At 34.7% G+C, this 72089-nt stretch overlaps 3 protein-coding genes across 3 annotated transcripts; all 3 read left to right on the forward strand.

The window, feature by feature from the left end:
- Nucleotides 1-14750: 14750 nt before the first annotated feature.
- Nucleotides 14751-15206, forward strand: LOC145106841 (ethylene-responsive transcription factor ERF109-like). The gene has a single exon (XM_079043770.1). It carries the CDS (start codon nt 14751-14753, stop codon nt 15204-15206), a length of 456 nt encoding a protein of 151 aa, XP_078899896.1.
- A 6566-nt stretch (nt 15207-21772) lies between these two features.
- On the forward strand, nt 21773-22222 carry LOC145106842 (ethylene-responsive transcription factor ERF109-like). Its single transcript, XM_079043771.1, has one exon. It carries the CDS (start codon nt 21773-21775, stop codon nt 22220-22222), a length of 450 nt encoding a protein of 149 aa, XP_078899897.1.
- A 4764-nt stretch (nt 22223-26986) lies between these two features.
- Nucleotides 26987-27424, forward strand: LOC145106843 (ethylene-responsive transcription factor ERF071-like). The gene has a single exon (XM_079043772.1). It carries the CDS (start codon nt 26987-26989, stop codon nt 27422-27424), a length of 438 nt encoding a protein of 145 aa, XP_078899898.1.
- Nucleotides 27425-72089: the final 44665 nt, after the last annotated feature.

Here is a 72089-nt window from a genome sequence, read left to right on the forward strand (position 1 = left end):
AAGAATAAATGAATCAAATATGGTATCAAACCCTATGAATATAAATAAACACTTTTATTTATCACCATACTGATTACTCATTATTCATTGTTTCGGTTTTATCAACTTTATACTTGAATTAAAAACACTAGTTGTCCCATGCTCCAAGCATGTACACTATGTTTTTCTTAAACAATAGCTTTGCCATACACCAAGTATGCGCTCTATGTTTGTCTATGATCCTTACTTTGTGAAATAAACCAATTGAACATAATTTCAATGATTCTAATTTCACACTCCCAAATCCTTATCGAAAAATGTGAGAATTTCAAATTCCTATCATTTATCGAAATCTGTTTAGATTTTAAACTTATATGCACTGACCCTCCTGTAATAAATATGTACAAAGTCACAAAGACTTGTCAACAGTCATTATAAGGTATTCCAATGGAGATCAACTCCATGGAAACTAAGTCTCATATTCAAAGTACATTGCTTTGGACATGCTTCTTGCATTAAGTTTTCTAATCTTACACAGATAACTTCCACATATGGAGACAACTCCATATTCTCATTTTGACTATCACTTCTGAATAAGAGATGCCTCTTTTCAGAATATGTCAATATGGTCCTTCCAAAATTAGCACTATACTTCCAACTGTCCCTGAGCAACCAATCTTTGGTAAACCTCAGATTGTACTCGACAATTGCTTAATCATTTTAGTCATATCCAATTCTAGACCTTTTCCCTTCTTAATGCCTCTGGGCATTTGGAAAAATTTAGAAATGACAAATATTATAGCACATGCAATCGATCCTGTACCCAAAGCAAATGGTACACGATTCATGATGTCTCACATAAAGACATGATTCTAGACCAGTCTTTTGCTACAATATTTTTATTTGCCATGTTTTCAAAATTTGACTATGAAGAGGGATGCCGTAATCATAATCGAATTTTGAGAACGCAATATATAGAATTTCCTTAAGTTGAACCAATCCAACATGAAATTCATATATATATTATTGACTAAAGATGATTAAGGTCTCAATCTAAGCCTTTAGAACTGAAATGAAGTATATCCTCTCCTTTAATCATAATCGAATTTTGAGAACGCAATATATAGAATTTCCTTAAGTTGAACCAATCCAACATGAAATTCATATATATATTCCTGACTAAAGATGATTAAGGTCTCAATCTAAGCCTTTAGAACTGAAATGAAGTATATCCTCTCCCTTAATTATAGCAAAACAATTTTTTCAATCCCTGCAGCCTCACGAATTGAAACTTTTGTTTTCTATAATTAACATTGCTAACTTGCAACACTAACAATAATTATCATGCTCCTACTAACATGATGATTATTAGCATAACACTTATGCTCCCACTAGCTTTGACATGTACTCAGAAATCAGCTGGACTTCTAGAAATCAATACTTTATTGACTTCCTTACCAAAGTTCAGATTTCTGATACGAGATGCTTTGATAAAACTTTATCAAAATCATACACCTTTCCTTAGATAGCATGCATGTGTGTCTAAACAATTTCAGAACTATGAAAAGGGATGCCGTAATCATAGTCTCAATTGTTTAGACCTTTTGCCATCTGCTTCAAATCTACTTGGTGGAAGTGTTTCCTCACCATCATTTTAATGAATCGGAGAGAAACCTTATGACCCTTAGATTTTATGGTGTATGTGTTCTTATCCATGTGAATCGTCAAAACCATAGTCACAAGACAAGGATAATGACAAATCCAAACTCATATGGACTGAACTTATGCAATCTTAACTTCTTGCCACCTGGCAGTACAGGGCCTGCCATTGCTTCCAAGTTGTTATGCAACCAATTGAGAACTTTCAGAACTCTTATGCAAAGCCAACTTTAACTGGAATGGGCACAGAATATGTCAACATGATAGGTTATAAACCTCAAGTCATGTGCTAGTGAAGAACCTCAGGTTTTATTCTTGATTAGTTCTTGAAATTCTTTTTAGGATCTTTAAGACTCCCACTGTCCTCTTGACATATAAGACTATCTTGCCAAATATTCAAGAGATAGTACGGATTCTTTATCAAGACAAACACTTCACACAATTGGCCTTAGTTGGTCTTTGTTTAATCCAAAACATCACAACTTACCAACTTCAAATGTACAAGAGTAGGAGACTTTTACTCTTACATTTGACAAGTGTTATAAACCTTTCTTTAAGATATGGCACTCAACTTATAGTCTTGGAGTATGACTCTAAGACTTGTTTTGAAACGAAGTATGACTCATCTTCTTGATTTAACCATTTCAACAATTTATGACTCCTCTTCTTAGTCATAAGAATGCACTAAGATGTCCTTAGAAGACCAATTGTGATGTGGTTCTTAAATCATTAATATGATCACAAAACATGATACTAAAGTACTCTCCCATCTTTTCAGATTTGAGAAAACTTTTATCTTTCTGCCTAATTTGATTATTCTTATTCGCTCTGCTATACATTGGAACCTTTTCCAATGTCTCAGAATTACACTTAAGCTTGTAAGTATAACCATATTTACTGAGCTATAGTAAATTATGACGAATAGTCTTATCGATCTTTTGTGGTGGACATGACCAGTGCACAAGAATGTGTACTCGATCCCTTTAGTCCTTCACTTGACTCACACATCCATGTGAACAAGTAATTAGTCTTGATTTTCCAATGCTTGAAAGTTCTCATTCATCATACTATTCAACTTGCATGATTCCAAGTTTCGGTCCAATTGAAACTTGGGCGATGAGGAACTTTCCTGATTTGGTAAATTTAGACACTACCACAAATGAAAGAATCAAATCCATTTTCCAATATTGCTGTCAGTGGAATCATATAAGCAACAATTTTCCACAAATACCATTGTAAGGATACTTCAAATAAATAAAATTAAACAATTTTCTTTTATTTTAAAACTTTGCGGAAAAACTTATCCTTACAATCCACATGGAAAATTGTTGTTATCTATTCCTTGCTCAAAATTCTGATGCGATCGAAATCCACCTTCGCGATCAGAATCAACATATACTTCCTTTAAGATTTCTCTCTATTCTTTGATTCTTAAAACATCAACATGTGACCCAGTCACATCATGTAATGAGGATCTCAGAATAGAACTTAACATAGTTAGATAATGGGCTCTACCTGATGTAGAGTCAAACTTATTGACTTTAACATCCTTAGGTAAATTTGGCAGCTTTGCAATCAACGCCCCTTCCTTTGGCAAAATAAACATATGGACCCTTTGGTAATGGGACTATCTCAGACTTAGCCTTTCTCTTTACCATTTGGTCAACCGGGTTGACTATGGCCAATCCCTTTCCATTGGGAAGAGAATGCTTTTTCTGGATTTCCAGTGTCACCATTGTCACTGTCCATAAAGTTTTTGGGAAGTTGATCTTCTAATCAAATTTGCTTTACTATCGTTCCAAATCATTGCTGATTCAGCAGCACCAAGCAAATAGATATGATCATTAAGGTTCATGTCATAGTTTGTTTCATAGTAGTCCCAAAGGAACTCACTATGTGACTTAGAAAGTGATTGAACATCCAACTTTCTCAAGACTTTGACACCCAACTCTCCCGGCTTGTCAATATGTGACTTCATCTCTAAGTTGTGATCACACATAGACCTTGCTTGCCATTAGGGCTTGAGTGACCTTTGAACTTGTGGGTTAGGGAGAATAATTGGAGGAGGTGGAGGAAGTAAAGTTCCAAGAGATTTGGGAAGATCATAGATGTCTGAACTAGACATCTTTTGGGAGATATTCAAGATAGTTGATCTAAAGTCCTTAATATAACACCCAATATGAAATATTAAGGCTAGGATCCAACAACCTATTTATAACTGGAAGAGGGATGCCGTAATCCGAGTTATAAAATAGTTGAAGGTAGGTAAATGACGATTTACCAATTTCCACCATGAAAAACGAAATAATGTAATTAGGTTTTTAATTGGATTTGAAACTCCTAGATCTTTTGAGATTCATTGAACTTTTCAATGGCATGTTTCAATCTCGAGTGTGCCCTTCAGGTTTTGTGACTGGGATGCCGAGGATCACAAAACAAGGTGTGAAGTAACCATGCAAATATACTTGGTACCCTTAATATTTACCCCTCAATCGATGTGCCGGTTAACCACACGAGCTCCACCGATACTATGATAAATATTAAGTTACCCTTTGCCTACTTTGTTAAATCCAGGTTAGTGTGCCGGTTAACCACACACGCTCCACTAACGGTTTAAACAAAGTGCAAAGTGTAATTTCATGGATTAGCACCTTATTCACATTTTCCTAAGTAACTAAGATTGGGAATTTATAAAAAGTTTAGTTACTTAGTATTTATCATTAATACTTTTAATGAAGGGAGAATTATAGTCCTTGTCCTACCCGTTCGGCTAACGACCCTCCAGCAGTCAAGGAAGCGGTGGGTGAGAGTGGACACCCATTAAACTGCCATTTTATAGGCAGTAACCTTATACCCCCCCCCCCTTATAGATCGGCTTCGTGAATGAGGCCTACTAACGGTAAGACTGACTTGCTCTTATACATATATTTATTATTAACTTATAATACTATAAAGTATAAGGGTTGAATTTTAACTTTTAAAATTCTAAGGGCTAACTTGGAATTAAAGTATTCATGGGGAAAACTTTACAAATTCCAAAACTTGAGGGCAAGTTTTGAAAATATTCAAAACTAATTAATTCCATAACTTATGTGTTTAAAGTAGTTTTAATCAAAAAAAAAACTCTTCAAGTTCCATAACTTGATGACAAGTTATGGAAGACTTTAAACTAATAAAAGAATGTAACTTTTCTTTATTTTTGTAACTTATGGAACTAATTAAGGTTACACATTTTATCATTTAATGAAGTGACTCTTGAACCTCCATAACTTGAGGACAAGTTATGGAGTCATAAAACCATTTAATGAGGACAAGACTCTTCATTTTTGTAACCATTGCCAACTTTTTATGAGTTTTATGAAACTTAAATGTGACTTTTCATATAACTTGAGGACAAGTTACAAAAACACATTTTAGAATCAACTCTTAGATTAAAATGGATTGAAAACACATAATCAATTAACTTTTCTATTAATCTAATAAACTCATATGAACAAAGATAATTCACATCAAATTTTTTTCAAGTAATTAGCATAACTTTTAAACTAATACAATTCGATTTTTCAGCTAATTTTGCAAGTATAACAAGAAAACAACCTGGCTCTGATACCACTGATGGGTTTTGCGCATTGTAACACTCCTAAGTGTACATGCAACCCTAAATACCTTGGATCTATGTTTTCTCTATTATACATGCAATTATGAACTTTCCAAGGTATTACCCTATCTAGCATACAATACTTGATACTTGGGTAATCAAATGGATAGAATACATACCTTTGTTTGATGTAGCTTGTCTCCATGAAGCTTGAGTGCCTAGTGCCCCAAGTGTGACACCTCAAATGGTTCACACAACACCAAATGCACATGGAATGACTTGAGAGAAATGGAACACTCGTTGAAATCGTCTAGCCCTCATATTCACACATTAGTGCACGATTTCTTGAGCCATGGGATTCTTTTATATGGTGGCTATTAGGGTTACACCATGTAACTCATAACTTTACCCATTCCTTATGCTCCATGGATTTTAACCTCCATGGAGTATCCATGGGTCACCCCATGGACTTAGTCCAACATAAGAAATCTTGGATCACAAGCCCACATATATAAGAATGAATGATTTACACAATCAACCCATATATTTAATTAGTCTCCTTTTGATCACTTAATTAATTCCAAATTAATTCTTGATCAATACTAATTAAATAACCTTATTAATATATTAGAACTTATAATATATTAACCAACCTTAAGTGTTATTTCTCTCATTATAGTCTATCCAAATGCATGATGCCATGCAACCCAAATGGACCATGCCGGGTCGGGTCAAGTCTTACCAATTATAGTTATGGACTTAGACATTAATCCAACAAGTAGGACTTAAATTGCTCATGTGCCTTCACAGTCGAGACCACTGCCATCCATTCGTGTCTTAAGCCATTCATGAACGTGACCTTTTGTTCGATCACCTTCCTTTCAATGTCATGCTTCATCATTTTACTAAGCAGATGGTTGAAACGATCGAATGTCTGAATGAGTTTCTCTTCAGGTTTTTGTTCGAAAGCACCGAACTCATAGAGCAATAGAGTTTGGATCGAGTGCTCTAGATCCTCATCAGTCGAATATAATTCTTTCAACCTATCCCATATTTCTTTAGCTGTAGTGCATGAACTTACTAAACGGAAAGTATCGGCTTGCAAAGCGAATCTGATCATTCTCATGGCTTTAATATTGCAGAACACCTTGTCATTTTCGTCTTGAGGGATCTTGTCTACGTCCGCCAAGAGTTGGTGATACTCTTTTTGAGTCTTGATCGTTCTGTTCGTTCCGGAGTGAACGAACGGACCCAATGTTATTGCTTCCCAGATAAGATAGCCATTATCTTGAGATCCAACGACGTAGTTTTCAAAGTGATGCGCCCATACTTCATAATCTTGAGTATAGAGAATGGGAACCCTCGTAGTGGATCCTATACTATTGGAGATGTTGATTGGATTGACTTGAGAATCGTCGTGAGACATGATGAAAAACTTCTTCTTTTAATCTGCTTGAATCAGACTTGTAAAGTTGAAACAAGGGTTTTATCGAACACCAGATACACCGTCGACAAGAAGAAGACATCTTCTATATATTCGACAAAAGCGGAAACCCTAATGGATTCTTCAAACAGAAGAGATGTGTAAATATTACACAGTCTCTTGATCTGATACCAATTGATGAGATTATTGCGTTATTAGATTGATAGATTCAAAACAGATGAACAAGAATGAAGCAATCAAAGAACACAAGGATGGATCAAAAGATGTCGCACGATTAATATCTCACACCTCAGAAGAGCTCGATGAAGAACTTCGACTGTAGAGGTGTGTTTAGGGTTACAATGCAAAAGCTATTAATGAGAATTCCCTCTCTAATGCTATACATGCATGCAAAATATATAAGCTAACCCTAATGCTTAAACCACGGTTGGACAGGCCCAAACCGGGTAATCAAAATATCAACATTAAGCCCATATGACGCAACACGCTAGACCCAACAATATTTAATAACTTATATTATGGTTGCTTGTTAAAAGAACATCTTATGATAATGACAACTTCTTTTTTGTTTATTGTTGAGTTTAATTGAGATTTGAGGAACTATCTTTCTTAGTTTCCTTGAATCTTATGACTTTGTGAATAATAAGGTTAAAGGACTAGTGTTTTAACAAAAAACCTAGGATTAAATATAAAAGTCGGTAAATTGATATGAAAGCTAATATATGAAGAACAATCATATATTATATTGATGTTTTTAAACCAATTATATCATTCAAAATTACAAGTCTTCCATAATTCGAACTTCACACTAGTTTTCTTATTAATTTGTTCACTTGATCATTAAATGAATGAATTTGTTAAGCTAAAATATTAGCCTTTTGATCATAATTCTAATAAATCTAGGAATCGGTAAACAACCACACTATAATCCATTGCACTTTCCACAAAATCAACAATAGGAGTAAGTGAATCTCATCTAAATGAAAGCCTTTATAATATCTTGAATTAAAAACTGTTTTCTTGTTTTCTTCTTTAGTCTAAAGCAATTCCTTGCTAATTGCTTTTTAGTTTATAGACTTGTAAAACTAGAAAAACACCTATTTATTTGCATAATTTACTTAGATAGCTTTAGTAGATAATTTTAGTTGTTATTTCCATTCCATGTGTTCGATACCTGACTTACCTGAAGTATCCTATTAATCGACTAGGTACACTGCCTATTTGTGTTGGTTAGTCTAGATTATTTGGTTTTAAAACTAGTACTTATATTACACATCAATATTCACGTTTGAGCAAGTTGTAATGGTTGGATTCCATAAAGTTGGCAACTTTATGGGTCATTGAAGTCCCTTGTTGAACATATGGATCAGATATGAAGTTTGCTCGTATATTGAACCCATGCATGAGATTCATAGTGTAATTTCTCCATTTTTTTTACCTGGTTTGAGCTTTAGACATACAATGGACATGCATGGCTGAAAACCATCGATTTTTAGGTTGTATTGGATATTAGGAAGCCTTCTAGAAGGAATGAGTAGATGACTTAATGGATAGAGGGTTGAATCCATTAAGCTTTAGAAAGCCCAGTTTCATGATGTGACATCCTCCTCGTCACGACATGACGACTCGGGGTTTCCCAGTTATTTTGGACGGATTCTGTCACGAGTGGGTAGACCATCATGATGTGATAGTGGCTTGGATCGAGACTGAGTTGGTTGCATTGGATCATAATCGAGTTTGGGATCGGTTCAAGTGCATTTCTCACGACGTCATAATGGGATGGTCACGATGTGAGGGTCAGTTGATGGCGATGTTGACTGTTGACTTCGACCTTGACCATTGACTTGTTAACCTGGGTTGAATTTTGGTCAAATTGTTAGTTCTAGAGTATATATTAAGGTTATACCTTGTTTGATTCAATAGGTGTGTTGTAGCACCTATTGCGTAGCACCAAGTTGTGGTTTATCTGACTTTATGAGATAAGTGAGTCTTCTCACTTTACTGTGTAGGATGCTAGCTGTCTTTGTGACTCCTGCATTGTGTGTTGGGCAGGGTCCGTTTGAATGTTGGGTTTGGCCCATTTGTATGCTGGGTTGGGGCCCTTTGTATGCTGGGAGGGGCCCGTTGGTATGATGGGTGGGGCCCGATATGTAGGTGGGGCCCGATATGATGGGGGGCTCGATATTTTGGGCAGGGCACGATGTTATGTATGATATGTAGTATTTTTGGAAATTCACTCAGCTTTATGCTTATGATTTTGTGGTTTTAACATTTTCAGGCACTTCCAGTTCCAAAGGGAATGACCCGACTTGACTGCGCAATATCCCTTGACGATTTTCCGCATTGATGATTGTTATTTTATTGTGATGATTGTGGTACATTTTACTATGACTATTTTGGAGCAAACATTGTATGAAATGAATGATTTGAAAATGAAATTTTTTATTAGCATTTTTAGGATGTTACAACTGGTCTGGCACATTTGGTGTTTTCTGGAGGGTTTAGAGAAGAGAGCGACAACGTGTGATTTCTGTCGGTTTTAGAGTTCAAATCGACATTGTAAGGAGGTTTCAGAGGGTGTAGGTTGTTTTTGTCGTCTAAAGTCCGATGATCCGACGACGTCCGACATTTCTGGTGACTGTGTCCGGTTGTCTGATGTTCTTCGAAGAGATACAAAGAATGTAGAAATATCAAATATGGAATGGTTTGGGTAGGATGAAACTGTTTCTTTTTAATTAATTGTATGATATTTAATAATGAATAAATAATATATAAATAACCATCTAATTAAAATAAAAAATAGGTACCTTTTGAGTTTATGAAAAAGGAAATTAAGGGCCAAACAGACAAATTATTCCATATTATAAGGTCGATTTTTGTAATTTAAATAAATGGACATGTGCCGTTTTATAATTGGTGTGTATATATATATATATATATATATATATATATATATATATATATATATATATATATATATATATATATATATATATATATATCAATGTTTTAAATAACATAAAATGTGATTTGACCAGGGTCGGCTCATAGGTCTGGGCAAGTTGGGCTACCGTCCCAGGCCCCCAAATGCTAAAGAGCCCCATTTTACACATGTTATATTGGTTATATAGTAACACCCATTATTTTTAAGCCTCGTGGACTAGTTTTTAAAGCCCAATTCTCTCATCCAAAAGACGAGCGGGAGCAGGAGCCTGATTTTGATTTGGCGTTCGTCCGACTTCCAAGGCTTCATAAATCATAAGTCATTAGGAATCGATGTCTATAGAAAATCGAAACGACACAACCAATTCTCTAGAATCCAACAGATAGTTCTTCCACTATTTCTTCTTCAAGAGTTCAAGTTCGATTTATTCCTCCTTTTTTCTGATTTATTGAATTCGTATAATCTACCACCGAAATAACCAAACCAGACCGATTCGTGACAAATCGAGAGTTATTGAATCGAAATTCATTTTAGAAACGATAGTCTGATTATTTCTCCTTTTTCACGATTTTAGAAAAGTGAAACTCAATTCTTTTGTATCCTTCTTATTTTCGCTTTCTTCCTTTTTTTTTCTCCTGAAACGGCACCGTTGAATGGGAAATTATTTTATTTATTTTTTGAATCAAACCTTCTAGCAACTATAATCAAGAGCTACAGTCGGTGCGACGCTGCCTCATTTCGATAATTCGATTTCTTTCTCAATTGCCAGAAATTTTGATTCATTCGGATTTGACGATTAGAGACAAGATCTACTTATGATAATCTGATTTTGAATCTGTGTAAATTTTAGCCTTCTTGAAATCTCTTTTTCTTTTGTGAAATTCGATTTTTTATAAAGTTGTGAAAGTTAGAGAAATTATAACTCTAAAGCACGAAATTTTATTTATTTATTTATGTTGTACATAAATAAAGAGAAATGCAATACGTATTTTTATTTATTTATTTATTTATGCAAATGCAAGACGTAATTTTATTTATTTATTTATGTTGTACATAAATAAAGAGAAATTATAACTCTAAAGCACCCGTAGCCAAATGTCCCAAATGTTGCTGAAATGAGCACTGTTTCATTGTCATTTTCATTTGTCGTTTTATAGGCATATCATTTCATATATTTCAGATATTTTTCATAAGCGAATGTAAACCGTGTGTGAATTGGATCCACAGATTTTGATATTCAATTTTCAGTTTACCCCATCATGTTTCTTTCTTTATTAAAACTACTTACGAAAATATTGAAAATTTTAAACCGTTCCCTTTATTTTTTTAGTGTTAAAAAATGCTATCTTAAAATATATTGGGATATAGTTTTGAGAAAATGACTTGATGGGTAAAACGAGGCTCAAATTTGGGATGTAACCGGTTCGAATGGGACTGAACCGGAAAAAACGGAAACCGAATTGCCATCAACGAATAGAAGAATTGCTATGTACTTTTATTCATAGGGAAAATTCATACACGAAATTCGTACCTATACATACAAATATAAAATAGAACTACAATGCTATTCTTACACATTGTTAGGGTAAAACAAAAATGTACATTGCTATTCATACATATTGAAAGATTGATATTGGTTTATACCTCAAAGTTAATACACTATAGTGGTATGCATTACATATAACACATTAAAAGATTGAAAAAATTGACTGTGGTTGCTTACTTGAGTTTTCTTAGGGTGTTATCCAAATTCTTCATATTTTGCTTGATCGACTTTGATTCAATCCCAGATGATAGAAAATTAGAAATTGATTGTTGGTGAGTGGGATGAGCCAAACAGTAGAGGGGATCGAATTCTTGCTTCGATTTTGGACTTTTTTCTCTCGTTTGTCACAGTGAGCACATAAGGAGTCGGAGGTAGGGAGCAAGGCAATCAATTTCTTACACAAGTACGTGATAGACGCGTATACCGATTAAGACAATTTCTAATAACCAGTTTTTCTTATTCTGTTCTAACGAAGTATTAATCCTGGTCTGATTTTTCACACCTCAAATGAGAAAACTTTGGATCTCTTGAAAAAGTTTATTAGCCGATTTTATTGTTTTGACACCAAATTTCTAATTTCACCTAATATGCCTATACTTTACATTTTATTTTTGTTATAATTTAATTAGTAAATCAAGTGAAATTGGAGAGTTCTTCAAATTTATACCTCCTAAATTTAAAAATCCTAAATAAATGAGTGATTGTATTCCTTTAAGCACATCTTAGAATTAATTATAACTAGCAAAGAATCTGCGGCTACGCTGCTTTTGGGTAATATGGGAAAAATCGGCAAACTTTAAAATATATGTGCTAAAACTTTAAATCACCACAAATAGAGTAGAAAGTCGACAACCCCTAAAATTAGATGTCAAAAGTGTACAACCAAAAGAAGGGACACTGGTGAAGAAAATTCAAAAATGTTGTGGCAATAATGTTAAAGTTGCAAAAGTTGGAAAAATATAGTGGCAAAGTTCAAAAGAAGGGTTTTTGTGTTTTTATGTCAAAATGTAAAAGATTTGAGTACAAGGACAAAAAGTGTCAAATTCATTAAAGATTTCTGGCAAAAACACCAAAATATAAAACTTTTGACTGCAAGGACTAAAAATGTCAAAGTCATTAAAGACTTAATCAAAACACAAAAATGTAAAAATTTTGACTTTAGGGACGAAAAGTGTCATATTCACCAAAAATTTATGGCAAAAACCTATAGCCTAAAAAGTTATTATTGCTAAGGCCCTTGTGATTTAATATATATAATTATAATATTAAAACTACATAGTGACCAATACATAATTATGGGCGAACCATAAATACATGATAAATTTGAAAATACACTTTAGATAACATGAAATTCACATTGTTCTCGATTTAGTTACTTGCTAATCGTGTGACGCTATTAATATATATATATATATCTTCCGATTAAAAAAAATGAATCTAGAAAATAAAGTTGTATAATCCGAATTCCATGTTATATAATCTACAAAATTCATATTATCTATAAAATTAAAAATAAAAAAATTTACCATTTTTTAATACTAGTCCCTTATCATCTACATTAGACGTTTTGATGGTGATTCTTATGGTTGTTACATGAACAAAACCCCAGGCAGGTTGTTAGGGCGGAAAAGAGGCGATGCCAGCGAGACGATATTGACATATCATCAGTCGACTTCTACGTTACAAGAAAGAAAAAATAAAAGAGATGATGAGTCGTATGTTTAGAGGGGAGAGATAGATGAGAGATTATATGAGCCGATAAAATTATGGTAATTAGTTAAATTACTCTAATCGCCTTTTGTTATCTTTAATTTAAACTAAATTAATTTAAATTTATTATTGGTTACAAAATTGATACATTAATTTGAACCGTACATCTAAACCAATAGGTAGTTGAGAATTGTTCTTGCGTTTTCAATCATTTTAGTATTATTCATACTTAGTACTAGGGGTAAGTGCGGTGCGGTTATTAACCAAAACATCAACACTAACCGCAAATGCGGTTAATCTATTTTCAAAACCGCTTGGTGCGGTTATTTTTGCTCTGCGGTTAGACGGTTATTTTTGCGGTGCGGTTTTGTTTTGTTTTGTTTTTTTTTTTTCGTATATTAACCGCATGGATTTGGTGCGGTTCTTTTGTGTAGTTTTTTAACCGCAGTTTAGAGTTTAAACGATTTTAAGAGTTCAAACATATTACTTGTAATAAAAAAAAGGTATAAGTTAATTAATTTAAATCACAAATAACTAATATATTAAAAACGAGAAATCACTAATAAATAACAATAAATATCTTCAAATTTTGAAATTTCACCATTTTCCAAAGTTAAACATAACAAAAAATCAATATTTTTGTCTTCTAGAATTTTATCATTCTTTCATCTATGAAACTTGTCTTATTTTTAATATTTAATATATTAATAATTAATAAAAAAATTGAATATAATATATGCGGTGCGGTGCAGTTTTTTTTGCGGTTTTTGAAAACTAATAACCGCATCGCACCGCAAATTTGCGGTTTTTGAGAAACTGAAAACCTCACCATCGGTTTTTATTGCAGTTGCGGTTTATGCGGTTTTAACGGTTAATTTTAGTTGTGGTACGGTTTTTGCTCACCCCTACTTAATACATTAAATGGATATAATGTTGTTTTGTCATTTTTATTAACATATATGTTTTATTTCTTTTGAAACAAGTACGGTGCCGCTATATCACAAGGTGGGTCCTCAGACACACCTAATTTTTCAACATTTACTATAAATTATATACCAACAAAATTAAGACTTATTTTAAAAATATTAAAGAACCTACCATTTGTTGAACAACAAAATAAAAGAAGAAAAACATGTATTAGTTGAAAAAAATAGATATACGTTTGAACAAAAATTTTGTTACCACTTATAGTATTCATTTATGATATTAGTCTTTTTGTAAATTTGAGATGCATACAAACTTTTATAGCAATAATCTTTTTATAAATTTGAGATACATAAAAATTTTTATGAACTTTGAAATACATACAAATTATTTGTTCTTTTAATAATATCCCATTAAAGTAATAGTTTTTTTATGAAAATAAAATTTCAGATGTTTATATTCTGATTTTTTCATAAAATAATCATGTTTTTTAAAATGTAATAAGATAATTTTCTACTCATCTATGACATTAATCTTTTCATAAATATTAGATGCATACAAATTTTTATGACATCAATCTTTTTAGGAATTTGAGATGCATAAAAACTTACAGGAAACGATAATAAAAATACTTCATGTTTAAGAAAAGTTCAACTACTTTAAGTTCGTGATATATCTAAACATCAACAATGTAGGGACTGGTAGTAAAAATTTTCAAAGAAGAAGAGGTTATAATTTATAATATAGCATGTAGGAAACGACGGAGTTCTATGTTGCTATCAATCCTCGGCTTCCCGCAGATATCCTCGGCGTTTGAAAATTCGCTGTCATCCTCGGCCGTTTGACTCATTGACTGAAATTACCACGTGAGCTTCGACCTTCAACCGCCGCAATTGCAATTATATAATGGCGCCAAGGAAACTACTTTATCCGTTCTTCAGAGAAAATGAACAATCCCACCATCAATTTCGACTACGAGAATTCCGCCATTGTTTCAGCACTCCGGTATGTTATCTGCGGCGGAAACGTCGTCATTCCAAGCAGTAGTGAAACCGGAAGCTCTCAGAGTCATCCGTCGCCGGTGGAGCATGAAATTTGCGGCGAATGTAGAATGCGAGTCCCGGAACACTGTTTGGGGTGTCAAATGTTCACCGGCGGTGGTGGAGAAGAGACGAGAAAGAGAACGAAGAAGAAGGTTTACAGAGGAGTTCGTCTCCGGCCGTCGAGGAAATGGGCGGCGGAGATAATGATTCCGGGGACACATGAGCGGAAGTGGCTGGGAACTTTCGATACTGCAGAAGAGGCTGCCAGAGCTTACGACGTCGCCAACATTCAGTATAGAGGAAACAGGGCGAAGACAAATTTTCCGGTGGAGGATTACCAAGAAAACCCCGACGTATAAATGACACCTAAGATCCAAATTGTAAATGGGACACAAATGGTGGGTAATATACATTTTTAGAGGTACACTATAGTATTAAATTTGTGTTTTGCATGTTGTTCAATTTGATTGCTATATATACTCTTTGTGTTTTTGTTTAATTGGCCAATGCAAGTGAGCAGCAAACATCGATATGGGTGCTTGTAGACTTTGAAGAAGAAGAAGAGAAGACAAGTTATTTTATACTTTCTCATACAACGATTATTCTTTAATTACTTTTTTTTTTTTCCATATTTTTGGATGAAGATTTCATCCAAAGAGAAGACAAGTTTTTTTTTTCCTTATAAAAAGAATAGATGTAATCGTGTTCACTAATAAGAGTTTTGAAGTATTAAACAACATAGTTTCTCTTCGTGTGTTATTCCCTCTATTTTTCCTTTTCTTTCTTGTTCATAACATTCGATCCATTAAGTTTAAAACAAACACTTGGTATCAGAACAAATGTTGAAAAGGGCTGGTTTGAGAGTCCACTTTCAAAGGCGGAAAGAGCTTTGGCTGCACGGCTGCCAGAGCTGTAGAAGCAGCGGGTCGGCAACTGGTTTTGGAGGGAAAATTCAGAAAGAATGTATGATTGTTGCGAGTGTTGATCGGTTGAAATCAGAAGACAGAAAATTCAAAAGGCAGTAGTTACATTAACCGGACAACAATCATTAGCGAAGAAGAAACATGGACTTGCTCGTGATAAAGGGAGACCGGCATAGGTGCGTAAAAAGCAGGCAGGGAGGATCTATCAAAGCAGGTGGCTTTGGATTCAGTTCATTTGACATTTGACAGGTTGAAAGTAAACGGTGAAGCAGGTGGCTTTGTTTTCTTGGTCGGTGTTGATGTCTCTTTGAACAAAGGTAAACGAAACAAAGGAAGAGATTGGAGAAACTACACGGTGTGAATATTATGGCCTTGGAGTTAAAATCGGGTGGCTTTGGATGTAGCCAAGGAAGAGGACGTTGATCCGGGAAAAATCGATATGGTAATGAACGTGTCCAAATGGATGACATGTTACATGTTACGTGTGTTGTGAATATGGGTTAATCGTTTGTTTACCGGGTCACGAATACGGGTCAACAGGTCAGTAATTCAAGTGGGTCAATTGGGTTCGGTGACTTTTTTATGCACAAGTTAAATAAGGAAGTGCACGTTGGGTTTTAAAACCTGGGTTGAACACTTTGATTTAATTTAGGGGACAACATGCCTAGGATATCTCTAAATTATTTCTCTAGACTTTTTTTTTGTGACAATCAAATCAACTTTCTTCAAATTCTTTTCTAAGATCTTCTCCAACTGTAATGCATTTTTTTGCATCAAAATTTTGTATAAAAATGATGCAGAACATGATAAATCTCCAGCCATTTGGTGAATAATATTACTCTATTTTTGGAGTTGGAAATGGAACATTACACTCACTATTTAAACTCATGAGTAAGATGAACTGTAGTATGTTTATCAGTAAATCAGTTTCTCAAAATTAAAGTGAGATTTCTACTGAAAACTTTGTAGGCTTGTTTGTTCTTATTTCATGTTGAAGATCGTTATATAAATATTAAATAGTTTTTGATTTGTTGTTATTTCTTAACTGTTTGAATGTTGATTTGTTCAAATTTTCTAAATTTTCATTTAACGCAAAACTTCTACACTTCAACTGTGGATTGTAAAATATAAATATGTGATGTGATAATGGATATAGATAGTGGTAAGTTATTTATTTTGATGCTTTATGTCTTATTGTTTTTCTTATTTGGAGTTAGTGATCTAGTGTCCCCATCTCATACCCCACTTCCAACACGAAAATATTTTAATTTTTGGATTTTAAAACCGTTGGAGTTGCCCACAAATATTTTTAATCAAAGGACAATGATTACAAAAATATCTACGATATCATTGTAGTTAAAAACGTATTTACTAAAAGATGGCGAAAGCAGTTTGGACCTATTTTATAAATGAAAAAATTAAATAAAAGGACAAAATTGCAAAAATGGTCCCAATTTTGTAGAATCTTTGGCATGAACACCACATGTGAGGGTTATAACTCTCCATCTTTAGCCATTTATTGTCCCCCCTTGAATCCATTTATATACCATCATTTTCATGGAACATAAAGTCACACTCTCTCATCTCCTTGTATGTATGCCACTGCAAAAAGCTTGAAGCTTTTGCACACCATAGTCACTATTAAACCCACGTCATAATCATCATATCTCCTTAGGTAGTTCTCAAAGGATCGATTACTATGGATTTCCTAGCTACAAACGGTTGTTTAATTTGCAGCTTTGCTCCAGTTTTGGAGCAAATTAAGTCGGTGGTGGAGATCCATCCAACTGTTGCCAAAGACTTTTAAGTTCTCTATCGACTACTCTTAAATAATCTAGGAGATGAGAACGATAATGATTTTGATACTTCTTCTCTACACACTACAATGGAAGAGAACAACCTCCATAAGCATGGTCTAACGTTGATGAACATGAACTTGTCTCCACAGTCTCAATCTCAAAGCTAGAATCATGATGTGTATCTTGAACTGAACCAAGGGTGTAGGGTAGAGAAATGAATACATAAAGTTGTTGTTGTGGGAATAATGATTATCATCAACTGGGACGTGGGAGGAGAGTCGTCAAAGCGTAACCGGAATGTCCCCAAGGTTAATGTAATGAGTATTGTTTCATTGTGATTTTCATTTGTCGCTTTTTATAGGCATTTCATTTCATAAATTTAAGATATTTTTCATAACAAACGAATGCAATCCGTGTGTGAATCGGATCCACATATTTTGTTATTCAATTTTCAGTTTATAACCCATCACGTTTCTTTCTTCATAAAAATTTCACTCTTAAATTATGAAATGCTGAAACTGTTCCCTTTATTTTTTGAGTGCTACAAAATGTTTACTAGCCAATTTTATTGTTTTGACATCAAATTTCTAATTCCTTCCAATATGCCTATAATTTATGTCACGATTTTGTTATATTGTAATCAGTAAATCTACTGAAATCGGGTAGTATTATGTAGTCAATTTAAATTTTCATTATTTAAGAACACATGACGAAATTTAAAAATCATAAATAAATGAGTGATTGTATTCCTTTGAGCACAATAGATAACGTGAAATTCACGTTGTTAACGAATCTAAAAATAAAGTTGTATAATCTGAATTCCATGTTATAGAATCTCTAAAATTCATATGAATGATATTATCTATAAAAAATGCAACCACTTGTTAATAATAGTCCCTTATCATCAACATTCGACGGTTAATGGTCGCTCATATGGTTGTTAAATGAACAAAATTTAGTATATATAAGATCTTAAACTATTCATGTAACACTCGTAGTTAGTACATGTAAGTAAGGATATTATTAAATGAATATAATGCCATTTTATCAATGTTGTTAACAAATACGTTTTATTTCTCTTGAAATGGTGACATATATCAAAATAAATATTAAACAAAAAATCAACAAATTTAACCCGAACATATTAACAAGGAAATAACTTTTAGCAATATGAGTCACATTGTATAGAAAAAAATAGTTAGATTAATAAGTCACAACGTTTGATATATTTACTTATACGTATTGAATAATAAAAAAAATCATTTACATATTATTAACCTTTTGTATTTAATTAAAGATAACATTTTTTCTCATTTATAACAATATTTTGATAGAAAATTAATATCAAGAATATTAATAAAGATATATTTGAAAACTCCATGAGTATATTTGTAAGATTTGTTAAAAATATAATATACAACCTCGAATATCAAAAATATAAAAAAATGTAATGGCAAAAAACAAATGCCAACATTGTTGGTTAATTATGTCTCATAGATGATGCTAGCCAAATGTTTCTCATCAACAAGCTTGAAATTATGTGATCTTGATTCTTTTTGGTTTGGGGGTATTAAATCTATCAATAATCTCAAGCTTGTTGATGGGAAGCCTTTGGATAGAAGCTCTATAAAGGGAGTTTGGTTCAATATTTCTCAAGTCAAGATGGATCTTGAGTACAAAGGCATTTCAATGAATAATTTGTTTAAAAAGGTGGTGGGATGCGGACACAAAACATATGTCTGGAAAGATATTTGGTGTGATTGACCTTGCTTTGAAGGATCTCTGTTCCAATTTATATGTCATGGAGAGAAATAAAGATTGTTTGGTTCTGAATGTGATGAATGTTGATGCTAATGCCCCATTGGTTATGTGATTGGACTCGGGAAATGAGAAGTGGGAGAGAGTCTAATCAACTAGATATTTTGATGGATAAGGTGGCAACTTTCATTTTAGTAGGGGCTACAAATGGCAATAGAATGACGACAATTTTGATTTCTTCATTGTTAAGGCTTTAAGGCTGCTTATTGATAAGTCTGTGGATAACCAAGCTGTGATTTTTAAGTGGGTGAACTAGATACCTCTCAAAACTAATTGTTTCGTATGGAGATTGGTCAAAAACAGGATCCCGACTCTTCCTAATTTGGATTTTCGTGGGATTAACGTTTCTTCCATTGCTTGTCCGTTCCGTTATTCTGCTGAGGAGACGATTGATCATTTATTTTTTCTTGTGGTTATGCTATGGCTATTTGGAAGTGGATGATTGATTGGTCGGGCATGTTCAATGTTCAACCTACTTCTTGTTCTAGTATGGTGGAGTTGCTTAATTCCATAGCACGTGGTAAATATGTCAAAAAGATTATTTTGTCTCTTGTCTACTCTTTTATGGTTGATCTGGAAGGTGCGTAACGACATCATGTACATGAATGAGAGGCGTACGGTCAGTGGCGGACCTTAGTGGTGCCCGGGGGGTCCCGGGCCACTGCTCCGATTACGACACCTAGTGTAAAAAAAAATTATGCTTTTTTTTTATGTTTTTCTATTAGGTGTACCGGTTTAAAATAAGAGTACCACTACTAATTTAGATTTTTTCGGAAATTTTTTTTAGTGTCACCCCTAGTAGAACGTTCAGCGTCCGCCACTGCGTACGGTTCTATTTGTGGTGGATGATATCAGTTTGAACATGTTTAATTGGATTAAAAGTAGGTTTAAATTTAAAAATCTTGATTGGTTTATTTGGTGTATGTTGCATATTGCAAACTTTCTTGTGATTAACTTGAGCTTCTCGTTTAAGTCCTTGTTTTCTTTTTTTAATATAGTTGCTCGCCGTTAAAAAAAATGTAATATGAGTATTAAAGTAGAAAACCTTAATGTTTCCATTCATATTGTAAGTGATAACGTAGGTGATGAGCACGTGATGAAAAAAAAGTGGAATATACATTATATGGAGACTTAAACGTGATGAAAGACATAAAAAGAATGTAATAATGGAGTATAAGAATATACATGTATATGGCATTATCATTTTATATATTTGAGATACATATTTATGAATTTGTGTTTATGTAAAGTGAGTGTGCACGTTTGAACTTTGTTGAAGCACTTATTAGGGTAAAGAATGTCCATCCCTCTTAATCTAATTAATGGTGTTTCATGAAGGTATCGACAATATCTACCCCATCTTATTTGTCACTATATTTTATTTGTTACATTAACGTTCTACAACTCTACAACACCATTCCTACTTCTTTGTCATACCACATCCATTCCATTTTTTATTTAAAACAATTTTATTTATATGAAAACAAAATTTTCATTAATTGAAATATGAAATGCATAATAAGAAATTAGAAACTTAAAAACTTAAACATACAAAAAAATTAGTCTACGTCTAAAAATTCATCATCCAAATAATTTATAGATTCCACTTTGAGCAATTTGCTCAACTCCGTATAGTTGGTGGGCAGCATCACAATCTTTTTGTATATATTTTTGTTTTTTCTTACACGCACTTAGCTTCCTCATTACTTAAAATATCGATCATTCCCTCCAATGCTTTTGCAAAACGCACGTCCCTGCTTGCCTCACCATTCAAGTTACTGAAAAGGAAGATAATGATGACATTTTAAGTGAAAATGAGAGAAATAGTAGACGTATTGACGTGGTATAAAATGGGAGCGTTGATTAATATTTATATTGGAAAAAGAAACTAATCGTTAATTGGGTGAGATTAGGAGAAAGAAATCGACATTTAGATGCAGAGTCATAAAATTTCGACATGCCGAATAATAAACATGGTATTTGGCATGTCACCTCAACAATATTATGGGTGTGTCGAAATTACTCCCTTTAACCTAGCTATTCTAAATAAATAAGAATACATAGAAATAATTTCAAATTTACAGGAAATGAAAATAAAAATACTTCATGATTAAGAAAAGTTCAACTACTTTGATGATATATCTAATAATTAAAACTGTAGGGACTGTAGTGAAAAATATTTCAAAGAAGAGGGGGTTATAATTTATCAAATAGCAGTAGGCAAACGACAGAGTTGTACTTTATGTTGTTATCAACCCTCCCTCGCTCTCCGCTGTCATACTCGGCGTTTGACTGAAATCACGACGTCCGCTTCGACGTTCATCCGCACCGAGCAAATCGCAATTATATAATGGCGCCAAGGAAACCACTTTATAATTATAAAAAATGGAGAATCCGACCCTGAATTTCGACGACGAGAATTCCGCCATTGTTTCAGCACTCCGGTATGTCATTTCCGGCGGAAACGCCGCCGCTACAAGCAGTGGAGTGATGCGAAATTCTCGAAGTCAGCCTTCGCCGGTGGAGCATGAACTCTGCGGCGAATGTAGATTGCCAATCCCGGAACACTGTTTGGGGTGTCAAATGTTCACCGGCTGCGGTGGACAAGAGACTGGAAAGAGAACGAAGAAGATTTACAGAGGGGTTCGTCTCCGTCCATCTAGGAAATGGGCGGCGGAGATAATGGTTCCGGGGACGAAAGAGCGGAAGTGGCTGGGGACTTTCGAGACTGCAGAAGAGGCCGCCAGAGCTTACGACGTCGCCAACATTCACTATAGAGGAAAGTCGGCGAAGACCAATTTTCCGGTGGAGGAGTACCCTGAAAACGCCGCCTAGGAAATGACACCTAAGATCCAAGTTTTAAATGGGACACAAATGGTGTGATAATATACGTTGGCTATGTTAAAAGTAAACAGTAGAGTTAAATTTGTATTTTGCATGTACGTAATTCAATTTGATCGCTATATATAATTATATACGTACTGTTTTTTGTTTTGTTTAATTAATTGCCAATCATATCACTTTAATATACAACAGTATACTTATATACATGAAAATAGCCTACAGCTTTAAAAATAAGTTTTGGCGAATGCAACTGAGCGGCAAGCATCGATATAGGTGCTTGTACATTTTGAAGAAGAAGAGAGGACAAGTTATTTTTTTTATACTTTCTCATTCAACGATTATTCTTTAATTACTTTTCCCCATATTGACACCTCTAAATTATTTCTCTCGACTTCTTTTGTGACAATCAAATTCACCTATCTTCAACTGTAACGCATTCTTTTGTGACAATCAAATTCACCTATCTGAATTCCATGTTATAGAATCTCTAAAATTCATATGAATGATATTATCTTTAAAAAATGTAACCCCTTGTTAATAATAATCCCTTATCATCAACATTCGACGGTTGATGGTCGTTCTTATGGTTGTTAAATGAACAAAAATTAGTATTTATAAGATCTTAAACTATTCATGTAACACTCGTAGTTAGTACATATAAGTAAGGATATTATTAAATGAATATAGTGCCATTTGATCAATGTTGTTAACAAATACATTTTATTTCTCTTGAAACTGTGACATTAAAATAAATATAAAAAAAATCAACAAATTTAACCCGAACATATTAACTAGGAAATAACTGTTAGCAATATGAGTCACATTGTATTGAGAAAAATAGTTAGATTAATAAGTCACAATGTTCGATATATTCACTTATACATATAAAATAATATAAAAAATATTTACATAGTATTAACTTTTTGGATTTAATTAAAGATAACAATATTTTTTATTAATTATGTCTCCTAGATGATGCTAGCCAAAGGCTCCCCATCAACAAGCTTGAAATTATGTGATCTTGATTCTTCTCGGTTTAGGGGTATATATTAAATTCATCTATAATCTCAAGATTGTTAATGGGAAGCCTTTGGCTAAAAGTTCTATAAATGGAGTTTGGTTCAATATTTCTCAAGTCGAGATGGATCTTGAGAACAAATGCATTTCGTTGAATAATTTGTTTAAAAAGGTGGTGGGATGTGGAGACAAAACATACCTTTAGAAATATATTTGGTGTGGTGACCTTGCTTTGAAGGATCTTTGTCCTAATTTATATGCCATGGAGAGAAATAAAGATTGTTTGGTTATGGATAGGTGAATGTTGATGTTCGTGTTGAACCCCATTGGATGTGGGATTAGACTCGAGAAATGAGAAGGGGTAAGGAGTCTAACCAACTAGATGGATAAGGTGGGCAAGTTTCATTTTAATAGGGGCTATGACAAATGGCAATAGAATGGCGACAATTCTGAAGGCTTTAATGCAACTTATTGATAAGTTTGTGGATAAACAAATTGTGATTTTTAAGTAGGTGAACTGGATACCTCTCAAAATTAATTGTTTTGTACCGAGATTGGTCAAAAACAGGATCTCAACTCTTCCAAATTAGGCTTTTCGTGGGATTAATGTTTCTTCCATTGCTTGTCCGTTCCATCATTCTACTGAGGAGACGATTGATCATTTATTTTTTCTTTTGGTTATGCTACGGCTATTTAGAGGTGGAGGATTGATTGGTCGGGCATGTTCAATGTTCAACCTACTTCTTGTTCTAGTATAGTGGAGTTGCTTAATTCCATAGCATGTGGTAAATCTGTCCAAAAGATTATTTTGTCTCTTGTCCACTTTTTTTTATGGTTGATCTGGAAGGCGCGTAACGACATCATGTACATGAATGAGAGGCGGCGGTTCTATTTGTGACGGATGATATCAGTTTGAACACGTTTAATGGGATTAAAAGTAGGTTTAAGTTTAAAAATCTTGATTGGTTTATTTGGTGTATGCCGTATTTTGCAAACTTCTTCAGTTCTTTGTGATTAACTTGAGCTTCTCGTTTAAATCCTTGTTTTTTTTTAATATAGTTGCTCGCCGCTAAAAAAATGTAATATGAATATTAAATTAGAAAAACTTAATGCTTCCAATCATATTGTAAGTGATTACGTAGGTCGTGATGAAAAAAAGTGGAAAATACATTATATGGAGACTTAAACGCGATGAAAGAAATAAAAAAAATGTAATAATAGTGTATAAGATCGAATATACATGTATATGGCGTTATCATTTTATATATTTGAAATACATTTTTATGAATTTGTGCTTATGTAAAGTGAGTGTGCACGTTTGAACTTTGTTGAAGCACTTATTAGGGTAAAGAGTGTACACCTCTCTTAATCTAATGGTGTTCATGAAGGTACCGACAATATCTACCCCATCTTTCTTCTCAGCCCACATGACTTCATACACTCTAATAGATGTATTAAAAATGGTTCTACTCTAGATAACAATCACCGATGTTATAGAATTGTAAATGGTGAAAATCAAAAAACTACATGATCTAACCTATTTACAAGGTAAATAATGAACTTATTAGAAGAAAAAAAAACGGATAGAATAAAAGCAAATCATCATGATTGACTTGGTAATAATCATTTAGAAATTAACCATTTTCCACAAAATTGAGCCAAACTTGCATGTTATAACTTTTAATCTTGTAACTTTTAACCTTGTTAGAAAAAAATGATATCCTTTTTATCACTATATTTTATTTGTTACATTAACGTTCTACAACACCATTCCTACTTCTTTGACATACCACATGCCATTCCATTTTTTATTTAAAACAATTTTAATTATATGAAAACAAAATTTTCATTAATTGAAATACGAAATGCATAAGAAGAAATTAGAAACTTGAAAACTTAAACATGCAAAAAAAGAAATTAAAACATGTGACGTGTAGTCTACGTCTAAAAATTCATCATCCAAATCATCTACGGATTCGAAGTTGAGATCAATTTGCTCAACTCCGTATAGTTGGTAAGCAACTTCAGGATCTTTCTCTATATATTTTTATTTTTTCTGAAACGCACTTTCAGCTTCCTCATTGCTTAAAATATCGAACGTTCTCTCAAATGCTTTTGCAAAACGCACGTCCTTGCTTGCCTCACCATTCAAGTTACCGAAAAGGAAGATAATAAAGACATTTTAAGTGAAATTGAGAGAAATAATAGACGTATAGATATGGTATAAAATGGTAGGGTTGATTGATATTTATATTGGATACAAAAGCTAACCGTTAGACTATCCCCATTAGCAATCCAACCCAATCGAACTTTTCAATAAAAAATTAATTTATTTCTTTTTCAAATATACAACCCAATCCAATCCAATTATTTACACTCGTTAGCAACCCAACCCAACCTATTTTACATTAAAACTTTATATTTATAAAACTATATATATCAATATTGGTCTTATTCTGTAAAAGAAAAATAAATTAGATATTTTGATATATTTTATTTTATTTTATATTAAAGATAAAAATTACTTATAAACAAAAATTACTTTTTAGCATAAAAATTAATTGGTTTCTTAAAACCATTTTGTAGACGTGTCATGAATTTGCAATACAATTTGGGACGGGCGCCCACACGAGCAAGTTCACAAAGGATTGTTTCATTTTATTTTTTTAATATATTTTTCCCAACGAGCTGCTCGCAAAAATCCCCCAATGGGGTAGTCTTAGTTGGGTCAGATTGACAGAAAGAAATCGATATTGGGGTGCGTTTTCATAAAATCTCGACATGCCAAACAATAAGGATGTTATTTGGCATGTCACCTCAAGAATATTGTGAGTGTGTCTAAATTACTTCCTTTAGCCTATTCTAAATAAATAAGAATACATAGAAATAATTTTAAATTTACAGGAAATGAAAATCAAAATATTTCATGTTTAAGAAAAGCTCAACTACTTTCATGATATATCTAAGAATTAACACTGTTGGGACTATAGTGAAAAACATTTCAAAGAAGAGGGGGTTATAATTTATCAAATATCAGTTAGCAAACGACAGTCGACACAGTTCTACTTTATGTTGTTATCAAGTATCAATAGAGCTGTAAACGAACTGAACGTTCAACGAACTGTTCGTGAATCGTTCGGCGGGAAGTTCGTTTATGTTCGTTTATTTAATAAACGAACGAACATGAACACAAATTATCGTTCGTTTAGTTAAACGAACGAACATGAACAATGATCTCGTTCGTTCAATTATGTTCGTTTATGTTTTTCCTTTACGTTCGTTCATCTAAGTTCATTTTATGTTCACATATGCTTGATTGTGTTTAATTACATTAGTGTGTTATATGTTCATTTATGTTCATATATCTTCAATTATGTTTTTTTTTATCTTTGTTCATTTATGTTCGTTTGTTTATGATCGTTTAGCATGTTCACGAACATAAACGAACGAAAATGAACAATGTAATTTGTTAAACGAACGAACATGAACAAGGAAACTCGTTCGTTTATCCGTTCGTGTTCGTTTATTTGTTTGGCTAACTTAAACGAACGAACATGAACAAGCCCCGTTCGTGTTCGATCGGTTCGTTTACAGCCCTAAGTATCAACCCTCGCTCCCCGCTGTCATCATCGGCGCTTGACTGAAATTACAACGTGAGCTTCGACGTTCAGCAGCAGCGCGCAAATTGCAATTATATAATGGCGCCAAGGAAACCACTTTACCCGTTCTTCATAAAAAATGGAGAATCCGACCATCAATTTCGAAGACGAGAATTCCGCCATTGTTTCAGCACTCTGGTATCTCATTTTCGGCGGAAACGCCGCCGCTACAAGCAGTAGTGTGATGCGAAATTCTCGAAGTCAGCCGTCGCCGGTGGAGCATGAACTCTGCGGCGAATGTAGATTGCCAATCCCGGAACACTGTTTGGGGTGTCAAATGTTCACCGGCTGCAGTGGAGAAGAGACTGGAAAGAGAACGAAGAAGATTTACAGAGGAGTTCGTCTCCGGCCGTCGAGGAAATGGGCGGCAGAGATAATGGTTCCGGGGACATATGAGCGGAAGTGGCTGGGGACTTTTGATACTCCAGAAGAGGCCGCCAGAGCTTACGACGTCGCCAACATTCAGTATAGAGGAAAGTCGGCGAAGACCAATTTTCCGGTGGAGGAGTCCGACTAGGAAATTACACCAGAGATCCAAGTTTTAAATGGGACACAAATGGTGTGGGGTAATATACGTTGGCTAGGTTAAAAATAAACAGTAGAGTTAGATTTGTATTTTGCATGTAATTCAACTTTATCGCTATATATACGTACAGTTTGTGTTTTGTTTAATTGCTAATCATACCACTTTAATATAAAACAATATACTTAGACCATCCCCAATGAGGATTTAATGGTGAGTTTAATGGGGAAAATGTGAGTTCAATACATAAACCCACCATTGTGGGTGAAGTTCAATGAATTGGGGTTTAATCCCCGGTGGTATGCATTTTTTTTTTACCAATTTACCAATAAAACTTTATATTTAAATAATTACACCGTACATACATGCACAAGATATATGTCATTATTTTCTTACTTATAATATTTGTAATTTATTTTATTTTATATTCAATAATTTAAATCATCAACTTAATTTATATTATAATATTCTAAACAAAAAAATATTTAAATCTTAAAAATATTTTAAAACAATAACATATATAACAATCTTTAATTAATAATTTATAATTTGTAATTTTTAATTTCTAATTAATGTAATATTACAGTTTTACAATATTATTTATAAAAATATATAATTAAATGTTGATGTGGAAATTCATTAAACTCTTAAGAGTTTAATAGGGTGTAGAGTTTAATGGATAAAATGATATAGTTAATGGAATGTTGATGTGACAATCCATTAAACTTTAAAGAGTTCAATGCATTGAGAATGATCTTATATACATGAAAATATCTTATAGCTTTAAAAATAAGTTTTGGGGAATGCAACTGAACAGCATGCATCGATATGGGTGCTTGTAGATTTTGAAGAAGAACAGAAGACAAGTTATTTTTTATACTTTCTCATACAACGATTTTTTTAAATTATTTTTCTGAACTTCTTTTGTGACAATCAAATTCACCTTTCTTCAACTGTAACGCATTTTTTTGCGTCAAAATTTTGTATAAAAATGATGCACAACATGATAAATCTTAAGCCATTTGGTGAATAATATTGCTCTATTTTTGGAGTTGGAAATGGAGTTGAATTGGAGTATTACACTCACTATTCAAACTCATACACGAAATGTAGTATGTTTATCAGTAAATCAGTTTCTCAAAAGTGAGAATATTGCTCTATTTTTTGAGTTGAATGTTGATTTGTTCAATTTTTCTAAGTTTTCAAAGAGTCTCGTAATGCAAAACTTGTACACTTCAATTATGGATTGTAAAATATAAATATGTGATTATGGATAGAGATAGTGGTAAGTTGTTCATTTTGATGCTTTATGTTTTATTATTTTTTTTTATTTGACCCATCCATCCCATATCCCAATTCCAAAATGAAAATATTTTAAAATGAAAATTTGGATTTTAAAACCGTTGGAATTGGCCACAAATATTTTTAATTAAATCCAGATCATTGTAGTTAAAAACATATTTACGAAAAGATGGTGAAAACAGTTTGGACCTATTTTATAGATGAAAAATTAAATAGAAAAGACAAAATTGTACGATCTTTGGCATGAACACCAGTGAGTGAGTTATTTCCAGCTTCGGTGAGGGTTAGTTCTCTATCTTTAATTAGCCATTTATTATCCCCCCTTGAATCCATTTATATACCATCATTTTATCGAACAAAAAGTCGCACTCTCTCATCTCCTTGTATGTATGCCACTGACAAAAAGCTTAAAGCTTTTGCACACCATAGTCACTATTAAACCCACCTCGTAGTCATCATCTCCTTGTTAATTAGGTAGTTCTCACAAGATCAATTACTATGTATTTGTTTAATTTGTAGCTTGCTCGAGTTCTGGAGGAAAGCCGGCGATGGAGATCGATCCAACCGTTGTCGAAGACTTTTAAGTCTTCTATCGACTACTCTTAATAATCAGAAGATGATAACGATAGTGATTATGATACGACTTCTTCTCTACACACTACAATGGAAGAGAACAACCTCCATGCATGGTCCAACGTTGATGAACATGAACTTGTCTCCATAGTCTCAGTGTCAAAGAATCATGATGCTTATCGTCAACTAAACCAAGGTTGTAGGGCGAGAGGCTGACCAGAATACACGACATCAACTGGGACGTGGGAGGAGAGTCGGGGGTATATATAGTACGAGATGTAATAGTCGAATATGAAGGCAAAATTTGTTCATCGGATACCGGAAAGTTGTTGTCGGTGACCAAGAACTAGGGCGGCAGATGGCTAGAGGAGGAGGACAGAGGTGGAGGTAGGGCGGATTTGAAGTTTCACAAGGGTATAGACTTGCATACCCTTGATCTTTTATTAGAAGTGTTGATTTTTTTAAAAAGTGATTTTTATACATTAGATGCTAAGATTGCAATACCCTTTATCAAAGGACTGCATACTTTGTAGAAAAAAAAAAAAAGATATCAAAAACTAATCTAGCATGGATAAGTACTACTTTTGAGTTTTGACCCTTAAAAGTACCAAAAAATCTTTGTAAATCTAAAACGGTAAATTGGAATTTGGAGAAAAAAATAAACAAATTAATAGGGAAGAAAAAATGTATTCACGTACAACTCCGCTTCAACTCCCCAATCCCTGCACTATAAATCAATTCCTTCTTACAATTCACAATTTGCATTCTCGGATCTCGCTACGATTGTTTTTCCTTTTTGCGCTTATGTTTTTCAGTTACGATTGAGAGACTATGAGAAGAAAACAAAGTCTCCATTATTCTATAAACCGTTTTGTATTGTTGGAAAGATGAAAATACATTAATTAACAATCAAACCAAATTTGTTTATTGTCTTTGAGGCTATGATGTAACAAGACAAAGATGCGACACGACAAAGATAGCGTGTAAAAATAACCCCAAATAAAGGCAATCGAATTTTATTTTCTTATATGTGTACTTTTTGTTTTTTATTCATTGTTTTCCAATTAAAATTTATATGATTTATTCATTGTTTTCCAATTAAAAATTGGCAACACATGATTTGTGACTTGTGAAGAATAACAAAAAATCAGTAATATAAACATTTTGTTTTTATATTGCTTTTATGGTTTTATATTTTGTTTATAAATTTTTTATTAGTAAAAAGTGTTATTATAATGATATTTCTATGTGCAATGTATAATATATTCATATATCTTAAGTGTTTTTTTAATATAATATAGATTAGTTATTTAATTGAGAATTTTTAAGTTTACTATAACTAATAGGTAGCAGCATTATTTTCGTTCAATTTTTTTTCGTAAATTATATATTTTATATATTGTTTTTTTTATCGATTTAGCCATTTCTTCTTTATTTATATTATTCCCTTTAGGTGACTAGTATAGAAATGATATTTTCGACACTGACTTGCTTTTATGAAGAACAAGTTACTTAATATATAGCATAGATTATCACTTTACTAGTAACTTAAACAAAACTCTATTTTTGAAGTCACTGTCGAACATATTATAAATCACTTTCAAAGTAAAAAAAGTAAATCACACCCACCCGACGAGCAAATGGTGGGGTAATAATAATATATGTTGGCTATATTAAAAGTAAACAGTAGAGTTAAATTTATATTTTGCATGTAATTCAATTTGATCGATATATATAATTATATACGTACTGTGTTTTGCTTAATTGCTATACATATCACTTTAATATACAACAATATACTTATGTACATGAAAATAGCTTATAGCTTTAAAAATAAGTTTTGGCGAATGCAACTGAGCAGCAAGCATCGATATGGGTGCTTGTAGATTTTGAAGAAGAAGAGAAGACAAGTTATACTTTATACTTTCTCATACAACGATTATTCTAATTTAATTACTTTTCCCCATATTGCCCTTTAGGGGACAACGTCCCTATGACACCTCTAAACTATTTCTCTGAACTTCTTTTGTGACAATCAAATTCACCTTTCTTCAACTGTAACACATTTTTTTGCATCACAATTTTGTATAAAAATGATGCAGAATATGATAAATCTCCAGCCATTTGGTGAATAATATTACTCTATTTTTGGAGTTGGAAATGGAGTTGAATTGGAGTATTACACTCACTATTCAAACTCATGAATGGACGAACTGTAATATGTTTATCAGTAAATCAGTTTCTCAAAAGTGAGATTTCTACTGTAAACTTTGTAAGTTTGTTTGTTCTTATTTCATGTTGAAGATTGTAAAATATAAATATGTGGTAATAGACAGAGATAGTGGTAAGTTGTTCATTTTGATGCTTTAGATTTTATTGTTTTTCTTATTTGGAGTTGAGTGATGTAATTGCCCCATCCCATATATAGCCCACTTCCAACATGAAAATATTTTAAATGAAAATTTGGATTTTAAAACCGTTGAAGTTGGCCACAAATATTTTTAATCAAATCCAGATCATTGTAGTTAAAAACATATATTTACGAAAAGATAGTGAAAACAGTTTGGACCTATTTTATAAATGAAAAAATAAATAAAAAAGACAAAATTGCAAAAAGGTCTCAGTTGTTTAAAATCTTTATCATGAACACCAGTGAGTGAGTTATTCCAGCTTAGGTGAGGATTCGTTCTCCATTGTAGCCATTCATCCCCCCCCCCCCCCCCCCCCCCCCCCCCCATCATTTTTATCGTACCAAAAGTCGCACTTTCTCATCTCCTATATGTATGCCACTGTAAAAAGCTTGAAGATTTTGAACACCATAGTCACTATTAAACCCACATTGTAGTCATCATATCTCCTTAGGTAGTTCTCACAGGATCGATTACTATGTTTTTCCTACAAACGGTTGTTTAATTTGCAGCTTGCTCGTGTTCTGGAGGAAAATAAGAATAACGACCATTACCGGCGATAGCCATCTTTAGCGGTGACATACAACTTTCGCGTTATATGTAGCCGCTAATGGTGGCTGTCGTCGCTAATACTCATTGACCCCGATCCGTGTCGATACCCAATATTAAACCCCGGCCGTTGATATTTATACTAATCCAACCACTCATAATACATGTCGTACATCGCAATAGCGGCGAGACCGCGATATATTCCCTTTAAAACACGTCGCTGCTAATTCATTCGTGTCGCCGCTAATAACTGTCGCCGCTAATGGTTTGACGACATATACTCAGCTGATTCATTTTCCGCTTCTGCCTTCATTTTCTCTGTCAACTCCACCGACGACTACCAAATCCTTCCGCCGTTTTTGTCAACTTTTACTGTAACACCAAGTTCTAAATATATACTTCTTTTGATGTTATGGATTCTGAAGGTCGACTTTGGTTAGCCACGACGTGTGGCGACGCTTGAAGAAAACGTGCATCTCATTTGGTTGTCACAACCTGACAACATAATGGTCTCGACATGACAGCCTCCTGCATATAAAACCCTAATTATGAGGTTTGTGCCCCTATTTAAGGGAAGTGAGGGCTAGGTCTGCACACCCTCAGCCTCCATCACCTCCCTTTCATCCACAAGAAAACCCTAGCCTCCAGTTTGTCATTTGAGAGCTTTTGGTGGTGATTTTGGTGTTTTAAAGAAGAAGGATGAGCTATTGGTGCATAGATCTAGCATGCAAACCTCCTCACCTTATCCTTCCTCCTATTCTGGACTTTTGTAAGTCCTCAATTTCAAAGCTTTATGTTTAGTGCTTCTAGATTTAGGCTTCTTGTCCATTTTCTCCATGATTGTGAGAGTTTGAATGGTTAGGCTCCATAAAGTTGGCAAGTTTATGGATTCTTGAGATCCTCCTGTAACCACCCAAAAACCAGGATACAAATTTTCATTTTTTGAAAACATTTTCATAAACCATAAGATAATCAAACATTGTTTTCAAAACAAATCCATAAAATTCAGAGTATCAAAATAATCTCTGAAGACATAAATCAGTAGGAGGATGTGTACGATCATGCCTTTGCTTGACCCCGATAATCTAAAGTACCTGAAAACATTTAAATCTACAACTGTAAGCCAAAGTATAGTGAGTTCCACCAAAATACCCCACACAACAATACATATACAATACATGTACCCCGGGCCTACATCCACTACAAGAAAAACGCGGTTTTGCTAAGGAAGGTCGCTATGGAACGTATTTTCGTTGTTAATCTGCAATGGATTGTGCTATTGAATGTCATTCCATAGCAATGTTGCTACCACATTGTCTACGAATTTTATTTCTGGTAGCGAGAATAGGACTTGCTAGGGAAAATGCTACCGACTCCATATTCGTTGGTATTATGCTACCGATATTTCTATGGAACAAAAATTCATAGAAAATTTTCAACGACATTTGTTACGGAATTACTTTCCGTTGTACTGCTGCTATGGAATTAATTATCGTGGTTGCTATGCAACGGAGTTTGTGACGGAAACCAACTCCATAGTTGATTTGCTATGTAAGTATCATTCGTAGGTATTTTGCTAGGGAATTATGCTATGGAATATGATTTCGTTTGCTTGTTTTGCTATGGAACAAAACGCGTAGCTAATTTGTGACGACGTTTGTTACGAAATTATATTTCATAGCAACGTTAATAAGGAGTACTTCAATTTCATTGATACTTACCTACGGAAATTTGCACCGGCAATAAAACTCGTGGAATCATCAAGTTCATGATGGTATGTATGGGTTGTTTCTTTGTTGGGATGTTGTATGCTTAATTATTTTTCTTATTCTATGGATGAATTATTATTATGATCAATCAATGGAATTTGTAAGATATGGTTTGAATGATATGATTTTGAATTGGTAATATATTTTGTTTGTTTTATTGTATTTTATATGTATTTAATAATAGGAAAGAACAAACATTTGCTATTATATATGTTTATGTTATCTTGAATATTTTTTTATCATTTCAATGTAAAAAAACTGGATTATAACATAAACGATTACTTAATTGGATATTTAATGAAAATATTGTACATACAAATATCTCAAAAACACATATCCCATTTTAATAAATGCTTTCAATGTACCATATAATGAAAATTTTTCATTTTATTTAATTAATTATCATGAAGGGCACTAATACATAACATCACATTTACCAATTCGCATGCAAAAACTAAAAATTATACAATGTAACCATCCTTTTGTAATAAAGAAATAGAAACATCTACTCATTATCTTTTTCCACCTCTTCTTCTTCATCCTCTTCTTCTTCATTGCTCGATGTACTATACTCATAACTACCCTCGCTGTCAGGAATACCATCATTGTCGTCCTCATGAATTTCACCTTCTTCATCAATGTTATTTTCATTATCTGAACCGTTTCTTGAAATGTCATGATCATCACAATTGTCTGTATCAGTTGTAGTTGGTATATTGATTTCATTTGATTCAACTTCATCTTCTTGGAAAGCAACGTCTTTCCGAGAATGATTTTCATCGGTCCAACCACGAGCTTTAACTTTAAATACAGCCCACCAGTCTAAGTTGTTTGTTTTTGAACTTGGGTAAGGAATGTAACACACCTGAGTGGCTTGCATGGCTAAAACAAACGGCTCGAACTTGTTGTATTTTCTTTTGACGTTTATCTCGACCAAGTTATATTGTTTGTGAACATTAACTCCTATGTTAGGTGTTGGATCGTACCAATGACATTTAAATAAAACTGTGGTTTTAATTGGGTAACCAGGGTACTCGACTTCTAAAATTTCCTCTACCTTACTATAACATCCCGTTATTTTCAGTATAATAAAAGTCAACTCAAATCAATTCCTGTCAAATAAAAGTCAAGCTTCTCATTTTAATCTATCTTATATTAAGTAGATTTGGTTTAAAAACCTTTAATTCAAAAGAGTCGTGTGTTTAATAAGGAAAACTTTTAGAACCGAGACCCTCGCATCTTTTTCTTCTTTCTTTCCTTCTGACCGCATACACACTTCAGGCCGCAAATGGTTCACGACCGTGAACCCTTCTCGGCCGTGAACCCTCGCAAACCGACTTCGGACCGTGAACCCGAAGATCTTATCTCATCGGGATGTGTTCACTGCCGAAGACTCCTAGGTATATATACTAATGTGACTAAATTTTCACTCATTCTACACACTCCAACCGCAAACTCACCCATTCTCTCTCAAGTAGCTAGGGCCGAAAACCTCCTCTCTATCAAGCATTCTTCATCTTTATCAAACAATCACCTTCCAATCTTCATATTCTTGGGTCAAAAACACTTAAATCTTCAAGTGTTCTTCAAATTCATCAAGAGTATCAACCAGAAACGCAAGAAAATCCTCATTATTGGGTCGTGAACTCAAGAACATCAAGTGTTCTTGGACCGTGAACACCTCTTCTGGCCGTGAACTCTTTGCAGCCTCCATCTTAGCTTCTAAAGACTCCTATTTGTAAGTTATACTTACAAATTAGTCCAATTTTCAATCATTTCTATGATTATATTCACTAATTGGTTGCATATATACTATACAAATTGCTATATAGGAGTTGTTTTACTACGGGATTTCACTCGTGGAAGTAACATCCTAAATCAAATCTCAATCAAATCACTCACGAAAGGTGAGTTCATACCCCGACATTTTAATGATTTTTAACTATTGGGGGGGGGGGGTGAATACAAGTGAAACACAATAAAATTGTGTTAATATCTCAAAAGAATTTTAAATGTTTTAGTATATTTTAAATTGTTATAATTGTCAAAATTACATATTTATATCTGTGTAAATTATATAATTTGGATTCAGAAGATTTAGAATATGTAATTTGACCCCATTTCATGTTCCTTGTTTGGTTGTGGGCTTGGGGTAAAGTTAGTTAATCGACGATCTAATTAATCACAATTATATAAATATTACATTTATATAAATATAAAATGGTTTTCAAACTGTTTGATACTATCTGGGTACAAACAGAGAATTTCATGGAATAACAGTATTACTGATTCTTACAGTAAAACAAATAGCTAAACTATAATAGGTATAGTTTAGAGGACTCATTCATTGGTTTCAAGTGTCAAAGTACATAACAGGAAAACAAAAATAGTGCATAACAGAAAACAAATAGAGTATATGATGAAAAACAAGCAGAGAACATGATCAGAAAACAAACATAATACTTTACTTAGAATTAAACATATAAAGCCATATTTTTATAGTTTATGAAACTTACTTTCAGTGTAGTTATTACAAAGTAACTTTTCATTATTCTACATGTAATCATCAATATAACACTTGTAAGACACGCTTCAAGTACTTATTTAAGTATAAAACAAAAGTCCTGAAAATTATAACCAGAGTCTCCTTGAGAGAGAGTGTGGCATTTGTGTATAGATCTATACGGGACTGACAATCCCGCACCAGAGCTGCTTGCAACAGCTAGGTCGGCAGACTTGTGGCGACAACTATCGTACCATATTTCGACGCCTGAAGAACGTCTTGTTTCAGGCGATCCTAGGTCATCAAGCATGGTTATGATAACTTACAATTTGATATTGAACAAAATGATTATTGTATGAATAAGTAATACTTCACATAGTTTTATTTAATTATAAAACTACAATACAGTATCTTACAAGTATAAACATAGATTATCATTTCAATACAGAGAAAACATACTTTTCATGGTTTTTGTGAGAACTAAACTACATTTTTGAAACTCATAGTACAGAAAGTATCACACATTCTGTTTACAAAATAACATAGCAGAAAATATAGGATTTTCTGAGAAAAACATGTTTACTTTATCAATGAACAAGAAAACAGATTTCAGTTGCAAACATACTTATGAACTCATCAACTTAATTGTTGACACCTTTTCAAAATCTACTTGTATTCTCAGGGAAGCAGTAATACAGGTACATGCATAGCTTTTGGGAAGACGGAGATCTATAAACTCGTGTCTTTTAAACTTGTACTTTTGAGTTCACATACATTATGTTTAGAACACAGTTGTAAAACTTATAACTTTGTAAATACAATGGTCATTGTTGTAATTTGATTACTATTATGCATTGTTGTGATACTATACATGAAGTCCTCCACCCCCGAATGTTTCCGTCGTTCTGGTTTAGGGGTGTGACACTTACCGTAATAATCACCTCCTTGGCTACTAACACACAATCTGCTATTGGTTGTTGATTTCTTCAGACCCTGAGCTTCTGTGTGAAACTTGTAACCATTGACAAAGTATACACTATATAATTTCACTTTTTTGAATGACATTTTGGAAAGGTCAGATATATACTTGTTGTTTATCCGGATCTTACGTGCCTATATGAAAAACGGTAAAACACTTAATTAGAGTTAATTATAAGCATAACAAAAAATAATAAAATTAAAAAATACAAAAATAACACCCACATAGTTTTGAAACCATACTGCAAAGTTCTTCTCAACTTCGGCTGGAAGCTCATGTTCATCCATATCCCCAATAAGTTCAATCATATCTTCTTCAAATATTCGGTATCACCGTTTGAATAACATTTTTAAAGTTACTATGATGTAATAAACAAAATCATGCATGCAATGTTAATTTAGAGCAATTACACAACAAATGATTATTATAATTTAAAGTGATGCATGTTACGTACCTGATGTAATGCTTGATCTTATCTTCGTTAAAGAGTATGTAAGTTTGGGCAGCATGCACTTCCTCATCAGACATCATTCTATTCGTGAATCTTCAATAAGGACGCCCATGATATGAAAGTATATCTAACATTTCGTTGTTAGCATCCGGTTGCTCATCTCCTCCTCCATCATCATTTTGATGCAACTTTCTATTACGTGTGGGGATACCAGTCTCGAAATAATGAGAGAGAAATATTGATGCTTCACGTAGCAAGTACGAGTTAACAACGAACCCTTCCACTCGAGCTTTATTTTTCACATCTTTTTTCAACAGATTTAGATATCTATAGTGAAGATTATTTAAATTAGCTTACAAAAATAGCAACATATATACATTATGATGTACCATACTAACCTTTCAAATGGATACATCCACCGATATTTGACGGGACCAGCTATCTTCGCTTCGTTTGGTAAATGTACTGGTAAATGATCCATGGAATTAAAAATACTAGGGACAAAGATGGTCTCTAATTTACATAGAATTATTCGGATCTCGGTTTCAATCCTTTCCATGTCTTTTGTTGTGATTGATGTTGCTGTTAATGTTTTGAAGAAAATACTCAACTCTGTTAATGCTTCCCACACATGTTTTGGCAACATCTCACAAAATGCAATTGGTATCAATCTTTGGATAAAAACATGACAATCGTGGCTTTTCATTCCGAATAGTCTACACTCTGTTAAATCAACACACCTCCCCAAATTAGAAAACATAACCATCGGGGAAACGCAATTTCTCCACCCATTCGCATATGGATTTCTTTTGATTGTTGTCCAGAGCGTAGTACGCTCTTTCATTATCATCGACACCTTTTCTCTTCCTATAATAGAGCTTCAGATCTCTTATGGCTGCTACATTGTCCTTCGTCGTCCCTTTGACATCCATTACAGTGTGAAAAAAGTTTTCAAATACATTTTTCACAATATGCATACATCAAAATTATGTCTAATAAGGTTTGTTTTCCAATATGGTAAATCCCAAAATATGCTTTTCTTTTTCCAACCATGATCGCCACATCTTTTTTTACATCATCAGCATTTAGTTCAGTCACTTTTACCAAACCTAATTGTTCAATCTCCCTTAAAGTTTGTTCACCATTCTTACTTGGAGGAGGACCTTCTGTCACTTCACGATTCTTCTTGAACTTATTTTTATCCTTTCTATATGGGTGATTTACCTGTAGAAATCTTCTATGGCAGTCAAACAATGACATCTTATTACCATTCTTTAGTCTGAATGCTTGTGTTTGTTTCCCACAATTTGGACATGCTAGCTTACCTGCTGTAGACCATCCAGACAACATTGCATATGCTGGAAAATCGCTTATTGTCCACATCAAAGCTGCTCTTAAATGGAAATTTTGTTTTAAAGATATATCATATGTTACTACGCCTTCTTCCCATAACTGCTCCAACTCTGCAACAACTGGTTGCAAAAATACATTTATTTTATGCTTAGGGTTTGACGGTCCTGGCACAAGTGCGGTCAAAAACATGTAAGGCTCTTTCATGCACATAGAAGGTGGCAAATTATAAGGTGTTATAATAATAGGCCAAGACGAATATTGTTTTCCAAATGCTCCATGTGGTGCAAGCCCATCTGTACTTAGGCCTAATATTACATTACGTACTTCTGCTGCAAATGAAGGATGACTTTTGTCAAAGTGCTTCCAAACTTCCGAATTGGATGGATGACACATTACTCCAACATCATGTCCATGATTCTCGGAGTGCCATCTCATGGAATCGGTTGTGGCTTGTAAAGCATACAGTCTCTTCAACCTTGGAGTCAAAGGAAAGTAATGCATTTTCTTAAAGGATACGCGAGAACATCTGGCCAAATTTTTTGACTGTTTGTACCTATCTGCATTGCAGAATTTGCACCGATAAAGATCTTTGTCTTGCCTCCAATATATCATACATCCAGACCCGCAGCAGTCAATCATCTCCATAGGCAAACCTAGTGTTTGTATTAATTTTTTGCTCTCGTATAAACTGATGGGTTTTGAGCACTACAACATTCCTATGGTGTACATGCAAACCCTAAAGCTTTGGATCTAGTTTGTCTAATGAACATGCAATAATCATCCAAAGCCCTAGATCTAGCATGTGATAATCAATATAAACATAAGAATAAGGTTTAGATCTTACCTTTGATGGTTATGTAGCAATAACAATCTATTCCTTCTAGTAATAGGCTTCTAAAAGCTTAGAGTCACAAATGTCACTCCTCTAATGGCTCACAAACACCAAGAGCAAGAGGATGAAGAAGGAGAAGAGGAGAGGCACTCAAAAACGTCTAGAAACCCTAAGGAATAAGATAGCCACGTTTTTGGTACCCTAGGGGTGCTTAAATAGTGAGGCTATTAGGGTTATCTAACAAGGAAACCCTAATTTGACTGCTTAGGCCCTAAGCAACCCATGGACTCCTCCTTTAGAGGCCTTGGACGATTTCTAATGGGTTTCCCCATAGAATTCGTCCACCCCTCTAATAAGAAGTCCATTAGCCCAACATTCAACTATCACACAATTGATAGTTCTAGTCCCCTAAGTTTAATTAATCTCTTTTAGCCACAAAATTAATTCTTAATTAATTATTGACTAATATTAATTAAACAATATGATTTCTCCTTTAATATATTATTCTCATAATATATTAATAAATCATAATTAATCCTCTCTCTCCATAATTCATCCTATCAAGTTGCTTTGGTGAAGGCAACCCAAAAGGACCATGCACCATCGGGTCAAGTACATACCAAAATAGTTATGGGCTTAGACACTAATCCAACAGTCTCCCACTTGGATAAGTCTAATAACTATTCTGCGTATGACTTCAGATCCTGATCTGTAATCGTAGCTTTCAAAAGCCGCTGTCAACTCTGATATTATCAGATACGCGTCCTTTAGATAAGGAATCATATATTCCTCAATTCTAGATATCGTATAGACATGAGACATGGATTGAAATCATTCTCTCAGTCTATGTGTCGTTTCCCGATTTCTGATTTATGACAACTGACTAATTGAACAAATCAAATCAATCCTGGCCCGGCCGAGCACTTTCCTTTGACATCACTAAATCATCGAGGGGCCCACAGATATCGCTTTTATCCTACATTGGGTAAAAGGAACGGATAAACTTCGACTCAATGCTCGCTTGTACTCACTCACCGAATCACACACAACAATACGTTTTATAACACCAAGTTACTGGTGCGTTTACATATTATCAATGTGTAACCGACTCGCAAGATACAACTCACACATCTCGGTTTCAAGAATATAAGATATTATCGTCTCACCAATCACTCGTGATAAAATCCATGAAGCGATCCAAGTGAGAGTGGGTTTAATCCAATTCTCAAATCATATTCGTAAGCACTCATGAACGTTGTAGCAAACTTTTGCTATGTCTAATACACTTTAGACAATCTACACACCAATTCATGACAATCTTCTTTCATACTTACTCCCAAAGTATGAGCGACTGTGGAACGTTCAAATAATTCGATTATTCTCAAATAACTCAATTATTTAGGAAGTCAAAACATGCAAATTGAAACACAAGAATAATACTAATCTTATATGGCCCCAAACTTTTGAGTATACATAAAACACTTTTATTTAATCACCATATTGATTACTCATTATTTGTTGTTTCGGGTAATCAACTTCTTACTTGAATTATAACGACAATTGTCCCATGCTCTTAGCATGCACACTATGTTTACTTATGGTCCTTACTCTGTGAAATAGTATAATTGAACAACATTTTCAATCACACTCATTTTACAATTCCCAATACTTACCACAAGTGTAAGAATATCAAATTCTTGCCTCTTATAGAATATGTTAGATTCTAACACTTTATGCAACAGTCCTTTCGTAATGTCATGGCACAAAAGTCACCAAGACTCGGCCAATGAAATTACAAAATGCTCTATTGGAGATTGTTACAAGACAATTCCATAGACATGAAGTCTCACATTCAAAGTACATTCCTTTGAACATCCTTCTTGCATAAAAGTTTTTCTAATCTGGACATAAACTCTTAACGTCCAACTCCCAATAAGGAAACATTTCCATATTTGCCATATGACAACTCATTATTAATAGAATCATATCTAATAATAATAATGTCAATATGGTCCTTCCATTACTATACTTCCAACTGTTCACAAGCGACCAATCCTTGGCGAACTTTAGATTATCCTTGACAGTTATTTAACTAATTCAGTCAAATCCGATTCTAGTCCTCTTTCCCTCTCAATGCCCTAGGCATTCGGAAAATTTTAGAACGGTCGAATATTACAATGACATGATACTTTACCAGTCTTTTGCTATAATATTTCTATTTGCCATGTTCTCACGATTCGAACTATGAAAAGGGATGCCGTAATCATAATCGAGTGTGAGAACGCAACAAATATTTCCATATATAGAATTCTCTTACCTTGAATCCTTTCAACATAACAACCATATATCTTTTGACTAAATTTGAGTAAAATTTCTCGATCTAAACCTTTAGATTTGAAACGAAGTATAACATTCTCTCCCTTAATTATAGCAAAACAACTTTTCAACCTATGCAACTTTGCAAAGTGAAACTTTTGTTTTCTATAATTAATATTGCTAACTTGCAATAATAATCATGCTCCCACTAACATGATGATTATATCCATACTAGTATAACATTTATGCTCCCACTAGCTTTGACACGTATTCAGAAACCAGCTAAACTTCTAGAAAACAATACTTATTGACTTCCAAAGTTCATTGTTTCTAATACGATATGCTTTGATAAGCTTTTATCTAAGCATCTCAAACTCACACACCCTACTTTAGACAGCTCACATGTGTGTCTAAACAATTCCAGAACTTATAGCAATAAGTATCGATTGTTCAAACTAATTGCCAAATCTCACAATTCGAACTATGAAAAGGGATGCCGTAATCGTAATCGAATTTGAGAATGCAATTTACATAATCGCTATCTCCTTAAAATCTCTCTTAGTGAAAGCGTTTCCTCACAATCATTTTCATGAAGGAGAGAAACCTTATGACACTTAGATTTTATGGTGCATGTGTTCCTATCCATGCAAATTTGTCATAACCACAATTGTAAGATAATGTTTGTGAAAAAATCAACCTCTTATGGACAGAACTTGTTCATTCTTAATTTCTTGCCATCAAGGGTCCCACCATTGCTTCCAAGTTATTTAGCAGCTCACCTATGCCAGTCAATGTACTTTCATTGATCAAGGTGTTTGCCCTTATGCATTCAATTGAGAACTCGTAGAACTCATATGCATAATCACTCAACTGGATTGGCACAGAAATAAAATTTTGTCAACACGATAGGTTACAATCCTCAAGTCGTGTGCTAGTGTTTAAGAGGTTTACTTCTTGATTTGTTCTTGAAACTTTCCAAGATCTTTAGACTCCCACTGACCTCTTGACATATAAGATTCTCTTGTCGAGAAACATTTCTTGACAAAACAAATATTTAAGAGTCAGCATATGTCTTTATCAAGACAAACCTACACATAATTTGGTATTAGCTGGTCTTTGTCTTATCCAAGACATCACAACTTACCAAAATGTGCAAATGTAGAACATTCCTACTTAAGATTATGTCACTCAATTCACAGTCTTGGAGTATAACTCTAAGACTTGATATTGGAACGAAGTACGATACATCTTATTGACTTAACCATTTCTACAATTCACCATTCCTCTTCTTAGCCAAACTAGTGCACTAAGGTATCCTTAGAGGTTGAATTGTAATATGGTTCCTACAATAACCAAGACGATCATAAAACACGATACAAAAGTACTCTCCCTTCTTCTTAGATTGGAGAAACTTTTATCTTTCTACCTAATTGATTCTTCTTATTCGTTCTGCTATTCATTGAAACTTTTCAATGATTCAGAATTACACTTAATCTTGTAAGCATAATCACGTTTACTAGATTTTTAGTAAATCATGACGAATAAACTTATCGTTCTTTGTGGTTGACTTGACCAGTGCACAACATTGTGTACCAGATCTCCTAGTCCTTCACTTGACTCACATACTTATGTGAACAAAGAATTATTTTCAATTTCCCAAATACGAAGGTTTTCATTCATCACACAATACCAGTTGCATGATTCCAAGTTTCTGTCCAATTGAAACTTAGGTGATGAGAAACTTTCCTCATTTGGTAAATTTATGACATTTCCACAAATAACATAACTAAGAATCAAATCCATTCACAATATTGCTAACAATAGAACCATTCAAACACCAATTTTTCATAAAATCCATCGCAAGGAAACATAAATAAGATAAATCAAAATTTATTTTATTGCGGAAAAATATTGTCCTTACAATGCGATTACAAATGAAAAACTATGCAAATATTATTTAGCAATCTATCCTAACTCTAAAGTAGTAGCTAAAACAATCCGATCTTTGAATCATGCGATCAAAATCCATTTCTTCATGATCAGATTTAGCTCACTTCTTTCCTTTTAAGCTTCCTTTCCTTTCTTTGATCATTCAAAACATCGGAATGTAATCTTATCACATCATGTATTAAGAATCTCCAAACAGGAACTTAATCGAGTTAGATAGTGGATTTTACCTGAAGCAGAGTCATACATCTTGACTCTCCCATCTCTTAGATCTCTCAGGTATTCAGGGCAACTTCGCAACCAATGCCCCTTCTTTTGGTAGTAGAAACACATGGATTCTTATGGAATGGTACACGAGACTATCTCAGACTCAACCTTTCTCTTGCGTAGAGAAAACTTTTCTGGACTTCCAATGTTACCATTGCCCATAGAGGGTTGGGATATTGATTTACCAGACAAATTTGCTGACCAGTGCGCCAAATCATTTCTGATTCAGCAGCGATAAGCAAATAAGTCAAATCAATAAGGGTCATGTTGTGGTCCATCATATAGTACTCTTTAACGAACTTACCATATGATTCAGGAAGTGACTTAAGAACCAAGTCAACAGCCAACTTACTTTAAACATCGACACCTAACAATCCCAATCTATCAATATGTAATCTTTTATCTAAGACATGAGCACATATACACTTTCCATTTTCATGTCTTTTGCCAATAGGGCTTGAATGACCTTGAACTTTTCAAGTCTTCGAACACGTGGGTCAGGGAGAATTATTGGAGGATGTGGAGGAAATGAAGCATGATTTCCATTTCCACAATACAATCATGGAACATCATCTTCACATGGAAAACTTTTTTCCAACGGATTTAGGAAGACCATAGTTGTCAGACTTTGACATATATGAAACGGGAGAAAATTCAAGTTTAGTTGATTGAGTCCTTAATAAAACACCCAAATGAGATATTAAGGCTAGGACCCAACACAATACCTACAAATTCGAAGAGGGATGCCGTAATCCAACTCGCAGAACATTTGAAGGTAGGTAAATGACGATTTACCAATTTCCATCATGAAAAACGAAAAGAAGGTTAAGTTTTAAATGAACTGAAACGCCTAGATCTTTTGAGATTCATTGAACTTTTCAATGTCATGTTTAATCTCGATTATGCCCTTCATTTGTGACTGGGATGCCGAGGATCACAAATAAAGTGTGAATAACCATGCGAATGTACGTGGTGCCCTCAATGTTACAATCACCTAATCGACGTGCCGGTTAACCACACACGCTCCATCGATCTATGACAAACATCGAGTCATCCTTCGCTACTAATGCCAAACCCAACTTAGTGTGCCGGTTAACCACACACGCTCCACTAATTGTCTCGACAAGGGTACAAAGTGTAATTCCATGGAATTGCATCGATTTCACCTTTTCCTAAAGTAAATAAGATTTGGGAATTTAGTAAAACATTTAGTTACTTTATTCATTATACTTTTAATGAGGAGAGGGGTTTGCCCTATCCTACCCGTTTGGCTAACGACCCTCCACTAGTCAAGAGTGCGGTGGGTAAGAGTGGATACCCATTCAATCGCCATATTATAGGCAATTTCCTTAAACACCCCTTATAGATCAGCTTCGTGAATGAGGCCTACTAACGGTAAGACTAGCACTTTAAGTTATACATATATAATATTAGACCTTTAACGTTATATATAGTATAGGGTGTATTTTATACTTTTAAAATACTAGGTGGTTTAATTTTATAAATTACACTTTTAATTTAAATTAAATATAAACCATATCAAAATGGATTTATTAACTTTCTTTTAATTATACCTTAATTAACTTAATAAAACCATAAGGGTGTAATTTGAACCTTTTTCAAAACTAGGGTTTTAGAATTTAACATTTTAAAATCAAACTTTTAATCAAAATTTAAATTCCAAAACTTGAGGGCAAGCTTTGAAACATTTCAAAATATTAGGGTTTAACTATTTAAATTTCAAAACTAAAACTTTTAAAGTTGAAATTTAAAACTATGAAACCTAAAGGGAGAAAATTGAAACTTTTCCAAATTTTATCAAGAACATTCTAGATCAACAATTCAAATAAGGCAATTAACAATTAATTTGGTTATCTAATTTTGACCTAGTCCAATTACTTGCAAGATAATTCACCAAATAACTAAAATAATTAAGCATTATCTTATAAGGCAACAAATAGTTGATTAAATGGCAATTATCAACTATTTTGGCAAGGATATTCACCCAAAATCAATAAAAATCGGATTTTACTAATTAAAAACGTTTATGGTAAGTATCCCAAGCCAAAACAGCAAGAAAATCGCGAAAATAAGCTGTCAGATCCTTTGACTCGTCGAGTCCAGGCCTGGACTCGTCGAGTACAGCCAACTCGGCGAGTTCACCAGGTGACTCGGCGAGTCAAGCAGTCAGAACCTCAAAAATTCGATTTTCAGGCAATATTCGATCAAATAAGCATCAAATTCATAAACAAACAACCTTAGGCTCTGATACCACTGATGGGTTTTGAGCACTACAACATTCCTATGGTGTACATGCAAACCCTAAAACTTTGGATCTAGTTTGTCTAATGAACATGCAATAATCATCCAAAGCCATAAACCCTAGATCTAGCATGTGATAATCAATATAAACATAAGAATAAGGTTTAGATCTTACCTTTGATTGTTATGTAGCAATAACAATCTATTCCTTCTAGTAATAGGCTTCTAAAAGCTTAGAGTCACAAATGTCACTCCTCTAATGGCTCACAAACACCAAGAGCAAGAGGATGAAGAAGGAGAAGAGGAGAGGCACTCAAAAACGTCTAGAAACCCTAAGGAATAAGATAGCCACGTTTTTGGTGCCCTAGGGGTGCTTAAATAGTGAGGCTATTAGGGTTATCTAACAAGGAAACCCTAATTTGACTGCTTAGGCCCTAAGCAACCCATGGACTCCTCCTTTAGAGGCCTTGGACGATTTATAATGGGTTTCCCCATAGAATTCGTCCACCCCTCTAATAAGAAGTCCATTAGCCCAACATTCAACTATCACACAATTGATAGTTCTAGTCCCCTAAGTTTAATTAATCTCTTTTAGCCACAAAATTAATTCTTAATTAATTATTGACTAATATTAATTAAACAATATGATTTCTCCTTTAATATATTATTCTCATAATATATTAATAAATCATAATTAATCCTCTCTCTCCATAATTCATCCTATCAAGTTGCTTTGGTGAAGGCAACCCAAAAGGACCATGCACCATCGGGTCAAGTACATACCAAAATAGTTATGGGCTTAGACACTAATCCAACAGTCTCCCACTTGGATAAGTCTAATAACTATTCTGCGTATGACTTCAGATCCTGATCTGTAATCGTAGCTTTCAAAAGCCGCTGTCAACTCTGATCTTATCAGATACGCGTCCTTTAGATAAGGAATCATATATTCCTCCATTCTAGATATCGTATAGACATGAGACATGGATTGAAATCATTCTCTCAGTCTATGTGTCGTTTCCCGATTTCTGATTTATGACAACTGACTAATTGAACAAATCAAATCAGTCCTGGCCCGGCCGAGCACTTTCCTTTGTCATCACTAAATCATCGAGGGGCCCACAGATATTGCTTTTATCGTACATTGGGTAAAAGGAACGGATAAACTTCGACTCAATGCTCGCTTGTACTCACTCACCGAATCACACACAACAATATGTTTTATAACACCAAGTTACTGGTGCGTTTACATATTATCAATGTGTAACCGACTCGCAAGATACAACTCACACATCTCGGTTTCAAGAATATAAGATATTATCGTCTCACCAATCACTCGTGATAAAATCCATGAAGCGATCCAAGTGAGAGTGGGTTTAATCCAATTCTCAAATCATATTCGTAAGCACTCATGAACGTTGTAGCAAACTTTTGCTATGTCTAATACACTTTAGACAATCTACACACCAATTCATGACAATCTTCTTTCATACTTACTCCCAAAGTATGAGCGACTGTGGAACGTTCAAATAATTCGATTATTCTCAAATAACTCAATTATTTAGGAAGTCAAAACATGCAAATTGAAACACAAGAATAATACTAATCTTATATGGCCCCAAACTTTTGAGTATACATAAAACACTTTTATTTAATCACCATATTGATTACTCATTATTTGTTGTTTCGGGTAATCAACTTCTTACTTGAATTATAACGACAATTGTCCCATGCTCTTAGCATGCACACTATGTTTACTTATGGTCCTTACTCTGTGAAATAGTATAATTGAACAACATTTTCAATCACACTCATTTTACAATTCCCAATACTTACCACAAGTGTAAGAATATCAAATTCCTGCCTCTTATAGAATATGTTAGATTCTAACACTTTATGCAACAATCCTTTCGTAATGTCATGGCACAAAAGTCACCAAGACTCGGCCAATGAAATTACAAAATGCTCTATTGGAGATTGTTACAAGACAATTCCATAGACATGAAGTCTCACATTCAAAGTACATTCCTTTGAACATCCTTCTTGCATAAAAGTTTTTCTAATCTGGACATAAACTCTTAACGTCCAACTCCCAATAAGGAAACATTTCCATATTTGCCATATGACAACTCATTATTAATAGAATCATATCTAATAGTAATAATGTCAATATGGTCCTTCCATTACTATACTTCCAACTTTTCACAAGCGACCAATCCTTGGCGAACTTTAGATTATCCTTGACAGTTATTTAACTAATTCAGTCAAATCCGATTCTAGTCCTCTTTCCCTCTTAATGCCCTAGGCATTCGGAAAATTTTAGAACGGTCGAATATTACAATGACATGATACTTTACCAGTCTTTTGCTATAATATTTCTATTTGCCATGTTCTCACGATTCGAACTATGAAAAGGGATGCCGTAATCATAATCGAGTGTGAGAACGCAACAAATATTTCCATATATAGAATTCTCTTACCTTGAATCCTTTCAACATAACATCCATATATCTTTTGACTAAATTTGAGTAAAATTTCTCGATTTAAACCTTTAGATTTGAAACGAAGTATAACATTCTCTCCCTTAATTATAGCAAAACAACTTTTCAACCTATGCAACTTTGCAAAGTGAAACTTTTGTTTTCTATAATTAATATTGCTAACTTGCAATAATAATCATGCTCCCACTAACATGATGATTATATCCATACTAGTATAACATTTATGCTCCCACTAGCGTTGACACGTATTCAGAAACCAGCTAAAATTCTAGAAAACAATACTTATTGACTTCCAAAGTTCATTGTTTCTAATACGATATGCTTTGATAAGCTTTTATCTAAGCATCTCAAACTCACACACCCTACTTTAGACAGCTCACATGTGTGTCTAAACAATTGCAGAACTTATAGCAATAAGTATCGATTGTTCAAACTAATTGCCAAATCTCACAATTCGAACTATGAAAAGGGATGCCGTAATCGTAATCGAATTTGAGAATGCAATTTACATAATCGCTATCTCCTTAAAATCTCTCTTAGTGAAAGCGTTTCCTCACAATCATTTTCATGAAGGAGAGAAACCTTATGACACTTAGATTTTATGGTGCATGTGTTCCTATCCATGCAAATTTGTCATAACCACAATTGTAAGATAATGTTTGTGAAAAATTCAACCTCTTATGGACAGAACTTGTTCATTCTTAATTTCTTGCCATCAAGGGTCCCACCATTGCTTCCAAGTTATTTAGCAGCTCACCTATGCCAGTCAATGTACTTTCATTGATCAAGGTGTTTGCCCTTATGCATTCAATTGAGAACTCGTAGAACTCATATGCATAATCACTCAACTGGATTGGCACATAAATAAATTTTTGTCAACACGATAGGTTACAATCCTCAAGTCGTGTGCTAGTGTTTAAGAGGTTTACTTCTTGATTTGTTCTTGAAACTTTCCAAGATCTTTAGACTCCCACTGACCTCTTGACATATAAGATTCTCTTGTCGAGAAACATTTTTTGACAAAACAAATATTCAAGAGTCAGCATATGTCTTTATCAAGACAAACCTACACACAATTTGGTATTAGCTGGTCTTTGTCTTATCCAAGACATCACAACTTACCAAAATGTGCAAATGTAGAACATTCCTACTTAAGATTATGTCACTCAATTCACAGTCTTGGAGTATGACTCTAAGACTTGATATTGGAACGAAGTACGATACATCTTATTGACTTAACCATTTCTAAAATTCACCGTTCCTCTTCTTAGCCAAACTAGTGCACTAAGGTATCATTAGAGGATGAATTGTAATATGGTTCCTACAGTAACCAAGACGATCATAAAACACGATACAAAAGTACTCTCCCTTCTTCTTAGATTGGAGAAACTTTTATCTTTCTGCCTAATTGATTCTTCTTATTCGTTCTGCTATTCATTGAAACTTTTCAATGATTCAGAATTACACTTAATCTTGTAAGCATAATCACGTTTACTAGATTTTTAGTAAATCATGACGAATAAACTTATCGTTCTTTGTGGTGGACTTGACCAGTGCACAACATTGTGTACCAGATATCCTAGTCCTTCACTTGACTCAGATACTTATGTGAACAAAGAATTATTTTCAATTTCCCAAATATGAAGGTTTTCATTCATCACACAATACCAGTTGCATGATTCCAAGTTTCTGTCCAATTGAAACTTAGGTGATGAGAAACTTTCCTCATTTGGTAAATTTATGACATTTCCACAAATAACATAACTAAGAATCAAATCCATTCACAATATTGCTAACAATAGAACCATTCAAACACCAATTTTTCATAAAATCCATCGCAAGGAAACATAAATAAGATAAATCAAAATTTATTTTATTGCAGAAAAATATTGTCCTTACAATGCGATTACAAATGAAAAACTATGCAAATATTATTTAGCAATCTATCCTAACTTTAAAGTAGTAGCTAAAACAATCCGATCTTTGAATCATGCGATCAAAATCCATTTCTTCATGATCAGATTTAGCTCACTTCTTTCATTTTAAGCTTCCTTTCCTTTCTTTGATCCTTCAAAACATCGGAATGTAATCTTATCACATCATGTATTAAGAATCTCCAAACAGGAACTTAATCGAGTTAGATAGTGGATTTTACCTGAAGCAGAGTCATACATCTTGACTCTCCCATCTCTTAGATCTCTCAGGTATTCAGGGCAACTTCGCAACCAATGCCTCTTCTTTTGGTAGTAGAAACACATGGATTCTTATGGAATGGTACACGCGACTATCTCAGACTCAGCCTTTCTCTTGCGTAGAGAAAACTTTTCTGGACTTCCAATGTTACCATTGCCCATAGAGGGTTGGGATATTGATTTACCAGACAAATTTGCTGACCAGTGCGCCAAATCATTTCTGATTCAGCAGCGATAAGCAAATAAGTCAAATCAATAAGGGTCATGTTGTGGTCCATCATATAGTACTCTTTAACGAACTTACCATATGATTCAGGAAGTGACTTAAGAACCAAGTCAACAACCAACTTACTTTAAACATCGACACCTAACAATCCCAATCTATCAATATGTAATCTTTTATCTAAGACATGAGCACATATAGACTTTCCATTTTCATGTCTTTTGCCAATAGGGCTTGAATGACCTTGAACTTTTCAAGTCTTCGAACACGTGGGTCAGGGAGAATTATTGGAGGATGTGGAGGAAATGAAGCATGATATCCATTTCCACAATACAATCATGGAACATCATCTTCACATGGAAAACTTTTTTCCAACGGATTTAGGAAGACCATAGTTGTCAGACTTTGACATATATGAAACAGGAGAAAATTCAAGTTTAGTTGATTGAGTCCTTAATAAAACACCCAAATGAGATATTAAGGCTAGGACCCAACACAATATCCTACAAATTGGAAGGGGGATGACGTAATCCAACTCACAGAACATTTGAAGGTAGGTAAATGACGATTTACCAATTTCCATCATGAAAAACGAAAAGAAGGTTAAGTTTTAAATGAACTGAAACGCCTAGATCTTTTGAGATTCATTGAACTTTTCAATGTCATGTTTAATCTCGATTATGCCCTTCATTTGTGACTGGGATGCCGAGGATCACAAATAAGGTGTGAATAACCATGCGAATGTACGTGGTGCCCTCAATGTTACAATCACCTAATCGACGTGCCGGTTAACCACACACGCTCCATCGATCTATGACAAACATCGAGTCATCCTTCGCTACTAATGCCAAACCCAACTTAGTGTGCCGGTTAACCACACACGCTCCACTAATTGTCTCGACAAGGGTACAAAGTGTAATTCCATGGAATTGCATCGATTTCACCTTTTCCTAAAGTAAATAAGATTTGGGAATTTAGTAAAACATTTAGTTACTTTATTCATTATACTTTTAATGAGGAGAGGGGTTTGCCCTATCCTACCCGTTTGGCTAACGACCCTCCACTAGTCAAGAGTGCGGTGGGTAAGAGTGGATACCCATTCAATCGCCATATTATAGGCAATTTCCTTAAACACCCCTTATAGATCAGCTTCGTGAATGAGGCCTACTAACGGTAAGACTAGCACTTTAAGTTATACATATATAATATTAGACCTTTAACGTTATATATAGTATAGGGTGTATTTTATACTTTTAAAATACTAGGTGGTTTAATTTTATAAATTACACTTTTAATTTAAATTAAATATAAACCATATCAAAATGGATTTATTAACTTTCTTTTAATTATACCTTAATTAACTTAATAAAACCATAAGGGTGTAATTTGAACCTTTTTCAAAACTAGGGTTTTAGAATTTAACATTTTAAAATCAAACTTTTAATCAAAATTTAAATTCCAAAACTTGAGGGCAAGCTTTGAAACATTTCAAAATATTAGGGTTTAACTATTTAAATTTCAAAACTAAAACTTTTAAAGTTGAAATTTAAAACTATGAAACCTAAAGGGAGAAAATTGAAACTTTTCCAAATTTTATCAAGAACATTCTAGATCAACAATTCAAATAAGGCAATTAACAATTAATTTGGTTATCTAATTTTGACCTAGTCCAATTACTTGCAAGATAATTCACCAAATAACTAAAATAATTAAGCATTATCTTATAAGGCAACAAATAGTTGATTAAATGGCAATTATCAACTATTTTGGCAAGGATATTCACCCAAAATCAATAAAAATCGGATTTTACTAATTAAAAACGTTTATGGTAAGTATCCCAAGCCAAAACAGCAAGAAAATCGCGAAAATAAGCTGTCAGATCCTTTGACTCGTCGAGTCCAGGCCTGGACTCGTCGAGTACAGCCAACTCGGCGAGTTCACCAGGTGACTCGGCGAGTCAAGCAGTCAGAACCTCAAAAATTCAATTTTCAGGCAATATTCGATCAAATAAGCATCAAATTCATAAACAAACAACCTTAGGCTCTGATACCACTGATGGGTTTTGAGCACTACAACATTCCTATGGTGTACATGCAAACCCTAAAACTTTGGATCTAGTTTGTCTAATGAACATGCAATAATCATCCAAAGCCATAAACCCTAGATCTAGCATGTGATAATCAATATAAACATAAGAATAAGGTTTAGATCTTACCTTTGATTGTTATGTAGCAATAACAATCTATTCCTTCTAGTAATAGGCTTCTAAAAGCTTAGAGTCACAAATGTCACTCCTCTAATGGCTCACAAACACCAAGAGCAAGAGGATGAAGAAGGAGAAGAGGAGAGGCACTCAAAAACGTCTAGAAACCCTAAGGAATAAGATAGCCACGTTTTTGGTGCCCTAAGGGTGCTTAAATAGTGAGGCTATTAGGGTTATCTAACAAGGAAACCCTAATTTGACTGCTTAGGCCCTAAGCAACCCATGGACTCCTCCTTTAGAGGCCTTGGACGATTTATAATGGGTTTCCCCATAAAATTCGTCCACCCCTCTAATAAGAAGTCCATTAGCCCAACATTCAACTATCACAAAATTGATAGTTCTAGTCCCCTAAGTTTAATTAATCTCTTTTAGCCACAAAATTAATTCTTAATTAATTATTGACTAATATTAATTAAACAATATGATTTCTCCTTTAATATATTATTCTCATAATATATTAATAAATCATAATTAATCCTCTCTCTCCATAATTCATCCTATCAAGTTGCTTTGGTGAAGGCAACCCAAAAGGACCATGCACCATCGGGTCAAGTACATACCAAAATAGTTATGGGCTTAGACACTAATCCAACAGTCTCCCACTTGGATAAGTCTAATAACTATTCTGCGTATGACTTCAGATCCTCATCTGTAATCGTAGCTTTCAAAAGACGCTGTCAACTCTGATCTTATCAGATACGCGTCCTTTAGATAAGGAATCATATATTCCTCCATTCTAGATATCGTATAGACATGAGACATGGATTGAAATCATTCTCTCAGTCTATGTGTCGTTTCCCGATTTCTGATTTATGACAACTGACTAATTGAACAAATCAAATCAGTCCTGGCCCGGTCGAGCACTTTCCTTTGTCATCACTAAATCATCGAGGGGCCCACAGATATCGCTTTTATCCTACATTGGGTAAAAGGAACGGATAAACTTTGACTCAATGCTCGCTTGTACTCACTCACCGAATCACACACAACAATACGTTTTATAACACCAAGTTACTGGTGCGTTTACATATTATCAATGTGTAACCGACTCGCAAGATACAACTCACACATCTTGGTTTCAAGAATATAAGATATTATCGTCTCACCAATCACTCGTGATAAAACCCATGAAGCGATCCAAGTGAGAGTGGGTTTAATCCAATTCTCAAATCATATTCGTAAGCACTCATGAACGTTGTAGCAAACTTTTGCTATGTCTAATACACTTTAGACAATCTACACACCAATTCATGACAATCTTCTTTCATACTTACTCCCAAAGTATGAGCGACTGTGGAACGTTCAAATAATTCGATTATTCTCAAATAACTCAATTATTTAGGAAGTCAAAACATGCAAATTGAAACACAAGAATAATACTAATCTTATATGGCCCCAAACTTTTGAGTATACATAAAACACTTTTATTTAATCACCATATTGATTACTCATTATTTGTTGTTTCGGGTAATCAACTTCTTACTTGAATTATAACGACAATTGTCCCATGCTCTTAGCATGCACACTATGTTTACTTATGGTCCTTACTCTGTGAAATAGTATAATTGAACAACATTTTCAATCACACTCATTTTACAATTCCCAATACTTACCACAAGTGTAAGAATATCAAATTCTTGCCTCTTATAGAATATGTTAGATTCTAACACTTTATGCAACAGTCCTTTCGTAATGTCATGGCACAAAAGTCACCAAGACTCGGCCAATGAAATTACAAAATGCTCTATTGGAGATTGTTACAAGACAATTCCATAGACATGAAGTCTCACATTCAAAGTACATTCCTTTGAACATCCTTCTTGCATAAAAGTTTTTCTAATCTGGACATAAACTCTTAACGTCCAACTCCCAATAAGGAAACATTTCCATATTTGCCATATGACAACTCATTATTAATAGAATCATATCTAATAATAATAATGTCAATATGGTCCTTCCATTACTATACTTCCAACTGTTCACAAGCGACCAATCCTTGGCGAACTTTAGATTATCCTTGACAGTTATTTAACTAATTCAGTCAAATCCGATTCTAGTCCTCTTTCCCTCTCAATGCCCTAGGCATTCGGAAAATTTTAGAACGGTCGAATATTACAATGACATGATACTTTACCAGTCTTTTGCTATAATATTTCTATTTGCCATGTTCTCACGATTCGAACTATGAAAAGGGATGCCGTAATCATAATCGAGTGTGAGAACGCAACAAATATTTCCATATATAGAATTCTCTTACCTTGAATCCTTTCAACATAACAACCATATATCTTTTGACTAAATTTGAGTAAAATTTCTCGATCTAAACCTTTAGATTTGAAACGAAGTATAACATTCTCTCCCTTAATTATAGCAAAACAACTTTTCAACCTATGCAACTTTGCAAAGTGAAACTTTTGTTTTCTATAATTAATATTGCTAACTTGCAATAATAATCATGCTCCCACTAACATGATGATTATATCCATACTAGTATAACATTTATGCTCCCACTAGCTTTGACACGTATTCAGAAACCAGCTAAACTTCTAGAAAACAATACTTATTGACTTCCAAAGTTCATTGTTTCTAATACGATATGCTTTGATAAGCTTTTATCTAAGCATCTCAAACTCACACACCCTACTTTAGACAGCTCACATGTGTGTCTAAACAATTGCAGAACTTATAGCAATAAGTATCGATTGTTCAAACTAATTGCCAAATCTCACAATTCGAACTATGAAAAGGGATGCCGTAATCGTAATCGAATTTGAGAATGCAATTTACATAATCGCTATCTCCTTAAAATCTCTCTTAGTGAAAGCGTTTCCTCACAATCATTTTCATGAAGGAGAGAAACCTTATGACACTTAGATTTTATGGTGCATGTGTTCCTATCCATGCAAATTTGTCATAACCACAATTGTAAGATAATGTTTGTGAAAAAATCAACCTCTTATGGACAGAACTTGTTCATTCTTAATTTCTTGCCATCAAGGGTCCCACCATTGCTTCCAAGTTATTTAGGAGCTCACCTATGCCAGTCAATGTACTTTCATTGATCAAGGTGTTTGCCCTTATGCATTCAATTGAGAACTCGTAGAACTCATATGCATAATCACTCAACTGGATAGGCACATAAATAAAATTTTGTCAACACGATAGGTTACAATCCTCAAGTCGTGTGCTAGTGTTTAAGAGGTTTACTTCTTGATTTGTTCTTGAAACTTTCCAAGATCTTTAGACTCCCACTGACCTCTTGACATATAAGATTCTCTTGTCGAGAAACATTTTTTGACAAAACAAATATTCAAGAGTCAGCATATGTCTTTATCAAGACAAACCTACACACAATTTGGTATTAGCTGGTCTTTGTCTTATCCAAGACATCACAACTTACCAAAATGTGCAAATGTAGAACATTCCTACTTAAGATTATGTCACTCAATTCACAGTCTTGGAGTATGACTCTAAGACTTGATATTGGAACGAAGTACGATACATCTTATTGACTTAACCATTTCTACAATTCACCATTCCTCTTCTTAGCCAAACTAGTGCACTAAGGTATCCTTAGAGGATGAATTGTAATATGGTTCCTACAATAACCAAGACGATCATAAAACACGATACAAAAGTACTCTCCCTTCTTCTTAGATTGGAGAAACTTTTATCTTTCTGCCTAATTGATTCTTCTTATTCGTTCTGCTATTCATTGAAACTTTTCAATGATTCAGAATTACACTTAATCTTGTAAGCATAATCACGTTTACTAGATTTTTAGTAAATCATGACGAATAAACTTATCGTTCTTTGTGGTGGACTTGACCAGTGCACAACATTGTGTACCAGATCTCCTAGTCCTTCACTTGACTCACATACTTATGTGAACAAAGAATTATTTTCAATTTCCCAAATACGAAGGTTTTCATTCATCACACAATACTAGTTGCATGATTCCAAGTTTCTATCCAATTGAAACTTAGGTGATGAGAAACTTTCCTCATTTGGTAAATTTATGACATTTCCACAAATAACATAATTAAGAATCAAATCCATTCACAATATTGCTAACAATAGAACCATTCAAACACCAATTTTTCATAAAATCCATCGCAAGGAAACATAAATAAGATAAATCAAAATTTATTTTATTGCAGAAAAATATTGTCCTTACAATGCGATTACAAATGAAAAACTATGAAAATATTATTTAGCAATCTATCCTAACTCTAAAGTAGTAGCTAAAACAATCCGATCTTTGAATCATGCGATCAAAATCCATTTCTTCATGATCAGATTTAGCTCACTTCTTTCCTTTTAAGCTTCATTTCCTTTCTTTGATCCTTCAAAACATCGGAATGTAATCTTATCACATCATGTATTAAGAATCTCCAAACAGGAACTTGAATTAAAACAATAGTCATGCCATGCTCCAAGAGTGCACACTATGTTTGTCTAAACAATAGTTATGCCATACTCCAAGCATGCACACTATGTTTGTCTACGGTCCTTAGTTTGTGAAATAGATCAATTGACCATACTTCAATGATGCTCATTTCATAATTCCAAATCCTTATCGTAAATGTGAGAATATCAAATTCTTTGACATTTACTATAATCTGTTAGATTTTAAACTTATATGCAATGATCCTCTTGTAATAACTATGCACACAAGTCACAGAGACTTGGCAACAGACATTACAAAGTATTCCAATGGAGAGCAATGCCATGGAAACGAAGTCTCAAATTCAAAGTACATACCTTTGAACATCCTTCTTGCATTAAGTTTTCTAATCTTATACAGATTTAAGTAATAACTTCCACCTATGGAAACATATCCATATTCCCATTTTGACTATCACTTCTGAACAAGAGTTGCCTCTTTTCAGAGTATGCCAATATGGTCCATCCTATTTTTATACTTCCAACTACTAGCGACCAATCCTTGGCGAACCTTAGATTGTCCTTAACAGTTGTTCAACCACTTTAGTCATATCCGATTCTATTCCTTTTTCCCTCTTAATGCCCTAAGCATTTGGAAAATTTTAGAACAGATAAATATTATAGCACATGTAATCGATCCTATACCCGAAGCATATTGGACACGATTCATAAAGACATGATACCTAACCAGTCTTTAGCTACAATATTTCTGTTTGCCATGTTCTCATAATTTGAATTATGAAAAGGGATGTCGTAATCATAATTGAATTTTGAGAACGCAAATAACACAATCATGAATAAATTTGATTAAAATCTCACAATCTAAGCTTTTAGATTTGAAATGAAGTATGAATTCCTCTCCCTTAATCATAGCAAATTTTTTTTTTCAAACTCTGCAACTTGCGAATTGAAACTTTTGTTTTCTATAATTAACATTGCAAACTTGCAACATTCACCATAATTGATTATTCTCCCACTAGCATAATAATTATTATCTTACTAGCATAGCACTTATGCTCCCACTAGCTTTGAAATGTACTCAGAAATGAGCTGGACTTCTAGAAATCAATACTTCATTGACTTTCTTACCAAAGTTCAGATTTCTGATATGAGATGCTTTGATAAGACTTTATCTAGGCTTCTCAGGCTCATACACCTTTTTTTAGGTAACTCACATGTGTGTCTAAACAGTTTAAGAACTTATAACAATAAGTCTCAAATGTTTCGATCTTTTTCCATTTCTCACAATTCGAATTATAAAAAAGGATGCCGTAATCATAATCGAATTTGAGAATGCAAATATCACAATTGCTATCTTAAAATCTACTTAATGAAAGCGTTTCCTCACAATCATTTTCATGAAGAGGAGAGAAACCTTATGACACTTAGATTTTATGGTGTATGTATTCCTATCCATGTGAATTTGTCAAACCATAATCATAAGACAAGGTTTGTGACAAATCCAAACTCATATGGACTGAACTTGTTCAATCTTAATTTCTTGCCACCTGGTAGCACAAGGGCCTACCATGTCTTCCAAATTGTTATGCAAACAATTGAGAACTCATAGAACTCACATGCATAATCAACTTTTAACTGGAATGAGCACAGAAACAAGAATATGTCAACACGATAGGTTACAAACCTCAAGTCGTGTGCTAGTGATAAACAATAGGTTTTTATTCTTGATTAGTTCTTGAAACTTGTCAATATCTTTAAGACTCCCATTGACCTCTTGACATATAAGATTCTCTTGTCAAGAACCATTCCTTGACAAACCAATATTCAAGAGTTAGTGCGGATTCTTATCAAGATAAACACTTCACACAATTGGTCTTAGTTGGTCTTTGTCGTTACCAAGACATCACAACTTACCAATTTCAAATGTACAAGAGCAAAAATATTTTACTCTACATTTGATGAATGTTTTAAACCTTCTTATGATTATGTCACTCAAGGCACAATCTTGGAGTATGACTCCAAGACTCGTTTTTGGAACGAAGTATGACTCATCTTCTTGATTTAACTATTTCAACAATTCATGATCCCTCTTCTTAGCCATAAGAATGCACTAAGATGTCCTTAGAGGATCAATTTTGATATGGTTTCCCATAATCATTGAGATGATCATAAAACACGATACTAAAGTACTCTCCCATCTTTTCAGATCGGAGAAACTTTTATCTTTCTGCCTAATTTGATTCTTCTCATTCGTTCTGCCATACATTGAAACTTTTCCAATGTTTCAGAATTATACTTAAACTTGTAAGCATAACCATATTTACTAAACTTTAGTAAATCATGACGAATAGTCTTATCGATCTTTGTGGTGGACCTCGACCAGTACACAACCAAGTGTACCTAATCTCACAGTCCTTTACTTGACTCACATATTCATGTGAACAAGGAATTAGTCTTAATTTCCCAAAGATGAAGGTTCTCATTCATCACACAATACGAGTTGCATGATTCCAAGTTTCTATCCAACTAAAACTTGGGTGATGAGAATCTTTCCTTATTTGGCAAATTCTCGACACTACCACAAACGAAAGAATCAAATTCATATTGCTAACATAGAAACATACAAACATCAATTTTTCACAAATGCCATTGTAAGGAGGTATAATAATTCTTTTTTATTTATTTATAAAAAATGCGGAAAACTTTTCCTTACAATGCAATTACAAATGAAAACTATGTTATTACATATTTCCTAGCAATCTATCATAATTCCTAAGCAGCAGCTCAAAAATCCGATCCTCGAACCATGCGATTGAAATCCATCTTCACGATCAGATTCAACATACTCTTCTTTTAAGCTTCCTTCCTTTTGCATGATCCTACAAAACATCAAAATGCAACCTTGTTACATCATGTATTTAGAATCAACAATTAGGAACTTAATAGAGTTAGATAGTAGACTTACCTGAAGCAGAGTCAAACTTTTTGATCCTACCTTTTCTCAGATCTTTCAGGTAGTCAGGGCAGCTTCACATCCGATGCCCCTTTTCTTGGCAATAAAAACATACAGACTCTTTGGGAATGGTACATGATACTATCTCAGTCTTAGCCTTTCTCTTTTCCTTTTGGTCAACCGGGTTGGCCATGGCCGATCCCTTTCCATTGGGAAGAGAAAACTTTTCTGGACTTCCAATGTTTCCATTGTCAATGTCCATGGAAGTTTGCTTTTCCAATGCGCCAAATCATTGCTGATTTAGCAGCAACAAGTAAATAGGTAGGATCAATAAGGGTCATGTCGTGGTCTGTCACATAGTAGTCCTTAATGAACTTACTATATGACTCAGGAAGTAATTAAAGAACCCAGTCAACAGCCAACTTCCTCGAGATAACGACACCCAATGCTCTCAGCCTGTAAATATGCGACTTCATCTCCAAGACGTGAGTACACACACACCTTCCATCTTGATGTTTCATTGCAAGTAGGGCTTGAGTGACCTTGAACTTTTCAAGTATTCGAGCTTGTGGGTCAGGGAGAATAATTGGAGGAGGTGGAGGAAGTGAAGTATGATTTCCACTTCCACGATCCAATCGTGGAACATCATCTTCAGAAAGAAAGCTTGTTCCATAAGATTTGGAAAGACCATAGTTGTCTGAACTAGACATCTACATGTCAGAAAATTCAAGTTAGTTGATTTAAGTCCTTAATATAACACCTAAATGAAATATTAAGGCTAGGACCCAACACAATAATTTACAATTCGGAAGAGGGATGCCGTAATCCAATTATAAAATATTTAAAGGTAGGCAAATGACGATTTACCAATTTCTACCATGAAAAACGAAAAAGAATTTTAGGTTTTAAGTGAATTGAAATTCCTAGATCCTTTGAGATTCATTGAAATTCTCAATGGCATATTTAAATCTTGATTGTGCCCTTCAAGTTTGTGACTGGGATGCCGATGATCACAAACAAGGTGTGAATAACCATGCAAATTAGCTTGGTAGACCCAATGTTACAACCACCTAATCAATGTCCCGGTTAACCACACACGTTCCATTGATCTATGATTAACATCAAGCTACCCTTTGCCATGCACTGTCAGTCTAGGTTAGTATACCGGTTAACCACACACGCTCAACTGACGACTTAACAAGGTGCAAAGTGCAATTTCATGGGTTAGCACCAAAATCACATTTTTGCTAAAGTAACTATGATTGGGAATTTAATAAAAAGTTTAGTTACTTTATAATTATAACTATACTTATAATGAAAATTAATGTCCTATCCTACCCGTTCGGCTAACGACCCTCCACCAGTCAAGGAAGCGGTGGGTGAGAGTGAACACCCATTAAACTGTCATTTTATAGCCAGTAACCTTATACCCCCCTTATAGACCGGCTTCGTGAATGTGGCCTACTAACGGTAAGACCGACTTGTCTTATACATATATATATATAATTATTAAGCTTATAATAATATAAAGTATAAGGGTAGAATTTTAACTTTTAAAACTCTAGGGTTTGATTTGGACTTAAAGTATTCAATGGTGAGACTTTACAAATTCCAAAACTTGAGGGCAAGTTTTGAACTATTCAAAAAATTTTCATTTCTCTAACTTATGAGTTTAATATAGATTTTAATGAAAAGACTCTTAACAATCCATAACTTGAGGACAAGTTATGGAGTTGATAAAACATTTATGAAAAAGACTCTTCATTATCAATAATTTGAGGACAAGTAATGGAAGACATAAAACCATTTAAGATGACATTTAAAAATGAGACTCTTCACTTTCCATAACTTGAGGACAAGTTATGGAATTCATAAAAAACATTTAGATAAACTATTGTAACTTACAAAATCAAACAATTTGTCTATGATATAAATTAAACTCATAAGAACAAGACAATTCATATCAAACAAATTTCATGTAATTAGCCTATCCATATAAACCAATACAAAACATGAAACTTTAACAACTATCTTTTAAATTGGATAAGGATGATCATTACTACATCAAAAACAGGTTTATAAGTTCAAAAACAGTTTAGGGTAATGATCCTAGTCCAATTCCAGCCAAAAACCTCGAAATTCTGCATTCTGGAGCACCAACTCGTCGAGTGCATGAACCGACTCGGCGAGTCAGTCAGATTTGTGAGGGGACTCGGTGAGTCCACTGTCCAGAAAGCAGAAAATCGATTTTTTAAGCTTTTGAAAGCAAGTAGCATCAAGTATAATGGAAAACAACCCTAGGCTCTGATACCAATGATGGGTTTTGAGCATTCTAACACTCATATGGTGTACATGCAACCCTAAAAGCTTTGGATATATGTTTTCTATAATGATACATGCAATATTGTTTCCAAAGCTTTAAGCCTACAACTAGCATAAACATCATAAAAATGAGTTGCAGAATTACCTCTATGTTGTAGCTTGTAGTTTTGGCCTTTAAGAACTTAGCACCAATAGTATGAATGCCTCAAATGGAATCACAACACACCTAGGACAAATGATAACTTGAGAGAAGATGTCTTCCACTCACAATCGGCTAGCTCTTCCAAAGAACACATGTGTAACCGATTTCATGAGCTAGGGGCTTCTTATATAGTGTAGCTTAATTAGGGTTACACCATGCAAACCCTAATGTGCATGAGCTTCCATATTCCTCATGCTCCATGGGTTTAAACCTCCATGGATCATCCATGGGTCACCACATGGGTTTAGCCCAACATAAAGAACTATGGATCATAAGCCTACATTATAAGAATGAATGATTTACATAATTAATTCCCATATATTTAATTAGTCCCTTTTGATAACATAATTAATTCTAAATTAACTCTTGATCAATACTAATTAAATAATTTGATTTTATATTAATATATTAGAACTTATAATATATTAATAAACCATAAATAACCTCTTCCCAAAAGTCCATCCTATCAAATTGTCCTGATGATATGCAACCCAAATGGACCATGCTACTCTCGGGTCAAGTACATACCAAATATAGTTATGGACTTAGACATTAATCCAATAGTTATCTGCTATGTTCTCTTTATTTATTTATATTTGATATAATACAATTCAAATATAAGTACATTCGAAACACCGTAACTGTTAGAAACAAAAGGAATTCATAAACTTATCGCCATTCCTGTATCATATCATGAAATGCCAAGAAAGAGTATCCGAAAAAGCACTAGAACAACACCACCACCACCACCATCGCCGCCTCTTCCAGAAATGAAATCTGCTGCTTTCCAGGCGGTAGTCTCGGCTGCGGTGACGGTAGCATTGGCGCATATCAATCAGGGAACCAACGGAGGTGGCAACGGGAACGGAACCGGAAGTTCTAATCACGGTGATCCTCAAGGACACCCAAAAACTTGCATTTATAAAGATTTCACAAATGCAAAGCTGAAGGCATTTAACGGAAGTAGAGGGGTGATAGCTCTGACTCGATGATTCGAGAAAATTGAATCGGTCTTCGAAATTTGTGGATGCCCCGACGAAAGCAAGGTGAAATTCGCTGCCTGTACCTTTGCTGACCGGGCTCTATCGTGGTGGAACGGCCACATCAAGGCTCTTACTCTCCCGGTTGCAAACGCTATGTCATGGGAGGATCTTAAAACAATGATGTCGGACGAGTACTACCCCCGGGGCGAAGTACAAAAGCTTGAGCAGGAGTTGTGGAACCTAACCGTGCAGAACTCCGACATTGAAACGTACATTGCCAGATTCAGTGAGCTGGCGCTTCTGTGCCCTGGGATGATAACATCAGAGGGAAAAAAGGTCGAACGCTTCATTTGGGGGTTAACACCTCCAATCCATGGGAACGTGATCGCAGCGAACCCCTCGACCTTTGATATGTCAAGCGACTGGCACAAAAGTTGTACGACCACATGGATAGAAATGGTGCGAAAACTTCCGATACCGAAACAAAGAAAGAGGACAACAACAAAAACAACAGGGGCAATAAAAGAAAAGGGCGAAAAAATCATGAACCATCCAAAAAGCAGCAAACTGTAGCAGTCCACGCTACTACCACTTAGATCACACCAGCTCCAGCTGCATCAGCCTCAACCACACCAACACCTCCAAAGCCTTACGCATGTACTCTGCCCAAGTGTGATAAATGCAACTTCCACCACAATGGTGCCAGCCGAGACTTGCAGTGCACCAACTGCAATCATAAAGGGCACACCACCCGGTACTGCAGGTCTCAGCCACAACAAAACAACCCCCAACCCAACAATACCGGGGCCAGCTGAATATGCTACAGATGTGGCGAGACTGGCCATTTTAAGTGAAATTGCCCCAAAGCCAGCAACCAAGGCGCAACAGGATCAGGCAGGGTCCTGAAAATGGGACAGGGGGAGGCGGTACAAGATCCGGCTCTAGTCACTGGTACGTTTCCCCTCAACAACACTTATGCATGCATTTTATTCGATAGTGGGGCTGAGCGGAGTTTCGTGAGTCATAAATTCAAACATCTACTAAATCAAAACCCCCAAAAGCTAAGCAATGCCTTCACGGTGGAGATGGCTAATGGGAAGATCGAAACAACCAAAGACATTTTCATAGGGTGCACGTTAACACTAAATAACCACTCGTTTTCCAATCAACTTGATGCCGGTTAATATTCGAAGTTTTGATGTAATTATCAGTATGGACTGGTTAAGCCCCCGCCATGCCGATATTATGTGCCACGAGAAGGCCGTTCGCCTTCATTTACCCACCAGTGAAACACTAATTATTTACGGTGATAAACCTGGCGCAAGCCTTCGTCTCATATCATGCATCCAGGCACAAAAGTGCCTGCACAAGAAGAATCATGCCTTTCTAGCCCACGTAGTGGACAAACAGAAAGAGGAAAAGAACATCAACGATATTCCGGAGGTGCGCGACTTTCCAGACGTATTTCCGAAAAATCTCCCGGAATACCTCCTGAGAGACAGGTCGAATTTCGGATGGACCTGATACTTGGAGCCACATCAATTGCCAAGTCACCTTATAGGCTAGCCCCTGCGGAAATGCAGGAGTTATCTAGCCAATTGAGTGAACTCCTAGACAAAGGATTCATTAGACGGAGCTTCTCACCCTGGGGAGATCCGATCTTGTTTGTCAAGAAGAAGGATGGAACTTTCAGAATGTGCATTGATTATCGGGAGTTAAACAAGCTCACTATCACGAACCAATACCTTCTCCCTCAGATCGATGATCTATTTGACCAGCTTCAAGGAGCCAATTATTTTTCCAAGATAGATATGAGATCCAGATACCATCAGCTGCGAGTCCGAGAGGAAGATATCCCCAAAACTGCCTTCCAAACCCATTATGGACATTACGAATTCGTGGTTATGTCCTTTGGTCTAACGAATGCACCTACAACATTTATGGACCTCATGAACCGAGTCTGCCGACCGTTCCTCGACAACTTTGTAATCATCTTCATCGATGACATACTCGTTTATTCTCGGAGTAAGGAAGAACACAACCAACATTTATGGCAGGTCTTGGAAACTTTAAGGGCGAAGAAGTTGTACGCAAAATTCTCCAAATGTGAGTTATGGATTCATAGGGTGGATTTCTTAGGACACGTAGTCAGTGAAGAAGGGATACATGTAGAACCTTCCAAGATCAAAGCTATTGAGGGCTGGGCAACCCCAAGAACACCAACGGAGATCAGGAAATTCTTGGGCCTTGCTAGGTATTACAGAAGGTTTTGTTGGATAAGGTGTCTAAGTCCATAACTATTTCTGGTATGTACTTGACCCGGTTGGCATGATCCATTTGGGTTACATGGCATTGCAATACTTGGATAGACCAAATGAGAGAAAGGACACTTAAGGTTTACTAATATATTATAAGTTCTAATATATTAATAATATTATTTAATTAGTATTGATCAAGAATTAATTTGGAATTAATTAAGTGATCAAAAGGAGACTAATTAAATATAAGGGGTTGATTGTGTAAATCATTCATTCTTGTATAGTGGGCTAATGATCAATGGTTTATATGAATTGGGCTAAAACCCATAAGATGCTCCATGGATAGTCCATGGAGGTTATAAACCCATGGATTATGGAATATGAAAAGCCATTCACATTAGGGTTTACATGGAGTAACCCTACATGTGGCACACTATATAAGAAGCCCTATGGTAAGCAAAATCGGCCACTAAGTGAAGAACAAGAGGGCTAGCCGATTTTGAGTGATAAGTGTCTTCTCTCAAGGTTATTCCAAGTGTTGTGGTGTTGTATGAGACATTTGGGGCATCACACTTGAGGTGCTAGGCTCACAAGGTTCTCAAGGAATCAAACCAACAAGCAAGGTATGTTTTCTTACTAGTTTTTATGATTCAAGTTCCCCATGCCATGCTAGATTGGTTAAGAACCTTGGAAATCAAATTTTCATGTATCTTAGTAAAACATAGATCCAAGGTTTCTAGGGTTGCGTGTATACCTTAGGAGTGTTAGAATGCTCAAAACCCAACAGTGGTATCAGAGACTAGGCTTGTTTTCTTGATACTTGATGCAAATTGTTGAAAAAATGTCGAAAATTATGCATTCTGCTGAAGGAACTCGCCGAGTCCATGGGGGGACACGACGAGTCCATGTGTAAAATCATCCTACTCGTCGAGTAGGTTCATGCATTCGACGAGTAGAATGCCCAGAATGCAGTTTTTCGCGTTTTGCTGCTGGAAATGGACTAGAAACATTACCTAAACTGTTTTGGTCTTATAAAACTTGTTTTAGATGGTGTAATGTTTATGCTAATCCATTTTCAATAGCTATTATCAAAATTTCAAGTCTTATATGTGTTTTTTATGATTCTTGAAATTGTTGATATGAATATTCATACACTTATGAGTTTAGAAGATCATAGGAATTATTTGCAACTTACTTGGTAGTTTAATTCTTGATCATTATGTGTTTTAATGGAATCCATAATTTGTCCTGAAGTTATGGATTACCAAAAGTCACTCTTTTAAAGTCCATTAAAGAAACACATAGGTTACATAAAATGAAAAGTCTCTCATTTTAATAAACCATTAACTCATATGTTATGAAAGATGAAAAGTTTTGAAAGTTACAAAACTTGCCCTCAAGTTTTGGAACATGTAAAGTCACTTTAAAAACTTTAGTTCCAACCCCTAGAATTTTAAAAGATCAAATTCAACCCTTATACTTTATAATATTACAAGTTAATAGTATATATATATATATATATATATATATATATATATATATATATATATATATATATATATATATATATATATATATATATATATATATATATAAGAACAAGTCGTTTTACCGTTAGCAGGTCTCATTCACAAAGCCGGTCTATAAGGGGGTATAAGGTTGTTTCCTATAAAATGGCAGCTTAATGGGTATCCACTGTCACCCACCGCTTCCTTGACTGGTGGAGGGTCATTAGCCGAACGGGTTGGACAATGACTTTTAATCCTCATTAAAAGTATGATGAATGTAAAGTAACTAAATGTTTTTATAAATTCCCAATATTAGTTACTTTAGGAAAATATGAATAAGGTGTTAACCCATGAAATTACACTTTGCACTTTGCTTAAGTCGTTAGTGGAGCGTGTGTGGTTAACCGGCACACTAACATGGACTTAACAAGGTAGGCAAAGGGTGGTTTAAGGTTTATCATAGGTCGGTGGATCGCGTGTGGTTAACCGACACATCGATTGAGTGATAAAGATTAAGAGTACCAAGTAATTTTCATGGTTACTTCACACCTTGTTTTCTGATCCTCGGCATCCCAGTCACAAAACTTGAAGGGAACACTCGAGATTGAAACATGCCATTGAAAAGTTCAATGAATCTCAAAGAATCTAGGAGTTTCAAAACCAATTAAAACCTAATAATTTATTTCATTTTTCATGGTGGAAATTGGTGAATCGTCATTCACCTACCTTCAAATATTTCATAGCTTGGATTACGACATCCCTCTTCTAAGTTATAAAATATTGTGTTGGGTCCTAGCCTTAATATTACATTTGGGTGTCTTATTAAGGACTATCTTTATATCTAATATGAACTTGTCTTTCTTCTTTTCAGATGTCTTCCAATAATGCTGCTTCTGGCTCAAACCCTACCGACTCCTTCTCTCTCATGAACCTTTGTGGGAGAGTCATCTTCGATGGTTCCAAATTTATGGATTGGATCTGGAACATCAGGATGGTCACACGTTACGAGGACAAGGAATATGTCCTTGACAAGGAGCTTAAGGAACTTGATGAGTCGTTTGCTATTCCTGAGGCGATTACTGAATACCAGGCATATGAGAGAGATGCTACCAAAGTGGCATGTATCATGTTGGCCACAATGACAGCTGAGCTCCAAAAGTCCTATGAGGACTATTACCCTTTTGAGATGTACCAGGACTTGATGGACCGCTACCATCAGAGTGCTCGTCAAGAGCGGTATGAAATCATCTCCTCCATGATAACAACCCGGATGAAGGATGGTGAACCCATCACGCGCCACATGCAGAAAATGCAAAGGTATGTGGACCGTTTGCTGAAACTGAATGTGAACTTCCCAGAGGAGTTGGCAATTGATATCATTTTGCACTCCTTACCTTCGTGTTATGATCAATTCCGAATGACATACCACATGAACAAGGAGTAAGTTACACTCAGCAAGCTTCAAGGACTTTTGAAGACCGCAGAAAGTGGTCTTAAAGGTAAGTCGGTTGTTACTACTCCTACTCCTACCGCAGCCCCTGTCTTGGCAATTGGCCAAAGCAAAGGAAAGAAGAGGAAGAGCCCTTCGAAGGGTACCAAGGGAAAGTCCCTTGATGGCTCCTCTTCAAGTGGAACCTAGAAAGTTTTTGTCACTCCTTCTGTTAACCCTAAAGAGGCTGAATGCTTCTATTGCCATGAAAAGTCACACTGGAAGCGAAACTGCCCAAAGTACTTGCAAGATGTTAAGGATAGGAAAGTGAAACCCAAGCATGCATGTATTTACACTATATTGTCTAATAACTCACCCTATTCTAACTCTTGGGTCCTTGATACAGGTTGTGGTATTCACATATATTCTGATTTGTAGGGACTAAGAAGAAGTGAGAATGTGGAGAATGGGAAGATAAACTTGATCATGGGGAATAGGAAAGTTACAACTGTCACCAAGATTGGAGTTTATTCTTTGTTGCTAAGTAGCGTGTTATCATTAGATTTGAATAAATGTTGTTACTCGTCTGAAATGGCGAGAAATATTATTTCCTTTCATGGTTTATACAAACAAGGTTTTACCTTTTCGTTTGATAATGAACGTGGTGGTATTAATGCTTTCTTTAATAATGTTCATTATTTTAAAGCATTACCTTGTGATGGTGTGTATGAAACTGTGTCGGTTGTAGATAACCTAGGAAATAATGTGTTGTGTATCGATTCTTCCACTAGCTTGGATAAAGCATCATTATGGCATTGTCGTCTTGGACATGTAAGCAAGAAACGCATAGGCCAACTCCAAAAGGATGGAGTCTTGGATTCATTTGACCTAAAGTCGGATGATAGTTGTGAATCTTGTTTGCTTGGGAAAATGAAAAAGTCACCCTTCACTGGTACTTGAGCTAGGGGTGAAGGTTTATTGGATCTTGTACACAGAGATGTGTGTGGACCCTTCAGAACCGCCACAAGGGATGCTAACCGCTTCTATGTGACTTTTACTGATGATTTTAGTAGATATGGATATGTCTACTTAATCAAGCATAAGTCAGAAACCTTTGAAAAGTTCAAGGAGTTTAAACAGGAAGTGGAGAATCAGTTGGGCAGGAACATTAATATGCTTCGATCCGATCGAGGTGGTGAGTATCTTAGTACAAAGTTGCTTGACTATCTTAAGGAATGTGGGATTGTCTCACAATTGACACCTCCCAGGACACCGCAGTTGAATGGTGTAACTGAGAGGCGCAATCGAACCTTGTTGGATATGGTTCGTCCCATGATGAGTCGAGCTTCGCTACCAATCTCATTTTGGGGGTATGCCTTAGAGACTGCCGCCCATATCCTTAATCTAGTCCCTACAAAGAAGGTTGCCAAAACACCTCACGAGATGTGGACTGGAAAAGTTCCCAATCTAGAATACATCAAGATTTGGGGTTGCGAGGCTTTTGTGAGGCGCGAGAGTCACGATAAGCTCGAACCTCGAAGTGAGAGGTGTATTTTCATCGGCTACCCACAAAAATCCTTTGGTTACCTCTTCTACAGACCCAGTGATAATGTGGTCTTTGTAGCAAGGAGAGGAGTCTTTCGAGAGAGAGAGTTCATAAGCCAAGGAAACAGTGGGAGGCAAATTGACCTTGAAGAAATTCAAGAGTCAAGTGGTGAAGGAACCTCAAACCCTAGCAATCAACCTGAGGAGGAAACTCCTGTTGATACGACTGACGAGTCTGTACCTCTGAGGCGTTCCACGAGAGTTATGAATGCACCTGAGCATTACTATGGTTTCCATATTACTATGGAAGGTGATATACTTATCAGTGATAGCACACTGGTAAGTCTGGATGAACCTAATAG

The sequence above is a fragment of the Lactuca virosa genome, chromosome 4 (genome assembly GCF_052849685.1).
Source record: "Lactuca virosa cultivar CGN04683 chromosome 4, Lactuca_virosa_CGN04683_v6, whole genome shotgun sequence".
Classification (NCBI taxonomy): domain Eukaryota; kingdom Viridiplantae; phylum Streptophyta; class Magnoliopsida; order Asterales; family Asteraceae; genus Lactuca; species Lactuca virosa.

What these genes read in the sequence shown, in the direction of transcription:
- LOC145106843 (XM_079043772.1), top strand. Translation starts at nt 26,987, where the DNA reads ATGGAGAATCCGACCATCAATTTCGAAGACGAGAATTCCGCCATTGTT.
- LOC145106841 (XM_079043770.1), top strand. Translation starts at nt 14,751, where the DNA reads ATGAACAATCCCACCATCAATTTCGACTACGAGAATTCCGCCATTGTT.
- LOC145106842 (XM_079043771.1), top strand. Translation starts at nt 21,773, where the DNA reads ATGGAGAATCCGACCCTGAATTTCGACGACGAGAATTCCGCCATTGTT.